Consider the following 72,089-nt stretch of genomic DNA (forward strand, 5'->3'; position numbering starts at 1 on the left):
CTAAGAATTTTACTCTGAGTACCCGTACATGAGATGCAGGGCTGGACTTAGGGGGGTGGGGGCCCCTGGGCTTGAGTCATTGTTCGGGCCCCTACCTACACTAAAACCTACTTTTTAAAATTTTATTATTATTGTTCGGGCCCCTACCTACACCTGTGTGGCTTGTGCGTGTGCAGACCATCTAGTATCAGAGAGAGATTTCAAAGTTTCAATGCGTTGGTTTTCATTGGGCTGCAATCCTGCAGTTACCACCTTCCATCTAGCTGTTGACTTGGAACAAAAGTTGAACAAAGTTTGCACAAAGTTGAACAATTCAGCTGTCTCTATGCAACAGTTGACACTGTTGACTCCAACCAGATTTAGCGTGTGTGCTGCACACGGCACCCACTCAACTAGTGGATTGATTGCTTTGATGCGAGCCTGCAAGCCTTTATAAACTCCTGACATGTTTGCAGCATTGTCATAGCACTGTCCCCTGCAGTTACCTATGTCAATATCCATCTCCTGTAAAACCGTGAGCACAGACTCGCATAGAGCCTCCCCTGTGTGGCTCTCGATAGGCAGACATTTTAAGAACCGTTCTTCAATGTGGCCATTGGGTGACACATAACGCAAAATGAATGTGAGCTGATCGATGTGTGAAACATCTGGAGTTGAATCAACGCTAATTGAAAAGTATTTGGCCATGTGATCTGCACTGACAATCTCTGACAGCACTCGATCACCCATCAGTTGAATAAATTCTTCACATAATGGTCGAGGAAAGATATGAGGGGGTTCCAGATCCTGCATTACCATATTTCTCTATATGTGACTTCAAAAACGGGTCAAACGCACTTATTAATTCCAGGATGCCCATGTAATTTCCATTGTCAGCCCTGCCAAATAGTTCACTGGTGCCTCGGAAAGCCAGTCCCCGCTCCGACAAAAATGTCACAACCGCCACCACTCTTTTCAAAACCTCAGTCCAATACACACACTGCGACTCAAGCTGTTTCTTCAGTTCCACGTCTATTCATCATCCGATGCTTGTTTCATGTACGTTAACATAGCCTTCCTATGGCTATCACAGCTCTCGTGTTCGGCTAATCGTTCGGCGGCATGTTTCCAGTCGCTATAGCCCGTTTCAAAAAAAGACTGACAGTTTCCCTCACTGAACAGGCGGCAAGCAAAGCAAAAGACAGAACCGGTGGAGGGAGAATATAAAAGCCATTCTCTTGGCAAGCACTCACCGTTTAAGAGTTTGCGTTTGAAATAGGATTTGGAGAAAAATCTCTTTTGGTGTTTGTAATGGCGTTCAGATGCTTTATTATCCACGTCCTTATTTTGACATGACTCCGGCCCCTTCTTAGCCCAGTATGCTCGGACTCTGTCGTCAACTTTGCCCCAGCGAGCAGGATCGGTGTTGTAAGGATCCTCGATGGCTGTAGCCAGCAGTGCTGTTTCTCCTGCTATGCTAGCTGCTGCGGGTGCCTCGCGCTCTGCTTCAGACTGTGGGAAACATGAGGGCATGGCGGCCTCCTTCCGCCGGTTGTCCTCTGCTGTATTTCCGTGCCCTGCGCTGCGACAATTTTTTTTCTTCCAATTTGAAAGTAATTTATGAATTCAAAATCAAAGAGCAAATATTTATTCATTTTTGGGGCCCCTTGTAGCCCGGGGCCCCTGGGCTCAAGCCCAGGGTAGCCCATGCATAAGTCCGGCCCTGATGAGATGTAATAAAAGCAATTCTGATTCTGATTCTTATTCTCTCCACCAGATGGCGCTAAAAACTTCAGTGTCAGTCAGTCCCTCTGGTGAAATAGAGGAGGGCAGAAACTCTGATCCCACCGTTGACGAAACACCCGTCAATGAAAAAGTCCACTAGCACCCGTCTGTCCGTCCGTTGACGAAATATGACAACCCACCAGCGGACAAATACACCTGGTACAAGAAAAACGACTATCTACTACTAACAGCTCTCTCAGGATCACGGCAGAGTTACCCGGCCGATTTCACCAGAGGGACTGACTGACACTGGTGTGTTTTAGCGCCATCTGCTGGAAAGAATAAGAATCAGAATCAGAATGGCTTTTAATACATCAAATGTACGGGGACACAGAGTACAATTCTTAGGTTCAGGTACTTCGACATTGGCATTGCTGCAGAATACAAAATAAACAATAATAGAATAAAGTAAAATAAGTAAGGTAATACTTTTTTAACAAGTAGAAAACGGTAATAAAGTGATAAAGTGATGGTAGTTGTACTACAACGGGATCAGTTTTACTGCAGTAGAACAGTAGTGCAAAACACTGTGCATGTTACAAAGATGAAATGCAATATCATACAGTATGCAATAATATAGTTCAGATATGATACAGTACAGGAAGTTCAAGTAGTAGTCAGGTAGTGCAGAATGCTGTGCAGGTTGCAATGAGATGATTAAGCAATATCACACCAGAGGGAGTGCTGTTATACTGAATATCAGCACGGCTGTGATTCGGTTGTAGGTACGAGGCCGCAGGTACTAAAACTTAAGACTTAAACCAGTTGACTAAGACCATAACAATATCATAAAACATCACACAACCCAGCATGCATTTCCAACACTTATCAATGGACGCACAGCACTTCAAAGTATACACAAGAAAAGCTTGACCTCTCCTTTTACACACACACACACACACACACACACACACACACACACACACACACACACACACACACACTCACACACACACACACACACACACACACACACACACACACACACACACACACACACACACACACACACATGATCTGAGTTGGACTTTATGCCCTGTGTGAGTTATCTCTGGGGAAAAAGGCTGCTCGTCATTGCAACTCTTACATCCTGGTTTCAGTGCCAACATCAACAATACCAACATCAACCATCCCTTCATCAACACTCAGTCTACAGTGCCTTCAGTAAGTATTCACCCCCCTGGATAAACACATAAACACGCAAACAAACCAGCCTTTTTGTTCTGTAGTCTCATACCTCATTACTGATGGAATCTACCAAGAATGCTGTGAGTGTGTTTTTGCCTCAGCCTCACCAAATTGTATGCTGATTATTCTTGACCTGAACTTGACCTGAACTTACTGTAACCTTACATGATCTTGTGATTCAGTAGATGCTTAACGATACCCTTGCACGTGATCGAGAGCAGACATGCGAAACCATTGCATGCGTCCGTTGCGTGTGCGAAACCACCTTAGACATTGTTTTGCTATGTTTTCATGGTCGTGCTTCATGAGAGACCTCGCATTCTCTATGTTGACGATCCTTTCTGTAGAAAGCTTTAATTAATAATTAATTAATTTAATTAATAAACCATTGAACTTAACAAATTGAGTCATCGAATTTACAGATTTCCACCACAATAGTATAGTATTAGCATCGTATGTTGCAACCTACTGGCCAAGTTGATTCATAATCAGTAGGTATCACAATCACATTACAAACCTACATTGCATTTCAAGTAGTAGTCAGGTAGTGCAGAATGCTGTGCAGGTTGCAATGAGATGATTAAGCAATATCACACCAGAGGGAGGGCTGTTATACTGAATATCAGCACGGCTGTGATTCGGTTGTAGGTACGAGGCCGCAGGTACTAAAACTTAAGACTTAAACCAGTTGACTAAGACCAGGACAATATCATAAAACATCACACAACCCAGCACGCATTTCCAACACTTATCAATGGACACACAACACTTCAAAGTATACACACACACAAGGCCTCAAGTGTGAGCAGCTCGTGACCTCTCCTTTTACACACACACACACACACACACACACACACACACACACACACACACACACACGCACGATCTGAGTTGGGGTTTATGCCCTGTGTGAGTATGCTAAATGTGTACAGTGCTTTCTGTTTCAAAGACACCATGCTAAACAAATGTATTATTATTATTATCTTTCTAAGAAATGATTCTATATAAATCAAGTCAAAGTAGAACAAACTTCAACAGGAAAAGCAGAAACCAGCGTATCTTTATATTTGTTTGTGAGTGTGTGTGCGTGCGTATCTGCTCCATCACAAAGAATTACTGCACGTCATTGCAACTCTTACATCCTGGCTTCAGTGCCAACATCAACCATCGCTTCATCAACACTCAGTCTAAAGTGCCTTTAGTAAGTATTCGCCCCCCTGGATAAACATATAAACACGCAAACAACCCAGCCTTTTTCCCTGACCAGTTCTACTTCCTTGTTATTTTGTTCTGAACAGTAGTCTCATACCTCATTACTGATGTGATCTACCAAGAATGCTGTGAGTTTGTTTTGGCCTAAGCCTCACATGGTACAACAGGACTGACAACTGTGTTAGCTATCTATTCTATGTGCCAATGCCATTTTAACTAGAGACTGACAAACACTAACATCAGTGGGGTAACTACCATACAGTATATCCAGTTACTGCATTAGGGCCCAGAATCATGTAGGGCCCACAGGCTTGGAACTATCGTATCATATTCATGATAAGATCTCAAGCAGAGGCGCCCCGTCCATAGAGGCAACCAAGGCAATTGCTTTTTTTGTTTTTTTTATTAAAAAAAAACTTTTTATTTTTATAAAAACCCCAAGGGATTCAATAAAGTATCTATCTATCTATATTTTGCAATGGCAACCCCCTTAAACCTCCCATGAAGTGCACCTTCTAGCTTGAAATTGACTTCTAGCTGCCTCTCAACTGTCAGCAGCAATTATGAAGCGATCGCACATTTCTGGTCACCAAAAAAGAAAAAAGAAACGAGAAGACAATGAAAAACGACACCAGGATAGTGGTAAGTGAATATAATTATGATAAATAAATACACCACGATTAAATACCTAACTAGCAAATGTTTGTATTGTAGTTTATTGATAGCTGGCTAGTCTCGCGGTGCCAGCCGTTTCCACTTCCGCTTTGCTCTCGCTCCAAACGTCTGGAGACCTTTATCCATAGAACGGATTCTATGTGCCGCCTGGAGCGAGCGGCAAATCTAGGACACTGATAGGCCGGACCGATGGGAAGCACCGCCCCCCCGTCCTTCTCATTGGTTCAGCGGGGCAGTTTTTTATTTATCATTTTATCATAGGTTACCACCCACCAACACGAGTTCTGCTAACAAAAGTCGTCAGGCTTTCGGTAGACGAAAGCCTGATCCTGAGGCTAATAGCTGGCTAGCTTTCACTAATGATCCAGCCAAGTTAGCTCACTGAGTTTAGCTAGCTAACGTTAGCTAGCAAGTAACATTTTTAAAGTTAACTATTTATTTGTTACGTATTTAGTTGACAGCTGGGTACAAAATACAAATAGTTAATACATCATGTAGCCTATATTAAAGCCTTTAAAAAAAAGGCTAGCTAATGTGACAGTGTAGTATGTTAGCTTAGCTTCACATTGCAAGCCATGCAGTTCGTTTTTATCACATTCTTGCCATGTAATGTGTTTTCCATTTTGGCCTTAGGAGCATTGTTGAAATTTTTGAAGCCATCGGAACCATCTCCAGGTACCACTTCTGATACTGACTGTAAGTTCAATGTAAACAGGCCCCTTTATTTACCTCTCTCGCTCTCGCTCTCTCTCTCTCGCTCTCTTTCATGCAGTATGTATTATTTTTCTTCCAGTAGTTCCATCAACATCCACACAACCACATGTCGTTCATGACGAGGGAGAGGATTCAGCACATGAGCATGGCACCCTGCTGCCTCTCCATCATGCCATCACTCCTACAGAAGGTAGGCCTACTCCAAGCCCTTTCATAATATTAGATAGTCTTGCCCAGTGGCCAATTCAGACAAGTGAACACTGTTATTCTCTCTCTAGTGGAAGAGGATAATCACCACGACAAGGACACCCTACCCCCTAGTGCCAGCAGCAGCCCGACCAAGAGTTCATATATAATCGAGACATTGACAATATCTGATGACCCTGCAGAATGGCCTACTGGTAAAATACCAGATGCAGCATGTTTGTTTCTTGTCAGAAAAGGGCCTGTCCAGGTTACTGACTTAGAGTTTCCAAAAAATACAGATACGATTCCACGTAGATTCACAATTGATCACTACAATAGAACAATGAAAAATGGGGAAAAAATTAAAAGGTCATGGCTACTCTACTCTATAAAAGCAGATGCTGTCTTCTGCTTTGCATGTACTCTATTTGGAAACCGGGAAAATGCAATCAGCAAAGAAGGGTTCAGGAACTGGAGGAATTTAGGGTCTCGGCTTAAAGAGCATGAGTTCTCAAAGCCACATGCAGACAGCATGAGATGCTGGCATGATTTGCAAAAGAGATTAGAAAGCAGGACAGAGATCGATCAAACCCAACAAGATTTGATGAAGCATGAGGTGGAGCACTGGAAGAGTGTCATAAGAAGAGTCATTGCTATCATATGCCATCTAGCCGAAAGAAACCAAGCTCTAAGGGGCCATACTAAAGTCTTGTTTGACAGACATAATGGAAACTTTTTAGCACAGATTGAATTAATGGCAAAATTCGATCCAGTCCTGAGTGAACATGTGCGAAGAATCCAGAACCAGGAAACCACAGTGCACTACCTCAGCAGTAATATCCAAAACGAGATTATTGAATTGGTCGGAGACAAAGTAGTTGACGAGATAATCAGAAGGGTAACCAAAGCCAAATACTACGCTGTCATAATGGATTGCACTCCTGATATAAGTCACACAGAACAACTCACTATTGTTCTGCGAATTGTCAACTGTGAAACATCCATTGGTGCCTCTGTCAGTGAACACTTCATTGGCTTTCTTGATGCACAAGACACAACTGGAAAAGGCCTGTTTGAGATGCTTCTGGAAAAGCTGAAAAAGCACAACCTAAATATTGCAGACTGTCGTGGCCAATCCTACGACAATGGGAGCAACATGATGGGCCACAAACAGGGGGTTCAGGCAAGATTACTGCAGGTGAACAACAAGGCATCATGTGTTCCCTGCAGCAGTCACACTCTGAATCTCGTAGTAGCAGATGCAGCAAAATCCTCTGTGCTGTCTATGTCCCTCTTTGGTATTTTGCAGAGACTGTACACCCTTTTTAGTTCATCTGTGTCACGCTGGGCAATCCTGCAACAACATGTCAAGGACCTCACTCTGAAATCTTTATCAGTGACAAGAAGGGAGGCAAGGATCCAGAGTGTGAAGGCTCTGAGGTACCAGATGCCAGAGATGGTGCAAGCACTGTCTGCACTGAAGGAATTTGCTGTAGAAAAGAAGGACTCCGAGACAATGTCCTCAGCCGGGGGCATACGGGGTGAGCTGATGACCTGGCAGTTTCTGCTATGCATGGTGGTCTGGTACAATGTCTTATACCAGATCAATCATGCTAGCAAAATATTACAAAGCCCCACAGTTTCCATCCAAACGCTGAGAACGGAACTTGGAGGAGTCAAGAACTACCTTACAGACTTCAGGGGCCGTGGGCTTGCTTCCTGCCAGGCAGAAGCAAGAGAAATTGCCGAGATTCTAGAGATTGACATGAGGCTTCCTGAAAAGAGAACAAAAAGAACAAAAAGGCAGTTTCTATATGAGGGCAGAGAACAAACATTGTCTACACCAGATGACCTCTTCAATCGGGAGTTTTTTCTTCCAATGGTGGACGCCGCCCTCACCAGTATCACTAGCAGGTTCTCAAAGATGGAGGATATTTACAGCCTGTATGGTTTTATGTTCTCCAAAGAGGATATGACAAAGGCAAATACGTCTGGAAGGCTTCAGAAGCAGTGCCTAAATCTTGAAAAAACTATGGATGACATCGATGGAGAGGAGATGGTGATGGAGGTCAGGGCTGCTATCCACACATTCCCTGATGATGTGTGTGTCTCTCCAAGACAGATGTTGGACTACATATACAAGGAGGAACTTCTAGATCTCTATGGAAATCTCAGTATTGCCCTGCGGCTCCTGTTAACACTTCCGGTCACTGTCGCATCTGGCGAGAGAAGCTTCTCGAGCCTGAAGCTTATAAAGACTTACCTGAGGTCCACCATGAGCCAGGAAAGGCTTTCAGGGCTGGCACAAATCTCGATAGAACAGGAGGTTAGAAGATCTTTGGACCTGGAAGATCTGGTGGCAGCATTTGCTGCAGCCAAGGCACGAAAGCAGCGATTCTAAAAGGTTACTGTATGTCAGGGTTCAGAGTATAGAGCAGGTTCAGAGTAGGGTTCAGCAAATAGCAAACAGCAAACATAAGTAGAGTGCAAAATAAGCAAGGAGATGCAGAGTGCAAAATAAGTAAGAAGCTGCAGAGTGCAAAAATGTAAATAAGATGCAGAGTGCAAAATAAGTAAGATGTCTTAGGCAGGCAGACAGACAGACAAGCAGGCAGGCAAGCAGGCAGGCAGACAGACAGACAGACCCAGTGGAGTCATGTAAAATGTAAATAAGAACACCAGCGGTTTCAGAATATACTTGTTTATTGATTTTTGATTTATTTGTTTATTTATTTGTTGTTCTTGCTCTGTTTGATATTACATATTAATGTTGCTGTTTCAGAATGTGAAAACACCAGCAGTTTCAGAATGTAAGTGTGTTAAGAGTTCTAATAAGCACCATTGTGAGTTGATATTTCATTATTTATATTGCCCCAATTTGATGTTACTACACATGGCTCCTTTGTTGATCAAATACTCGGACGTGTGTGTGACTGTTAATTAATACATTATGACATTTATAATGAATTCCTTTGTTTCAGACTGTTTTTTTACTTACACACACACGAGCGCGCGCATATGCGCGAACTTCGTAAAACCGTATTATATTTTAGTGTCAGGGAAATAAATACATTTTAAAATTTCCACATCGTCACCCGCCTAAGACCCTTACCAGGAGCCTCCATAATGTTGTTTGCTTAGGGCCCCCAAAAGTCTAGGGGCTCCACTGATCTCAAGCACTGAGTCTCTACAATATAAACTGATACTAATATATACTAATACCTCAATGTTACATTTCTAAATGACATTTAAATAAGGATTAATGCAGGGTGATTTGATGTTCAAAGATTTGCAAAGTGCGCAGAGGAATTTTGAGTTATGTTTGTCACATGACATGTGTAAGGTTACTGCGCGTCCACATTCCAGTAGCCAATGTGCGGGTGGTGCGCTGTCACAGATATGTTCATGTGCGTGTGTGTGTGTGTGTGTGTGTGTGTGTGAAAGTGTGAAAGTGTTGAAAGAAAAATTATGGCAAAAAGATGCTCTTAATGCTGATTAGGCAAATATCTATTTATTTATTCATTTATTTCATGCCAAATGGGTTGTTCAATCTACAATACCTTCAGATTGGATTAAATTAGATTCAACTTTATTGTCATTGCACAGAGTACAAGTACTGAGACAACAAAATGTAGTGTGAGGTATTACAGTGTGAGGTATTGCAGTGAGGTATTACAAAGTATAAATAAATTAAATTCAAAGTGAATATCCATGAGATTAATATCAATATGACATAGTTATGATATGATGTGTACAGTATGATATGTACAGAACATGGGTAATAGGCAGTGGCGGCTGGCCGATAGAGGGTGCTGGGGCGCCGCCCCCACCTTCACTTCCTAGTTGCGATTTGTAAAAGTTTTTTTTTTTAAATAAACATTGTTTATTCACAAAATGCGGCTGATATTCTGTCGGCGCCTATCAGCATTCATTAAAAATCCTCCAATACAATAAATATTTTATGAATGAATGAATGAATGAATGGTCTTTATGGTCTTTATTGTCATTGATATAGTACAGGTACCAAACAACGACATTTGGGAGGGGGGGCTCCCCTGGTGCTAGGAAAGAAAAAAAAACTTACAAAAACAAGAAGGGAAAGGAGCTGGTTTACATAAATAAAGGTACTCTATGCTATGCTATACCTATTCTAACATTTCCTATTTCTCTGCAACCTAATGTACCCTAGGGTTGTCATATTGCACATAGTGTTATTGCACATTCATTTAAAGTGTCGCAGTTTGCAGGCTTGAAATGTACACATTTGTGCCTCAGCACTACACCTGATTTTTCAATCCAGCAGCTGCCATCAATCCGTCCAGACTGTCCAGGGCCCAGAACCTAGGTCTTTGCTGTGTTCAGGGCCTGGATGGCCCTGGGGTAGAAGCTGAGCTTCAGTGTTATCTGTGTGTGTGTACAATTCACTGTTAAAATACATAGGGGGAGGAGTCGGGGCGCCGGCCGAATGCAAGTCTATCGCAGGCCAAATACTTTTCGCTTACACGTGAGCTGTAGCAGCGCTCCAATTGTCTGTCTCCTATTTCTCGGCCGGGGCGCAAAAATTGCGCCCTGAATATCCGGTTGTATAGCAGAAAATGCATATGCTGAGGACTTCCGACTTCCGGGGCAGCATGGATTGAACGCACGCACGACTGCTCTCCTAACAAATTACGTTTTTTACAATGTAAGGAGGATTTATTTCTGTAAACAAATTGAACAAATGGATTAGAAGGAGGCATCTTTTGTTCCTAACTTGAGGATATTGCAACTGGACCTATTACCGAAGTCAAACTTATCTCGTTTGTGGTCGCAATCTCCGCACCGGCTGTTTGTTGATTGTTTGATATAGGTTACTCAAGTTGTATGGCCAACGCTGCTGGCAGCAGAGAGTTAAGAAATCTAAGAAGCGATCTAAAACAAAAAGTTAGTGTTTGGTGCCGACAAGCTGGGAGGCTCAACCCCGCGGGAGGCTAACGTGAGGTATGGGCTGTTATTTCCACGCAAGCTGATTGTCACATTTGCTAACAACACTGCCTCCTTCACGGACCACAGAGAGGCCATGGCACACTACATCCAGGTAATTAAACCAACTCTATAATCCTGACTACATCAATGGCTAACATCAATACCTGAACAACAGCCCACTATATGGGCAATATGACAGTAGACAATGTAATGAATCCTGGATTGATGGAGATGCCTATAGGCTACGTGACATTTAATTGGAGTCCCTGACTATGACGAATATATGATATGTACGTATGTATATATGAATAACAATTGATATGGATCAATTTATACCTCTTATTAGATTATAAATACTCTGGTTGTTATGTTTGCCTTTTGGTTGACAGCAAAAGGGAGAGAGGAGGATAGGGAGGGAGAGAAGGAGAGAGAGCAGGATGGTGTCGGCACACCAGAGAGAGAGAGAGCAAGAACCAGGTGAGAAAGTGGACAGGTAGTCAAGACCACATAAGTAAGTAGCCTTGAGAACCGATGGTTCTCGAGCCTAATGGCCCATAGGGAAGGAGCCTATCTCCTGTTTCCGTAGCGTGAGGCGGCTTAATGTACAAGTTAGTACACCCCCTGGACATGACGCTGGTATGTCGCAGGGTCTTACCCCCTGGGGGGGGGGGGGGGTCCATGCCACGGTCCATGCCACCCCCCCAAGGCAGCAAACCTAGGGGAAACACTGTTATTCTCATGCTAAAATCGACTGTAAATCCAGATTTTAAAGTTGATATTCTTCCCCGTGGAGCATGCCCCCATAACCTGTGCCCCACCCAAAATTGTTTGCACCAGCCGCCACTGGTAATAGGTCTTGAGGTATGTAATAGGTCTTGAGGTATGTAATAGGTCTTGAGGTATGCAATATATTAATATAGTATAATTAAAGACCACTATGTGCAGTAAATATTCACCCCCCCTGGACTTCATAGATTATTTTCATCACTGATCTACATAAGAAACCTTATAATGTCAAAGTAAAACATGTTTTTTTAGAATGTGTTACTATCTATTTATCTAACATTCTATCCTTCCAACCAATCAAACCATCTCTGTTTTGCTTCCTGGTTAGATCAAATGTCCAGGTCAAGTTACTTGTTGTCAATCAAGGAACTATGGTTGTGATGTCACATGGCAAATTGATGAAATCTACCATTCAAATGGAAAGGTATATAATGTCAGAGAAACTCAGAGTTTGTTAGTTCACTTCACCATATCACACAGGTACGTTTAATGTCTTTTTTGAAGGTTTATGTCTTTCATGAGAAGCTCAATTGCCATACATTGAATGTTTTTGTTGTGTTTTATTGACAGGTTTCACACTTAGTTCATCACAGTCTACTGGCACAGAAATATGGGGCACATGTTGATGACATCAGGGATCCTACTGCTAATGCTTTTACCTGCCATCTCAGCAGATAGCTCAGGTGAGGTTGGATGGCAAGCATGCACTACTACATAGGTTGATCTCTGTTAAAGGGACAATCTGGGATTTTTTTTCTGCTGTTAAATAGTCATTTAAATTCATCATGCTGGAAGAACATTACTTATACTGCCTAATGAGCTGAGCACAACTGTCTTACCTTATTGTAACCCAAAGTATTACGCTGTTTAACCTCATTGTTTGTAAACATTGTCTTTGTCAATGTGTAACTTTTAAATGTTAATTGTAATATCATGGAATGTTAGTCCTTACGTCCAGTGCTCTGTCTATACATTAGAGAGTGACCATGTTTTGATAACGTTATACCAAAACAAATTGTATTGCACCTTTAAACCTTAATTTGTAGGGCTGTTCCCGACTAAAACAAATCTTGGTCGATTGACATGCGTCAGTTTTTATTATTATTAATTGATCAGTCAAAATGTGTAATCTTGCAGTTGGAAGCAAAATAAAAGTGAAAGTAAATTGGAACATGGTTGTTATGTCAGCCCTATTTGGGTCTGTTAATGGAGACATGTTTTTCATGCCTGACACAGAAGAGCTAATGCCTTGTCTAATGGTTTCTAATTTGTTGTTAAAAAAGGATGTAAACTCATTGCATTTACTAGTCGAGTGAAATTCCTGGGCAGTGGGTGTTGGGGGATTTGTTAGTCTGTCATTATTGATATTATTGTTTATGATCTTAGAGAAAAGTGGTTGTCTGGCGCTTCTTATTTCTAAGTTATAGTTTTTAAGATTCTCTTTATAGATATCATAGTGGAACTGAAGGTTTGTTTTTCTCCATCTACGACATTCTCTTTTTTGGGTCTTTACGGATGGGGCAGTTCTCCAGGGAGCTGCATTTGGACCTCATGGGTGCAATACAATTATTGTTTTTGTGATTTTTAAGTTGAAATTGTGTAGAAGGTCATTTACTGAGGTTGAAATATAAGTTATGTGGGGGGCTTGAGAACAGTGCATTGGTGTTTTTATTTATATGTCGTTTGGAAATAGTTTCAGACATAGTTTGAATAACAGGTAAAATAGATAGGTCAAAGAATATGCAAAACACAATATAACAGTTGTTTCTACTAACTAAACAGCCTGAGCCCTATTCATTTGGGAGGTTTGGGTTAAAGGGCCTTTCAACTTAAAATACAACCTGACATGATTTGTCCCCCAGACCGTTTTTAAGTACATATTTGGTTTACTTAGGTAAATGCTATAGTTTGATTGGTCAGTATGGTTATAGTGCCCCATTTGTTCTGAAAATAATTGACGTTTTGAAAATGCTATAATTCAATTTACAGTTCTCCAATGTCTAAGGTGTAATAGATCTTTCTATTGCAATTTACCTTTTAAAATTATTAGAAACCAAGCCCTGAAATTCAGGGTGTAAAAGTATTGCAAGAAAGAGGATTGTTCTCATGGCACATGTGCTGATTGCTTTTTGGTGGCAGATCAACTACCTTGTAGTTCATGGATGCAACAGAATTTTCGAAAACACAACTGCAATAAATCGGAAATCCTCATCATTGGCCCAAACTCCCTCACCTGTTCCACCCAGACATTCTCACTCAACATCGATGGCTTCACTGTTCACCTAACCCACTCCAACCATGTCCGCAACCTTGGTATCATCCTTGACCCCACCCTCTCGTTCCTTCCCCATGCCAACCAGGTGACTAAATCTGCATTTTTCCACCTCAGGAACATTGCCCGCATCCGACCCTCCCTGTCCTTTTCCACTGCTGAAACACTCATCCACGCCCTCATAACTTCCCGACTCGACTACTGCAACAGCATCCTCTACGGTTTACCTAATAACATCCTAAACAAACTCCATTACGTCCAGAACTCTGCTGCACCTCCACTCGTAGCCGTGACCACATCACCCCTGTCCTCCAAAACCTACACTGGCTCCCGGTCAAATACAGGATCCAATTCAAAATCCTACTCATGACTTACAAAGCCATCAACAATCTGGCCCCCTCCTACCTCGTCCCCCTCCACACCCCCTCCCGTTGCCTCAGGTTTGCCGACCAAACCACCCTCAAGACCACCAGGACCAAGCTCCGGACCGCCCGTACCCGAATCGCAACAGAGTTTAGACGAAACTGTTGTTTATTAAATTACTTGTTGGATACTAAAATGAAGAATATAATTCTGAGTAGTTTAAGACTATTTATTGAAACAAAGTACAGGTACAAAAATGTTGAGCTGGATTCTGGTCTGGTCGTAGGAGGAGAGAGAGAGAGAGAGAGAGAGAGAGAGAGAGAGAGAGAGAGAGAGAGAGAGAGAGAGAGAGAGAGAGAGAGAGAGAGAGAGAGAGAGAGCAGCGTGGTCAAGAGGAGAGAGAAGAGAACCCCCCTTGGGCCCACTCCCTTATTTATAAACAATAGTATGCAAATACAGTTGTAAACAATGGCCTATCACCTTCACTGTATAGATGCTTGAGGTGTGAAAAGTAGGAGACCCCAATATGATGTCACCTGGCCTAAAGTCAGGGGGCAGGTCACAGATCACAGGAGCCATTTTATAACAGTCACTTCAGGTTCCATTTTGTAAATGGCCACAGAACAAAGGGTAATAAAATATCTTGCCCTAGCCCTACAGTCAGGAGACATTCCTTCATAACATACATACAGTCCATTTGTGTGTTTTAAGTAAAATATACTACAAAACCACGACCATTTCCGCATATGACATACACGATGCGTGAGGGAGATGTTGATGCTGGATCACAGTTAGGGTTAGGGTTAGGATTAAGGTTAGGGTTAGGGTTAGGAAAATGTATTCTAGCTATGGTTAGGGTTAGGGTTAGGACCGAGAGCTGCGGTGTCCATAGCAACGCAGCGGGCAACGCGCACGTCATGCGGAAGTGGGCGTGGTTTCGTCTAAACTCCATTGCGATTCGGGTAATCGCCTCCGGACCTGGGGTGATAGGGCCTTTTCAGCCTCAGCTCCGTCCCTCTGGAACGCCCTCCCCAACCACATCAGACAGGCCAACACCATGCCAACATTTAAACTGGCCCTCAAAACCCACCTCTTCAAGCTTGCCTTCACCAGTTAACCCTCTCCCATTCCCAGGTGTCTCCAGCACTACCTTAATTAGGCCCCTATACTTTCTTTTATTTATTTTATTTAATTTTGTATTACTACTCATTCTTTTCATTTTGTGAAGCGTCTTTGAGTGTCTAGAAAAGCGCTATGTAAGTCTAATGTATTATTATTATTATTATTATTATTATTATTATTATTGTGGTCAGGAACCTTATTTGAGAAACACTGATCTGGTTGCAATGCAGTTGTTTTCATTCAAGAATAATTGACGTTAGTTGTTGGCTCCACAGGTATTGTTGTTACCAGTTGTGAGGCTTGTCACCTCCATGCCACCTGTCTTGCCTCTCCTCTGGACAATGAGGTAGAAAGTGTACCTTCCTCACCCCCATCGGTCACCTGCACCTGTAAAGATGGTTTCTCTGGCGATGGTCTGTCATGCTACAACCGGTCAGCCTGCGAACGCGGTTCCTGCTGTCGCCAAGGTTACCGCTGGTCCTCTGCGGAGGGCTGCATGGATGTTGACGAGTGTTCCCTCCCCGATCAGCCCTGTGCCCCCCCTCAGGTCTGCGAAAACACGCCTGGATCCTTCAACTGCCTGGTACCCCAAAAGGGCAGAACCCGGCGCTCCAACAGCCCAAACTCTGACTCTTCTGTACGGTTCGGCTGTGGGAACACTCAGTGTCCTGCTGGCCAAGACTGCCTCAAAGTCAGCGGCACCCTGCGATGCGTCGACCCCTGCCAACACTACACCGCGCTCGATGACGCCTGGCGCGCCACCGACTTTAGCGGAACCTATTATTGCGACAACCCCGGTGATTGGCAGGGTTGGTATCGCCTCTTCATCGGCAACGCCAGCGTGCAAATGCCAGAGATATGCATTGGCCGTTCTATGTGCGGTACGCATGCTCCTCTGTGGTTGAGAACACCTCATCCAGTGCCTTCGGATGGGATAGTGAGGCGACAAGTTTGCGGCAGCTGGACTAGTGGATGCTGTCATTTCGAATCTAATCCTATCCATGTCAAAGCCTGCCCAGGAAACCACTTTGTCTACAAGTTTGTAAGCCCGACCGACTGTACTTCGGCGTACTGTGCAGGTAAGGCGAATGTCTCAGTGTTTTATTATTACACTGTTAAGCAAAAATAATAATGTTAATTATTAATGTTAATTAATGCAATTCTCTCCTTTAATGCCTTGCTTGTGCTCCGTTAGATGTCAACACAGCTGTGTGTGGCACATGCAGTGATCGCGAGAAATGTGTGAGCGAGGATAAGATTAATTGGAGGTGTGAAAAGCATGGTGAGAACTCTAAAAACACCTTTGTTTGAAGTTGATCATTTATGCAGAATAATAATCGAAATGCCTATTTCATTTAATTATGATGAATTTATATTCGTATTTGGATTATTAGCTGGTGCCCAGGTCAGACTGGCCAATGGCAATAACTACTGCTCTGGGAGAGTAGAAGTATTTTACAACAGCCAGTATATTCATCTCTCAGGCACTGAGGTTTCCCCATTGTTAGCATTTGAAATGGGAGGTGTAAACATTTGATCAGGAGCAATACTTGTAGGTATGTGAGGGGGGGGGGGATGCTTTACCAATATTGATAAACACTCAAAACAGAGAGATTTCGTTATTGAAATATATATTAAAATATATGTATATGTATTATAATATAAAATAACCTAATCTACATTTTCCCCTGAACCTTTTTTTCTTCTCACCCTCTCTTACTCTCCTTCAATCTTGCCAGTCTTCCCAGACCCAGAGTTGGTGTGTGGGCAGAGCGTTTTACAGGTGGGTCTCAACAGGGCTCACCTGGAGGACGGAGGTCTGAACCCCTCCTCTGGTCACCTGGCCGACCCCCGCTGCTCCACCCATGAAGAACGTAACGGCACCGTGTGGTACCAGGTGGATCGCAGGGAGGGCAGCTGTGGAAACAGACTGAAGGTGCGAATAGAAAACACCCCTATCTGCAGAAACACTCAGTAGAGCCACAAACAAAACAAAACAAACGTATTAACTTATTTCTTAAGATTATAATCATCTTTCTTTTCTTTTCTTTCTCTTTTTCATCCCCCCAGACAAACGGTAACCAAGTGACTTATTCCAACAGTTTATTTGTTTACTTCCCTTCAAGAGAAGTCTCCATCTCTGAGCCAGTTAGCTTCCCTTTCTCCTGTGTGTTTACACTCGATGCCAAGACCAGCCTGGCCATCCAAGCATCGCTACCGTGAGTTAACTCACTGTCACTTAATTGTTAAATCAGTGGGGGTAAAATGCATTTCTGATAGAAATCTATGAAATGATTGGAGTTTAAAGACCATAATTAAATGTATGAGTGGATATGACTAGAGTGTTTTCTTTGCTTGACCCCTTGCAGGGAGGGAGAGGTCATTGGTAGTGGCGCCAGGGTTAGAACCTCCATGTCTCTGTACCGCAACGCAGACTACACACAACCTTTCCCAGCGGGCCCAGTCAGCCTGCCAGTGGGCAGCACCCTGCATGTGGGCGTGTCTGCAGAGGAGACAGAGAGGTTTGTGGTGGTTCTGGAGGACTGCTACGCCACTCACTCCCCCAACCCTGATGACCTCATGCGGTACTCCTTGATTCAGAACAGGTCAGTGGCGCGGGTAATGTTACAGAATGGAATCCACAGAAAGGTTTATGGGTAATGAGATCAAGTAGAAAGGTTTTCTAATAAACCACCTTTGTGAAGAGTCACATTAAAAGGAAAACATCTACATTTTGTCTCTGAAATAAATCTACAAATATGTTATACTGTATGAAGCAAATGTTGTAGTTAACAACACTGTTTTCCTTGCTAGATAGCTTGCTAGGCACTTGACTGTCACTCAAAAATGTGTGTTAGCATCATCGCTATAGGCTATTATAATGTAGCATTATAATACTAGCAGAACCATTTTGTTTATTATTCTCAATAGGGGAATTGGTTTTACAGCAAATTCTAACACAAATACATACCAATATATACATACCAATCCAATGTTTACAATACAAGTCTCTTACAGATTGGTCTATGTCCAGATGTATTGGACTAAGTGAATGTCTGTGTTCTTAAGGATGTTGGCCACAATAATGCTTAATTCATCATACAGTATCTCCATTGCTCCACTTTAAGAAATCATCTTGAATAAATCATCTGTTTCCATGGTTTGGAATGAAAATGAAAGTTTTTCAGACAGAAATACATCCAGGTATATTTGAATCTCTCACCTTTTTTCTCCATGCAACCCCTCCAAGGTGTCCTAGTGACGGTAGCCAGGTGAGGGTGGATGAGAGTGGTTCATCCCTCCAGGCACATTTCTCTGCTCTGCTGTTCCTGTTCCAGGGGAACTACCAGGACGTCTTCCTGCACTGCAGCCTGAGCCTGTGTGACCAGAGGAGCTCCTCCTGCTCTCCAGTGAGTCCTGCACTCCACCTCCTCAGTCTCTCTGACTCTCTCTGGTCTCTCTGACTCACTCTGGTCTCTCTGACTCTCTCTGGTCTCTCTGACTCTCTCTGGTCTCTCTCTGGTCTCTCTGACTCTCTCTGGTCTCTGACTCTCTCTGACTCTCTCTAACTCTCTCTGGTCTCTCTGACTCTCTGACTCTCTCTGCTCTCTCCAACTCTGGCCTCTCTGACTCTCTCTGGTCTCTCTGACTCTCTCTGACTCTCTCTGACTCTCTCTGACTCTCTCTGGTCTCTCTGACTCTCTCTGGTCTCTCCTCAGAGCTGTCCTAGAAGACAATCCCGTTCCATCTCCACCTCTGTCCCTCAAGAGTCACTTACTATTGGACCAATCTCTTGTGAGTATACTTTTCATCCATGCTGTATAGTCGTGCGTATACTGTATATGAATCAGACTAGACACACCTGTGGACTGGACACACACACACACACACACACACACACACACACACACCTAATAGGTGACATCCTGTTTGTTCTGTTTGTCTTCTAGGGATCAATGGACCAGTGTGACCAGACCCATAGAACATCAGAATCAGAATCAGAATGTCTTTCATTACATCCAATGTACGAGAGTAAAATTCTTAGGCTCAGGTTCTTCGACATTGACATTGCAAATCAACAATAACGCATTTTTTTGGGGGGGGGGGGGGGTAGACAGTCTTTTACTTTCTTCCAGTGCATTCCCGCTGATTGGGAGCCTGATTGCTTGAGGGAAATAGCTGTTCAACATTCTCTGGGTTAGGTACCGTTTCGGCGACGGCAGTAGTTTGAACAGATTTCTGATTTGGGTGGCTGGGGTCTTTGATAATCCTGAGGGCCTTTCTGACACACCGGTCGCTGTTGGTGTCCTGGATGGAGGGAAGCTCACAACCACTGATCTTCTCTGCTGTCCCAACTACCCTTTGCAGCGCTTGTTTAACATGCATTTGGTGTGTACACTAGCACATTGTTGCAACATTTGATTATGATGATGATGATGATAATGATAATAATAATAACCGTTATCTGTATAGCACTTTTCCTGTAAACGTTGATTGATGATTGTAATGATCAGTTCTGATATTGAAGTATAAAATCCAAGTGGGTGTGGAATAAAGTTGATGCTCAATGGAAAGTTGAATCACAACAATTTATTCAGACTAACTTACATATGTTGGGCAAGTCACGACCTCCTAATCTCAGGGCGACACTCTAACCGCAAGGCCACTGAGCTGGTATACTTCCACATATATGCTTCCTGGTACTTGGCTTTTATTTTTGTGAATAGAATGGAATAGTATAGTATAGTGTAGTATAGGATGGAATATATATTCATTTAGAGTGGATGCTTTATAGTACAGTATTAGCATCGTATGTTGCAACCTACAGGCCCCCCAATCCAACCCTTAATGCTGAGTGCCAAGCAGGGAGGTGTCGGTACCATTTTTATAGTCTTTTATAGTCTGGTACGACTCGGCCGGGGATCAAACTCACGACCTCCCAATTTCAGTGCGGACACTCTAACCGCAAGGCCACTGAGCTGGTCAATGTGGAATGTAGTGTGGTGCAAGAGTTCAGTGGTGCATATTGAAGGGCAACTTCCTGATGGCTCTCAGTTGGGGCGACAAGGACATGATTCTTTCTGTGTAGCAATGTTCTTATGTATACCTGCATGCCTTTGGTATGTCGTAGAGTAATGCAAGGAAACTGTGAAAAGAGATGAATTATTGCTAGAGGTAAATTCTAAAATAGACTATTCTAAAATAGATTGGACAGATTTGCTGGTACCCCTTAGAAAAGATTATAAATAATTGGATTATAGTGATATTCCAAAATAACTGTTTTCTTTAATTGGTATCACACGTCTTCAATCTTATAATCAGTCATTCAGCCTATTTAAATGGAGAAAAGTAGTCACTCTGCTGTTTGATGTCATCGTGTGCACCACACTGAACATGGACCAGAGAAACCAAAGGAGAGAGTTGTCTGAGGAGATCAGAAAGACAATTATAGACCAGAATGTAAAAGGTAACGGCTATAAGACCATCTCCAAGCAGGTTGATGTTCCTGTGACTACAGTTGCAAATATTATTAAGAAGACAGCAGTTTGCTCAGGAAGAGAGCTCTCATTGAGAGCTACAGAAATCGCTTGATTGCAGTGATTGCCTGTAAACGTTGTGAAATAATACTATTGTGCAATATGACAACCCTAGTCGTCTATCTGTACAGTATAGTACAGTGGATAGTGTACATAGCCTTTATTTATGTAAACCAGCTCCTTCCCTTCTTGTGATTTATTTATTTTTTTTTTTTTTTTTTCCTTTCCTAACACCAGGGGAGCCACCCCTCCTAAATTTCGTTGTTTGGTACCTGTACTGTAGCAATGACAATAAAGTCCATTCATTCATTCAACAAAATATTCGGTTACGGGTCCAATAATTTTTGTCCATGCCATTTTCATTTGTTTTATTATTTAAAATATTCAGTTGAATCAAAAATCAAAAGCAAAGTCTGATTTCTAGTAAATATGGAATAAACAATGATGGATGCCAATTATTTTTGTGAGTTTTCAAGTTATTTCAGAGAAAATTGTGGGTTCTTATTTTTTAGTCGAAGAAGATTAGAAAAAATAATAATTGGCGACTGCTCTAAAAAAACTGTATGAACAATCTATGACAAGTGTCTTACAATCACACAATAGTCATGAAAAGCTTAGCATAGTAGTGTGTTTGTTTTGCTCACTGGTTGGATCAAATGTCCAGGTCAAGTTACTTTACTATTGTTAGCTATGAGGAAGGAATTAGCACTAGGAGAGTTTCCAGTAATGTTGTCACTCCCCCACTCAAAGGCCGCCATAAACAAGTGTTTTTGGACATGTACAGGACAGAGGACTCTGAGTAGTAAGGTGACTGTAATACATCTTATTGAATTTTCTGCATTTGATATTTATGTTGTACATGGATATTTATGTTATATTTAGTTATAGAAAGAGACTCTATTTTTGAAATTGTGTAATATAATGTAAGGAAGGGGCAGGACTAGATACGTTTTCAATTCCTCCTGTCCCCTCCTGAACGCGCTAGTGTAAATTGCACAAGGTGAATTTGTGTTGGATCTTCTTCTTTTTTTAAAATGTTTTTACATGTTTTTTTATGTTTATTGAGTTTGGGACGAATAAAATAAAATAAAATAAAATAAAATTGTCCCTTCCAGGCTCGACACCAAGCTCAGAGACATTAGGCCTTCACCCCAGCCTGATGCGACTGTATCCTGGACTTCCTGTCGGACCGACAACAGGTGGTGTCCTGTCTTATTTGTGTGATTTGTCTCCCACAAATTGTCACTTGTCCAATTGTCTCACTTAGGTCTTGTAACTATTGTCACTTTATTATCTTGACTTATCTTGGCTTATTGCCTTATTTGTCTTTGTGGTGCAATGTCAAGGAACTGAAGCCTATTAATTTTACTCTCTTACACTTGTGTAATGTGACGTAACAATAACACTTGAAATTTGAGAGGGAATGGAGAGGGTACTGGATGGGGCATAGGGGTAGGTGAGAGGGAATGGAGAGAGTATTGGATGGGGCATAGGGGTAGGTGAGAGGGAATGGAGAGAGTATTGGATGGGGCATAGGGGTAGGTGAGAGGGAATGGAGAGGGTATTGGATGGGGCATAGGGGTAGGTGAGAGGGAATGGAGAGGGTATTGGATGGGGCATAGGGGTAGGTGAGAGGGAATGGAGAGAGTATTGGATGGGGCATAGGGGTAGGTGAGAGGGAATGGAGGGAGTATTGGATGGGGCATAGGGGTAGGTGAGAGGGAATGGAGAGAGTATTGGATGGGGCATAGGGGTAGGTGAGAGGGAATGGAGAGGGTATTGGATGGGGCATAGGGGTAGGTGAGAGGGAATGGAGAGAGTATTGGATGGGGCATAGGGGTAGGTGAGAGGGAATGGAGGGAGTATTGGATGGGGCATAGGGGTAGGTGAGAGGGAATGGAGAGAGTATTGGATGGGGCATAGGGGTAGGTGAGAGGGAATGGAGAGAGTATTGGATGGGGCATATGGGTAGGTGAGAGGTGTGAATGCTTACAGACAGGGCAGGGGGAGGGAGGGAGAAAGCTGGGGGGAGGAGAAGGAGGATGGAGTGGAGAGTCGTTGGTGGGGCTGCAGGGGTGGAGACAATTACTTTTTAAAAAATGTGGGGTAGGTCAAAGGTGTGAATCGGGTCAAACCAGTTCTTGAACAGGAACTGTTCGGTGTAACATAAGAAAACAAGAAATGACAGTCATCTCTAAGTTACTATTTCCAAGAAACTACGATTGTGATTTCACACGTCACAATCATGAACACTCCCATTCAAATGCAAAGGTATATAATGTCAGAGAAACGACCGTGATAGTTCACTTCACCATATCACACAGGTATGTTTGTTAAAATGTAAAATGCCTATTGATAATAATGATTATTGTATTAAATTGTCAAAGTTAACTACTGCTTTAACTATGCTAACCACACATACCTGTATACGTACACAATTAATAGAACTCTTTAAAGTGTATGTCTTTCATGAGGAGCACAATTGTTTTTGTATTGACAGGTTATTGACAGTTCATCACATCTACTGGTACAGAAATATGGGGCGCATGTTGATGACATCAGGCGTCCTACTTCTAATGCTTTTACCTGCCATCTCAGCAACTAACTCAGGTGAGGTTGGATGGCAAGCATGCATTGTTGCCTGTACTAGTTAAGTTCATCTCTGTTAAAGGCTAAGATATTTACACCGTTGCTTTTTGGTGGCAGATCAACTACATTGTGGTCAGGAACATTATTTGAGAAACACTGATCTGGTTGCAATTATCCTGCTACTGCTGTTTTTTGTTGTTGCACACACAAAAACTAAGACTTAATAGATGAAGATAATTTGCACAGAATAATTAAAATGCCTATTTTATCCATTTATATTTTTGTTTGTATTATTAGCTGCTCCCCAGGTCAGACTGGTCGATGGCAATAACAACTGCTCTGGGAGAGTAGAAGTATTTTTCGACAACCAGTGAGGCACAGTGTGTGATGATGGCTGGGACAGAAATGACGCCCAGGTGGTGTGTAGACAGCTGGGGTGTGGTCCTGCTGAGTCTGCGCCTGGCAGAGCCCACTTTCAACAGGGCAGCGGGCAGATCTGGATGGATGATGTTAGCTGTTCAGGCAGTGAGACGTCCCTCGCAGAGTGCAGACACAGTGGGTTCGGGACCCACAACTGTCGTCATCATGAAGATGCCAGTGTTGTCTGCTCAGGTAAGTAGGCTTCTGTAGTGTTCATTTCTCAGACACTAGTTCTCCCAGGGTTAGAGTTGGAAATGGGAGATGTAGACATTTAATCAGGAGCAGTATTTGTTGGTATGTGATGAGGGTGGGGTCATGATTTACAAATATTTATATGAACACTCAAAACAGGGAGATTTGTGATTGAAATATCAAAATTAATATCTGAATTGTCGCCGAATCCTTTATTCAACCATGACCACGACCCTTGAACCTACAACAGTCCCAGACCTGATGACGTTGACTGATTTGACAATTGTACAACCACATATCTGATCGAGCCAGCTGTACCTCAAGCATGACTGTTGTGTAACTTGCTGTAAAGTAGTTGACTAGCTTCAGTATGAACTCACATTCCCATAATGCATGTTGCCCCAGGAGCCCCAATTGTATGATCTCAGCTCACGTTATGCCATTGCCAAGCACAAACTGACAATGACAACACACATAGCGGAGCAGCCGATCTCACACAAACATCAACAGGCACCAGTTTAGACAGCCTTGTCTGATCACTAGACCAGGACACTCCCATTAGTCCTGAGGTGGGTCAGATTGATAAGCATATCTTTCATCACATATAATAAATCTGGCAAGGATAGATTTTCTCTTTGTGTCTAAAGACTTATTCCAAAATATTCAAAACGCTTTTTATATACCAGTTACATGGTCCGATCACAAACCTATATGCTGTTCGGTTTTCATAAGGGTTCAACCCGCCAGAGCTCCCAGATGGCGATTCAATTCCTCGCTCTTGCGTGATGAAACATACAAATCTCAATTTGAGAACAACTTAAATTCGTTTTTAGGGTTCAATAAGAACTCGGTATCTGACCCGAGAATTTTGTGGGAGGCAGTGAAGGGCTTTATTAGAAGTAATACCACCCTATATGCATCAACCCAAAAAAAGGAACGTACAGCTAAACTGGAAGCGCTTGAAATGAAATATGCTTCTCTGGATGCTACTCTACAATGCTGCTATAGCGATGCTGCTGCTTTAGAAAAAGTATTAATTAAAAAAGAAATTAACTCTCTTTTAAGACGCCGCTCTGAATTTCTCATGCACAGGACAAGGCAGAATTACTATTTTCACTCTGCCAGACCCAGCCACCTGCTAGCTATGAGACTTCGAGCTAATGAAAATTTTGCTGACATTTTCAGCGTTAAATCCATAGATGGCACTGTTCTGACCGATCCCAAGAGCGTCAACGCAGCTTTTGTCTCTTTTTACAAGCAGCTGTACAGCTCAGAGATTGGCTTTGATAAAGCTGCATGTGAAAGCTTTCTGTCTAATGTCCATATGAAGCACATCACTGACAGTGAAACTGAAAGTTTAAATGCATCTATTACACAAGATGAATTGATGGAAGCAGCGTCAGATATGTGCAAGGGCAAATCGCCAGGTCCAGACGGCATTCCGCCAGAGTTCTACCTTACTTTTTGGTCCTTGCTTAGCCCTCTGCTCACAGAGATGATATTGCATTCAGTTAAAGAAGGCTCTTTCTCAAGAGATGTTAACACTGCTCTAATATCCTTGCTGCTTAAAAAAGACAAAGACCCAGCAGAATGTGCCAATTTACAGGCCTTTGTCCCTCCTGAATGTGGATCTTAAACTTTACGCCAAGGTGCTGGCGCGGCGCCTTCAGGGTCACATGACGGAACTAGTCCATTGCGATCAGACGGGTTTTATTAAATCCAGATTAGCCTCAGATAATGTAAGAAGGCTCCTACATATCATAGATGGTGCCCAAAATGTACTTACTCCAGCTGCAGTCCTTTCGCTGGATGCAATGAAGGCCTTCGATCGCTTAGAATGGCCCATTTTATGGGCAGTCCTAGGAGCAATGGGCTTCGGTACCCCTTTTATTGATATGATTAAGGTGTTATATACTAATCCAACAGCTATGGTAATCACAGGCAAGAACTGCTCCCCCCTCTTCCCTATATCTAGAGGCTCCAGGCAGGGCTGCCCATTGAGCCCACTGCTCTTTGTGCTCTCTCTAGAGCCGTTGGCGAAGACCATCCGTCAGTCACCCATGCTATCTCCGATCTCTATCAATGGAACACATCATCACATCTCTTTATATGCCGATGATATATTAGTCTATACGGATAATGCCATACAATGCATCCCACAAATTCTATCTATTCTCAAGCAATACGGTAAACTATCTGGCCTCAAAATAAACTGGCAGAAATCTGCTCTGCTACCTTTGAATCAAGCGATAACCAATGCCCATGCCCCTCTATCCATTCCAGTTGTCAAGAATTTTACATACTTGGGGATAGAGATTTTCCCTTTAACTCTTACAATAGCTAAACACAACTATGGTAACACATTAGACAAAATCATACTTGATCTGAATAGATGGTCCTCACTGCCTAATTCACTTCGCAGCCGAGTTTCAATAGTTAAGATGAACATTTTACCCAGAGTAATTTTTTTTAGCTCAATGCTACCTCTCCCTCCACCAACTCAGTACTGGAGTAAGCTAAAAACGGCTGTAACAAAATGTCTATGGCGAGGCAAACAACCGCGCATTAAGTTCTCTACAATGCAGCGAGACAGGACAGACGGCGGTCTCTCCCTTCCAATATTTAAACACTATTACTGGGCCTTTACACTTAGACCTCTGCTAACTTGGATACAACCTGAGGCATTGGTGTCATGGCGGGCCCTGGAGGAGAGTCTGGTGCGTCCTCACTCCCTCCAAGAGCTTTTGTACTCGAACATCCCCATCAATCACTGTCTCCGGAAATTTGGTCCCATAGTGTCCCAACTGATCTCGACATGGAGGGCAGTAGAGAAACTGAATGGTTGCCCCTTTGCATGGAATCCTTGCTCCCCATTGTTTAATAATGCCAGACTGCTGATTGGTGGCCATCCTATTCAGTTCTCTCGATGGAAAGAGAAAGGTGTCCAAACACTGGGAGACATCTACGGAAATGAGGGTTTACTAACTTTTCTAAAAAATGAGGAAATTAGGGTTTACATACTTTTTTGGGGGGCCTGGTTTCTAATCTCTATCGTTTTATTTCTAAACACGCTTACACACCCCTGGCTTTGGATACTATATGGAGGGCCGACATCCCAGACCTAGATTCAGCCTTTGATTGGGATAAGGTCTGGTCCAACATACTGTTTTTGATTGATTGAAATTGATTGATTGATTGATTGATTGATTGAAAACTTTATTAGAAGATTTGCAGAAGTAGGTACATGAAAGTACATATTACATACAAGGTCAACTAACAGGATAAAAACCCAAGAAAGCCACTGGCTTATTTCAATTGGGGTCCTTGATTCTCAATTCATCGTTACATGTAAGACAGACAACAACAACAACAACAAAAAACTAGTACTATCTACAAGATAATACAGACAAATAACTAGTACTATCTAAAAGATAAATATACATCCATCATGGGAAGAACAATACAACAAAACATTAGGTATGTACAGCGGGTAGGACAGGTGGGGACATACACCACAGGTGGGGGCGGGGGACAAAACACAAAGTATGTACAGTGTGTAGTTCGGGTCTTTTAATCTGATTTTTGATTTAGAGGGTCCAGTTACGGATTGCAGCCTCCTGTAAATGTTTTTTGAGAGTGGTTTTGAAGGTGGGCAGTGTTTTGCACTCCTTTAAGATTATAGGAAGGGCGTTCCACATTTTTACTGCATAGTTTGCAAACGAGTTTATCCCCTTGTTTGTGGTGCAACGCGGTTGAACGTGGTTCGTGGAGCTTCCTCTGGTATTGTATGTGTGGACGTTGTTCACTTTTTGGAAGTATGTTGACAGGTACTTGGGTGTCTTTGTGGTGTAGCGTATCTTGAAGACCAGGCCCAGTGCAAGCTGCTGCACTCTGTCAACTACTCGTAGCCAATCAAGGCTCAAAAAATGAGCAGCGGTTAGATGTGTCCTAGGGTTGAGGCCTAGCAGAAGCCTAACCAGTTTATTTTGGGCTGTCTGGAGTCTTGTTTTATGGGCCTTTGTGGTTCTATAGTACCATGATGTTACGGCATAGTCGAAGTGACATTGAATGAGAGCTCCTGATAGGGTCCTCAGTGTGTTTTTACTGACAAGTGAGGATATCCTGTACAAGAATCTAGTTCTATGGTTCACTTTTTTGATTACTTTTGCTGCCATTTTATCTCCGGAAAGATTTGCCTCTAAGATGGAGCCCAGGTATGTAATATCCTCTTTTCTTGTGATATTAATGTTACCCACTTTTATTTTAAAATGTTCAGCCTTTCTGAGTTTAGATGGGGATCCGTATAGGATGGTTTCAGTTTTACCTAGGTGTATTGATAGTTTATTGTCAGCTAGCCAGATGCAGATTCTACTCAGTTCAGTGCTTAGCGCTTTTTCCACCTGCAATATGTCCCTGTCAGAGACCAGCAGAGCCGAGTCATCCGCGAACAGGAACAAATTGCAATCACATGCTGATGACATGTCATTCACATATATTAGGAACAGTAAAGGTCCCAATATGCTTCCTTGTGGAACGCCGCAGGTCACTGGGAGGGGGGGGGACAGTGTTCCGTTCACACTAACCACCTGTTCCCTCCCCTCTAAGTAGGATTGCATCCAGCTCACCGATGTTCTATCGAACCCAATTGCTTTCAGTTTATCTAACAATATGTGGTGATCTACTGTGTCGAAGGCCTTCTGGAGGTCCAGCATGACCATGCCGCAGTACTTGCCCGAGTCCACCTCATGGTTGATGTGGTCGTTCAAATAGAGAAGGCATGTGTCAGTGGAATGGGATGTTCTGAATCCTGATTGAAATTCATACATCAGATTTTTTTCGGTAAGGTACCTATCAACCTGTTCATAAACTATTTTTTCCATAAGTTTCGAGATGGAATTAAGAATAGAAACAGGTCGGTAGTTGCCTGGGTCTAATTTGCTTCCTTTTTTATACAGTGGGGTTACCCTTGCTATTTTAAAGTCAAGGGGGACGTGTCCCTGTTCTAGATGTTAGCATCTAGAAATCCTGACCACCAGCAAATTCATTACAACTTCATACATAGAGTTTACCTGACACCCAATAAACTTTGCTTAATGAAAATTAACACACACCCTACTTGCACCTTGTGCGCTAACAAGGCCTATGGCACCTACATGCACATGGTCTGGGAGTGTCCTCCAGTGGCTAGTTTCTGGGAGATGGTGGCCTCTAACCTCTCTGAGCTATTTGAGACTAATGTGCCTTACTCCCCCATTGCACTTATCTTAAACAATCTATCCAATGTGGGCCTACCTCTGATCAAGAAGCGAGGCTTACTAGCCGGAATTAAAGCCGCTAAAAAGTTAATTGCCACACATTGGAAGCCTCCCCATACACTTTCTCGGAGAGTCTGGGTCCTAACTTACCTAGACATAGTCTACTTAGAGCTATCAACAGCCCGGATGCACGGGGCAAAACAGCCAATACTGGAGATGTGGAACTCAATTTCGTTGAGCCTCAAAAGCTTAGTATAACCACTTGATGTAGCGGATAGCCTGGATCCCGGGTGGGGGGGTGGGGGAGTGGGAGGTCGTCATTTTAATTTCGTTGTGTTTTATTTTTTGGTTCTTGTTTTATTTTACTGTGCCGTGTTGTATGTGTCGTTATTGTTTATAATATACCTGTCTTGTTGTCGAGTTGTTTAAAAATAAAAAAGTTGATCACAAAAAATAAATAAATAAATCTGGCAACGTGTATATCTGAGATTTAAAATTAAATTAAATACCTAATTTCCTATCCCAAACTTGAAGATTTAATTGAAATATTTCTCTTCATGAGCTAAATATGTATTAATGTAATGCATATGTATGATTTAAATTAAGTATATTAATGTTTTCTTAAATATTTATTTTTCTTAATGATTTATTTTTCCTAAAGATTTATTTTCTTAAAGATTTATTTTGCACTACAGGTATAACATATACTCATATATTTGTATAACATATTTAGATATCATTGCCATATTTAAAAGGATAGGTTACCCACATAACAAAATAACATACTTGGTTCCTTTCTGTTGTTTGTTTGTATTATTAGCTGCTCCCCAGGTCAGACTGGTCGATGGCAATAACAACTGCTCTGGAAGAGTAGAAGTCTTTTTCGACAACCAGTGGGGCACAGTGTGTGATGATGGCTGGGACAGAAATGATGCCCAGGTGGTGTGTAGACAGCTGGGGTGTGGTCCTGCTGAGTCTGCGCTTGGCAGTGCCCACTTTCAACAGGGCAGTGGGCAGATCTGGATGGATGATGTTAGCTGTTCAGGCAGTGAGACGTCCCTCGCAGAGTGCAGACACAGTGGGTTTGGGACCCACAACTGTGCTCATCATGAAGATGCCAGTGTTGTCTGCTCAGGTAAGTAGGCTTCTGTAGTGTTCATCTCTCAGGCACTAGTTCTCCCAGGGTTAGAGTTGGAAATGGGAGGTGGAGACATTTGATCAGGAGCAGTATTTGTAGGTATGTGATGGGGGTGGGGTCATGCTTTACCAATATGTATATGAACACTCAAAACAGAGAGAGATTTTGTGTTTGAAATATCAAAATTAATATCTGAGTTATCCCTAATCCTGTATTCAATCAGGACCTCGTAAAACTGAACCTACAACAGTCCCATACCTGATAACGTTGACTGATTTGACAATTGTACAACCACATACGTGAACGAGCCAGCTATACCTCAAGCATGACTGTTGTGTAACTTGCTGTAAAGTAGTTGGCTAGTTTCAGTATGAACTCACATTCCCATAATGCATGTTGCCCCAGGAGCCCCAATTGTATGATCTCAGCTCACGTTATGCCATTGCCAAGCACAAACTGACAATGACAACACACATAGCGGAGCAACCGATCTCACACAAACGTCAACAGGCACCAGTTTAGACGGCCTTGTCTGATCACTAGACCAGGACACTCCCATTTGTCCTGAGGTGGGTCAGATTGATAAGCATATCTTTCATCACATATAATAAATCTGGCAACGTGTATATCTGAGATTTACATTTAAATTAAATACTTAATTTCCTATCGCAAACTTGAAGATTTTACTTCAATATTTATCTTTGAGCTAAATATGTATTTCTGTAATCCAGATTTATGATTTAAATTAAGTATATTAATTTGTTGTTAAATATTGTTTTTGTTATGCACACCTTGAAACTGGAAAAGCCAAATGTGGTGGAACCCCAGAGAAACAGAGACAGAGGCCAGGAGAATATATAATGATTTATTATGGATGATATAAACAAAGAAATAGGCCCTACACTAACTAGTGGAAAAACAAACATAAGGTGTGATGCAGGCGATAGTTATGGGGTGTGTAATTATACTATGTGTGTGTGCGTGTATGAGGTCAGGGGTGTTGTATTATGTGCTGCGATACTACCCTAGTGAGCAAAGTCCGAGATCCTTTTCGGGCCAGGGAGAGTGATCCATGAGAGAGTAGTCCAGAGGGGAGTCCAGGGGTCGAGCCAGGGAGGGAAATCCAGATGAGAGTAGTCAGAGGGGGTCCATACAGAAAGTTATGTCCAAGCGTTGGATCTCCGTCTGTAGCAGGGTTAAGTAGGCGGCTGTCCAGGTGGTGATTGGGACAGCTGGGCTGAAACGTAATAGCCCACACCTGCTGCAAACAGAGCCAGAGATCCGGCCCACTCAATCCGGCCGGGAGGGGGCGCCAGAACGAGGCTCACGGGGGCGTGTCAGATTAGGAGGCACAACAGTTTTTGCACTACAGATATAAAATATAATAATATTTTTGTATCACATGTTTGGATATCATTTCCATATTTAAAAGGATAGGTTACCCACATAACAAAATAACATACTTGGTTCCTTTCTGTTGTTTGTTTGTATTATTAGCTGCTCCCCAGGTCAGACTGGTCGATGGCAATAACAACTGCTCTGGAAGAGTAGAAGTCTTTTTCGACAACCAGTGGGGCACAGTGTGTGATGATGGCTGGGACAGAAATGATGCCCAGGTGGTGTGTAGACAGCTGGGGTGTGGTCCTGCTGAGTCTGCGCCTGGCAGTGCCCACTTTCAACAGGGCAGCGGGCAGATCTGGATGGATGATGTTAGCTGTTCAGGCAGTGAGACGTCCCTCGCAGAGTGCAGACACAGTGGGTTTGGGACCCACAACTGTGCTCATCATGAAGATGCCAGTGTTGTCTGCTCAGGTAAGTAGGCTTCTGTAGTGTTCATCTCTCAGGCACTAGTTCTCCCAGGGTTAGAGTTGGAAATGGGAGGTGGAGAAATTTGATCAGGAGCAGAATTTTAAGGTATGTGATGGGGGTGGGTTCATGATTTACCAATATTTATATGAACACTCAAAACAGGGAGATTTGTGATTTAAATATCAAAATTAATATCTTAATTGTCGCCTAATCCTTTATTCAACCACGACCACGACCCTTGAACCTACAACAGTCCCATACCTGATGACGTTGACAGATTTGACAATTGTACAACCCCAATACCTAGAGAAGCCAGCTATATCTCAGGCATTACTGTTGTGTAACTTGCTGTAAAGTAGTTGGCTAGCTTCACAATGAACTCACATTCCCATAATGCATGTTGCCCCAGGAGCCTCAATTGTATGATCTCAGCTCACGTTATGCCATTGCCAAGCACAAACTGACAATGACAACACACATAGCGGAGCAGTCGATCTCACACAAACATCAACAGGCACCAGTTTAGACGGCCTTGTCTGATCACTAGACCAGACACTCCCATTTGTCCTGAGGTGGGTCAGATTGATAAGCATATCTTTCATCAGATATAATAAATCGGCCAAAGTGTTTATCTGAGATTTACATTTAAATTAAATACTTAATTTCCTATCGCAAACTTGAAGATTTTACTTAAATATTTATCTTTGAGCTAAACATTTATTTCTGTAATCCAGATTTATGATTTGAATTAAGTATATTAATTTGTTGTTAAATATTGTTTTTGCACTACAGATATAAAATATAATAATATTTTGGTGTCACATATTTAGATATCATTTCCATATTTAAAAGGATAGGTTACCCACATAACAAAATAACATACTTGGTTCCTTTCTGTTGTTTGTTTGTATTATTAGCTGCTCCCCAGGTCAGACTGGTCGATGGCAATAACAACTGCTCTGGAAGAGTAGAAGTCTTTTTCGACAACCAGTGGGGCACAGTGTGTGATGATGGCTGGGGCAGAAATGATGCCCAGGTGGTGTGTAGACAGCTGGGGTGTGGTCCTGCTGAGTCTGCGCCTGGCAGTACCCACTTTCAACAGGGCAGCGGGCAGATCTGGATGGATGATGTTAGCTGTTCAGGCAGTGAGACGTCCCTCGCAGAGTGCAGACACAGTGGGTTTGGGACCCACAACTGTGCTCATCATGAAGATGCCAGTGTTGTCTGCTCAGGTAAGTAGGCTTCTGTAGTGTTCATCTCTCAAGCACTAGTTCTCCCAGGGTTAGAGTTGGAAATGGGAGGTGGAGAAATTTGATCAGGAGCAGAATTTTAAGGTATGTGATGGGGGTGGGTTCATGATTTACCAATATTTATATGAACACTCAAAACAGGGAGATTTGTGATTTAAATATCAAAATTAATATCTGAATTGTCGCCTAATCCTTTATTCAACCACGACCACGACCCTTGAACCTACAACAGTCCCATACCTGATGACGTTGACAGATTTGACAATTGTACAACCACAATACCTAGAGAAGCCAGCTATATCTCAGGCATTACTGTTGTGTAACTTGCTGTAAAGTAGTTGGCTAGCTTCACAATGAACTCACATTCCCATAATGCATGTTGCCCCAGGAGCCTCAATTGTATGATCTCAGCTCACGTTATGCCATTGCCAAGCACAAACTGACAATGACAACACACATAGCGGAGCAGCCGATCTCACACAAACATCAACAGGCACCAGTTTAGACGGCCTTGTCTGATCACTAGACCAGACACTCCCATTTGTCCTGAGGTGGGTCAGATTGATAAGCATATCTTTCATCAGATATAATAAATTGGCCAAAGTGTTTATCTGAGATTTACATTTAAATTAAATACTTAATTTCCTATCGCAAACTTGAAGATTTTACTTCAATATTTATCTTTGAGCTAAATATTTATTTCTGTAATCCAGATTTATGATTTGAATTAAGTATATTAATTTGTTGTTAAATATTGTTTTTGCACTACAGATATAAAATATAATAATATTTTGGTGTCACATATTTAGATATCATTTCCATATTTAAAAAGATAGGTTACCCACATAACAAAATAACATACTTGGTTCCTTTCTGTTGTTTGTTTGTATTATTAGCTGCTCCCCAGGTCAGACTGGTCGATGGCAATAACAACTGCTCTGGGAGAGTAGAAGTCTTTTTCGACAACCAGTGGGGCACAGTGTGTGATGATGGCTGGGACAGAAATGATGCCCAGGTGGTGTGTAGACAGCTGGGGTGTGGTCCTGCTGCGTCTGCGCCTGGCAGTGCCCACTTTCAACAGGGCAGCGGGCAGATCTGGATGGATGATGTTAGCTGTTCAGGCAGTGAGACGTCCCTCGCAGAGTGCAGACACAGTGGGTTTGGGACCCACAACTGTGGTCACCATGAAGATGCCAGTGTTGTCTGCTCAGGTAAGTAGGCTTCTGTAGTGTTCATCTCTCAAGCACTAGTTCTCCCAGGGTTAGAGTTGGAAATGGGAGGTGGAGAAATTTGATCAGGAGCAGAATTTGTAGGTATGTGATGGGGGTGGGGTCATGCTTTACCAATATGTATATGAACACTCAAAACAGAGAGAGATTTTGTGTTTGAAATATCAAAATTAATATCTGAGTTATCCCTAATCCTGTATTCAATCAGGACCTCGTAAAACTGAACCTACAACAGTCCCATACCTGATAACGTTGACTGATTTGACAATTGTACAACCACATACGTGAACGAGCCAGCTATACCTCAAGCATGACTGTTGTGTAACTTGCTGTAAAGTAGTTGGCTAGTTTCAGTAGGATGATGTTAGCTGTTCAGGCAGTGAGACGTCCCTCGCAGAGTGCAGACACAGTGGGTTTGGGACCCACAACTGTGCTCATCATGAAGATGCCAGTGTTGTCTGCTCAGGTAAGTAGGCTTCTGTAGTGTTCATCTCTCAGGCACTAGTTCTCCCAGGGTTAGAGTTGGAAATGGGAGGTGGAGAAATTTGATCAGGAGCAGAATTTTAAGGTATGTGATGGGGGTGGGTTCATGATTTACCAATATTTATATGAACACTCAAAACAGGGAGATTTGTGATTTAAATATCAAAATTAATATCTGAATTGTCGCCTAATCCTTTATTCAACCACGACCACGACCCTTGAACCTACAACAGTCCCATACCTGATGACGTTGACTGATTTGACAATTGTACAACCACAATACCTAGAGAAGCCAGCTATATCTCAGGCATTACTGTTGTGTAACTTGCTGTAAAGTAGTTGGCTAGCTTCACAATGAACTCACATTCCCATAATGCATGTTGCCCCAGGAGCCTCAATTGTATGATCTCAGCTCACGTTATGCCATTGCCAAGCACAAACTGACAATGACAACACACATAGCGGAGCAGCCGATCTCTTACAAACATCAACAGGCACCAGTTTAGACGGCCTTGTCTGATCACTAGACCAGACACTCCCATTTGTCCTGAGGTGGGTCAGATTGATAAGCATATCTTTCATCAGATATAATAAATCGGCCAAAGTGTTTATCTGAGATTTACATTTAAATTAAATACTTAATTTCCTATCGCAAACTTGAAGATTTTACTTAAATATTTATCTTTGAGCTAAATATTTATTTCTGTAATCCAGATTTATGATTTGAATTAAGTATATTAATTTGTTGTTAAATATTGTTTTTGCACTACAGATATAAAATATAATAATATTTTGGTGTCACATATTTAGATATCATTTCCATATTTAAAAGGATAGGTTACCCACATAACAAAATAACATACTTGGTTCCTTTCTGTTGTTTGTTTGTATTATTAGCTGGTGCCCAGGTCAGACTGGTCGATGGCAATAACAACTGCTCTGGGAGAGTAGAAGTATTTTTCGACAACCAGTGGGGCACAGTGTGTGATGATGGCTGGGACAGAAATGATGCCCAGGTGGTGTGTAGACAGCTGCGGTGTGGTCCTGCTGCGTCTGCGCCTGGCAGTGCCCACTTTCAACAGGGCAGCGGGCAGATCTGGATGGATGATGTTAGCTGTTCAGGCAGTGAGACGTCCCTCGCAGAGTGCAGACACAGTGGGTTTGGGACCCACAACTGTGCTCATCATGAAGATGCCAGTGTTGTCTGCTCAGGTAAGTAGGCTTCTGTAGTGTTCATCTCTCAGGCACTAGTTCTCCCAGGGTTAGAGTTGGAAATGGGAGGTGGAGACATTTGATCATGAGCAGTGTTTGTAGGTTTGTGATGGTGGTGGGGTCATGCTTTACCAATATGTATAAGAACACTCAAAACAGAGAGAGATTTTGTGTTTGAAATATCAAAATTAATATCTGAGTTATCCCTAATCCTGTATTCAATCAGGACCTCGTAAAACTGAACCTACAACAGTCCCATACCTGATAACGTTGACTGATTTGACAATTGTACAACCACATACGTGAACGAGCCAGCTATACCTCAAGCATGACTGTTGTGTAACTTGCTGTAAAGTAGTTGGCTAGTTTCAGTATGAACTCACATTCCCATAATGCATGTTGCCCCAGGAGCCCCAATTGTATGATCTCAGCTCTCGTTATGCCATTGCCAAGCACAAACTGACAATAACAACACACATAGCGGAGCAACCGATCTCACACAAACGTCAACAGGCACCAGTTTAGACGGCCTTGTCTGATCACTAGACCAGGACACTCCCATTAGTCCTGAGGTGGGTCAGATTGATAAGCATATCTTTCATCACATATAATAAATCTGGCAACGTGTATATCTGAGATTTTCATTTAAATTAAATACTTAATTTCCTATCGCAAACTTGAAGATTTTACTTCAATATTTATCTTTGAGCTAAATATGTATTTCTGTAATCCAGATTTATGATTTAAATTAAGTATATTAATTTGTTGTTAAATATTGTTTTGCACTACAGATATAAAATATAATAATATTTTTGTATCACATGTTTGGATATCATTTCCATATTTAAAAGGATAGGTTACCCACATAACAAAATAACATACTTGGTTCCTTTCTGTTGTTTGTTTGTATTATTAGCTGCTCCCCAGGTCAGACTGGTCGATGGCAATAACAACTGCTCTGGAAGAGTAGAAGTCTTTTTCGACAACCAGTGGGGCACAGTGTGTGATGATGGCTGGGACAGAAATGATGCCCAGGTGGTGTGTAGACAGCTGGGGTGTGGTCCTGCTGAGTCTGCGCCTGGCAGTGCCCACTTTCAACAGGGCAGCGGGCAGATCTGGATGGATGATGTTAGCTGTTCAGGCAGTGAGACGTCCCTCGCAGAGTGCAGACACAGTGGGTTTGCGAACCACAACTGTGGTCACCATGAAGATGCCAGTGTTGTCTGCTCAGGTAAGTAGGCTTCTGTAGTGTTCATCTCTCAGGCACTAGTTCTCCCAGGGTTAGAGTTGGAAATGGGAGGTGGAGAAATTTGATCATGAGCAGTGTTTGTAGGTTTGTGATGGGGGTGGGGTCATGCTTTACCAATATGTATATGAACACTCAAAACAGAGAGAGATTTTGTGTTTGAAATATCAAAATTAATATCTGAGTTATCCCTAATCCTGTATTCAATCAGGACCTCGTAAAACTGAACCTACAACAGTCCCATACCTGATAACGTTGACTGATTTGACAATTGTACAACCACATACGTGAACGAGCCAGCTATACCTCAAGCATGACTGTTGTTTAACTTGCTGTAAAGTAGTTGGCTAGTTTCAGTATGAACTCACATTCCCATAATGCATGTTGCCCCAGGAGCCCCAGTTGTATGATCTCAGCTCACGTTATGCCATTGCCAAGCACAAACTGACAATGACAACACACATAGCGGAGCAACCGATCTCACACAAACGTCAACAGGCACCAGTTTAGACGGCCTTGTCTGATCACTAGACCAGGACACTCCCATTAGTCCTGAGGTGGGTCAGATTGATAAGCATATCTTTCATCACATATAATAAATCTGGCAACGTGTATATCTGAGATTTACATTTAAATTAAATACTTAATTTCCTATCGCAAACTTGAAGATTTTACTTCAATATTTATCTTTGAGCTAAATATGTATTTCTGTAATCCAGATTTATGATTTAAATTAAGTATATTAATTTGTTGTTAAATATTGTTTTTGCACTACAGATATAAAATATAATAATATTTTTGTATCACATGTTTGGATATCATTTCCATATTTAAAAGGATAGGTTACCCACATAACAAAATAACATACTTGGTTCCTTTCTGTTGTTTGTTTGTATTATTAGCTGCTCCCCAGGTCAGACTGGTCGATGGCAATAACAACTGCTCTGGAAGAGTAGAAGTCTTTTTCGACAACCAGTGGGGCACAGTGTGTGATGATGGCTGGGACAGAAATGATGCCCAGGTGGTGTGTAGACAGCTGGGGTGTGGTCCTGCTGAGTCTGCGCCTGGCAGTGCCCACTTTCAACAGGGCAGCGGGCAGATCTGGATGGATGATGTTAGCTGTTCAGGCAGTGAGACGTCCCTCGCAGAGTGCAGACACAGTGGGTTTGGGACCCACAACTGTGGTCATCATGAAGATGCCAGTGTTGTCTGCTCAGGTAAGTAGGCTTCTGTAGTGTTCATCTCTCAGGCACTAGTTCTCCCAGGGTTAGAGTTGGAAATGGGAGGTGGAGACATTTGATCAGGAGCAGTATTTGTAGGTATGTGATGGGGGTGGGGTCATGCTTTACCAATATGTATATGAACACTCAAAACAGAGAGAGATTTTGTGTTTGAAATATCAAAATTAATATCTGAGTTATCCCTAATCCTGTATTCAATCAGGACCTCGTAAAACTGAACCTACAACAGTCCCATACCTGATAACGTTGACTGATTTGACAATTGTACAACCACATACGTGAACGAGCCAGCTATACCTCAAGCATGACTGTTGTTTAACTTGCTGTAAAGTAGTTGGCTAGTTTCAGTATGAACTCACATTCCCATAATGCATGTTGCCCCAGGAGCCCCAATTGTATGATCTCAGCTCACGTTATGCCATTGCCAAGCACTAACTGACAATGACAACACACATAGCGGAGCAACCGATCTCACACAAACGTCAACAGGCACCAGTTTAGACGGCCTTGTCTGATCACTAGACCAGGACACTCCCATTAGTCCTGAGGTGGGTCAGATTGATAAGCATATCTTTCATCACATATAATAAATCGGCCAAAGTGTTTATCTGAGATTTACATTTAAATTAAATACTTAATTTCCTATCGCAAACTTGAAGATTTTACTTCAATATTTATCTTTGAGCTAAATATTTATTTCTGTAATCCAGATTTATGATTTAAATTAAGTATATTAATTTGTTGTTAAATATTGTTTTTGCACTACAGATATAAAATATAATAATATTTTGGTGTCACATATTTAGATATCATTTCCATATTTAAAAGGATAGGTTACCCACATAACAAAATAACATACTTGGTTCCTTTCTGTTGTTTGTTTGTATTATTAGCTGCTCCCCAGGTCAGACTGGTCGATGGCAATAACAACTGCTCTGGGAGAGTAGAAGTCTTTTTCGACAACCAGTGGGGCACAGTGTGTGATGATGGCTGGGACAGAAATGATGCCCAGGTGGTGTGTAGACAGCTGGGGTGTGGTCCTGCTGAGTCTGCGCCTGGCAGTGCCCACTTTCAACAGGGCAGCGGGCAGATCTGGATGGATGATGTTAGCTGTTCAGGCAGTGAGACGTCCCTCGCAGAGTGCAGACACAGTGGGTTTGGGACCCACAACTGTGCTCATCATGAAGATGCCAGTGTTGTCTGCTCAGGTAAGTAGGCTTCTGTAGTGTTCATCTCTCAGGCACTAGTTCTCCCAGGGTTAGAGTTGGAAATGGGAGGTGGAGACATTTGATCAGGAGCAGAATTTTAAGGTATGTGATGGGGGTGGGTTCATGATTTACCAATATTTATATGAACATTCAAAACAGGGAGATTTGTGATTTAAATATCAAAATTAATATCTGAATTGTCGCCTAATCCTTTATTCAACCACGAACACGACCCTTGAACCTACAACAGTCCCATACCTGATGACGTTGACTGATTTGACAATTGTACAACCACAATACCTAGAGAAGCCAGCTATATCCAGGGTTCGAGTTATGTGGGAGCCAATGGGAGCTGAGCTCCCATAGAGATGGTCTGAGGCTCTCTGAGCTCCCATGAAGGCAGTAAAATCAAAAATCTGTGGGGGTCGCTAATAATACATTACCACAACTATTATTTGATCAAAATGTCAATGTAATGAATATTATTTAATTTATATTATAAATATTGTAAAATAAACACGTTTTTCAAAAGAACTACGCGCACCATTAATCTCCTGTGAATGACAGTATGCCTTTGACTGCCTGCACTTCACCACCAAGACACCATGGGGCGCAGTAGAATATTGTGCAACAGCAAAAGGTTGATTAATCAGCTGTGCGGTAAACCGTTGGAACACACAGTGCACAGCTGATTAATCAATTAAACCAATAGAGTGAGACACCAGTTGCCTTTCAGGAAGTAGTGAGATCGTGCACCTAGCCTATTATTGAGAAGCAAACATTCATTCATTAGCTATACAGGAGTATATACATACAGTAGCTACCATGCCGCCCAAAAAAAGGCCACTGCTGCCGACCGGGTCATCAAGCCTAGAAAATGTCGGGTTTTTATCAAAGAAACCTGCTATGACACCTAACGTTAGCCCTGCTGCTACTACTGTTACTACTACTGCTGCTACTACTGAGGACTCTGCTACCTACTGAAAACAGACCACTCAGCCTACTGAAAACAGACCACTCAGCCTACTGAAAACAGACCACTCAGCCTACTGAAAACAGACCACTCAGCCTACTGAAAACAGACCACTCAGCCTACTGAAAACAGACCACTCAGCCTACTGAAAACAGACCAGTCAGCCTACTGAAAACAGACCACTTTGGTCTATCTTGTCTCCGTAAAGGTAAGGTGGCTTTTACTTTTTACTAACCTAGTGTACTAACCTAATGTATTTTTCGCTCCTTCTGTATAGCAAAAATAACAAAATTATTGGCCGAGATACATGTGTGACTATCGCTTTTATAGCTGTTGTTTCATGTGGGGCTGTTGATGTGGTGAAATGAGTAGCCTGCAGCTGTAGCGTCAGGATATGTTGGGATTTGAGGATGAGGATGATGTTTCTGTACCGGTACCGTTTTTAAAGTATCGATTTGTCACCGGTATCGAATAAAACCCAAACTGTACCCAACCCTAACTATATGTTTACATGCCAACTAATTAGCTAATTCATTTCTTTCATTTAGAGCTGAGGGGAGCAACAGAGAGACGGACAACAGGACAGCAACAGAGAGACAGACAACAGGACAGCAACAGAGAGACAGACAACAGGACAGTAACAGAGAGACAACGGGAGAGGAGAGCAATAGAGACAGAACTGAATGCACTGAACTTTTTTTTATTCTTTGCATTATTAACACTGTTGTGTTATTGTGTTATTAAAGTGTTTAAGTGTTTTATGGTAAAGCATTATGAGTGGTGTGTGTGTGCAGGGTGCTCGTGAGTTGTATATTTTGGGGAGGGGGGAAGCTTGTGTATGGGGGCGGGGGGTCCTCACACAAAGGAGTAGCCTAGGGCCACTGACCACCTTAATCCGCTACTGCCTATAGCTAATTAAAACTTGTCAGTCCCATCGCTGTGTGGGCATGATTCGCGCGTGCATGAGAACATTTCGCACTGTTATTTTGGAGACCCCCACAGAGTTCAGCTTATAACTCGAACCCTGGCTATATCTCAGGCATTACTGTTGTGTAACTTGCTGTAAAGTAGTTGGCTAGCTTCACAATGAACTCACATTCCCATAATGCATGTTGCCCCAGGAGCCTCAATTGTATGATCTCAGCTCACGTTATGCCATTGCCAAGCACAAACTGACAATGACAACACACATAGCGGAGCAGCCGATCTCACACAAACATCAACAGGCACCAGTTTAGACGGCCTTGTCTGATCACTAGACCAGACACTCCCATTTGTCCTGAGGTGGGTCAGATTGATAAGCATATCTTTCATCAGATATAATAAATCGGCCAAAGTGTTTATCTGAGATTTACATTTAAATTAAATACTTAATTTCCTATCGCAAACTTGAAGATTTTACTTCAATATTTATCTTTGAGCTAAATATTTATTTCTGTAATCCAGATTTATGAAAGATTAGATTGGAAATGGGAGGTGGAGAAATGTGATCAGGAGCAGAATTTTAAGGTATGTGATGGGGGTGGGGTCATGCTTTAGCAATATTTATATGAACACTCAAAACAGAGAGAGATTTTGTTATTGAACACAAGATTCTGGAACTAACAGGGCAGGAGAAATCTATAGTTGTAGGGATGGCCTTTTTTATGCACGCACGCACGCACGCGCACACACACACACACACACACACACACACACACACACACACACACACCTCACAGGTGACATGCTGTATGTGCTGTTTGTCTTCTGGACCAGGTTGAGCTGACCCACTGAACATCCCCCAGCCTGCCAGGAAAACCTGAGAGGGGCTGAAACTGTGGACATCTAAAAAGACTTCTGAAAACATACCTTTTTACCCTCGCTTTTACTTAGGGTTCTTTTAGTCATTCAGTTATTTTAGCTCATCCCTTATCTCAGCTTTTATAATGTACCTTTAGGAAATGTACTGTTCTGTAATGTCCCTTTGCATTAGTCTCTCCAGTCCTCACTTGTTCTCTGCTTTTACTGTTTCAACTTACATGTTATACTGGCTGTTATACTTCTACCCTCTTATGGTTTGGTCTACTTGTCTTTTTATTATTCTAATATAATTGTGTTTTTATTAGTTTTCATTATTATTCCCTGTAAAGTGCATCTTGTTGCATCTGTGTATGGAATTTTAGTTGGGTCGTTTTCTGTCTGATTTATTTTTACACTTATTGCAAGTAATGGTTTCTGTACCATGGGTTATTGTATCTATTTAGTCCTTCCTTGTAAGAGATGTATATCTCATAAATTGGATTGAATGAATAAAGAATAAATAAATCATCGCAGATTAATTTGTGTCAGAGGGTGATTATATTCGCCTTCAGCAGCACAGCTATTTGCAACTGGAAAAGAAGATGATCTTGAGTGTCTTTAATATGGCAAAGATTTACCTCCAACGTGTCATAATCAGGAGACATGGTCTTCCTGTTTAGAGTTGCGTACGTGTCATCAGGGTGCGCCATATGTGGCAGTTTACCACAGGGAACCACGTGACTATCAGCTCCAACGTTTGTGTCCCCTGTGTTTCTCCTGGGGAGACTGACAGAGTGAGTTCTGTTGTCTCAGATCGACAGGCTCATGTAAAGATGATTTACATGGTACCCAATGGTTCTTATTACACTACTACTACTGCTACTACTACTACTACTATTACTATTACTATTACTACTACTACTACTACTACTACTACTACTACTACTACTACTACTACTACTACTACTACTACTACTACTACTACTACTACTACTACTATTACTACTACTACTATTACTATACTACTACTACTACTACTACTACTACTACTACTACTACTACTACTACTACTAATAATAATAATAATAATAATAATAATAATAATAATAATTAAAAATAAATAATAATAATAATAATAATAATAAACATCATAATCATTATCACTAATGATAATTTGATAATCATTATCAAGTAATGCAATGTGCAAACATTTACAGTTTTTTACGATTGCTAACTCACCATGTTCAATACTGAAACCACAGTTTCACAACTCTTCATACAGTCAGCAGAGCAGAAACCCATGTGAACAAAACTGTGACTCTTTCTCTGTGATTTGTGCATTGCTTTCATACAGAATGCATTCAATGACTACGTTCTCCAAATGCCATAACACTTCTCTCATTCAAACTCCCCCACTTGCAAAATACTATGTATTTGCAACGCATTTTTTCATTGCTAACATACTGTGTTCAAAACTCTGAAGAACACGTTCAAAACTGAATTATTTGGTGCAATTTTGCAGTAATCATATTCCTATGATATATGACAGAAAGCTCGCAATAAACTGTTTTTTTGCACAGTGTTTGAGTGTGCAGATGCTGTTATTTTGCACTCTATACTCGATACTCTTCAGTTCCAGCACCTCAGCAAAGTCTGATAAGGGATGAGCGGTGGTATTTTCACTATTTGCAGTAATCATATTGAAATGTCTAGAAAATATTAGCAGAATATATACAATGAAATGAAATAGACTAGATGCATTGCCAGGGAAGACATTAGATGTGACCAGATGCAGACCAGAGGGTGGACCAAAACCCTCAGGAGTGAGACATTTTTGGTGTGATTGCTATTGTATTGTAGCCCTGGAATTTCTGTTTTTCTTTTTTGTTTGAACTTTGCATCTTCCACTTTATTTTCCACTTTTCATTTTACACAGTAAATGTAGTGTACTTTGAAGTAAATGTACCGTAACTTACTTTCTGCAAAGATACTGAAAAAAAAGGATAAAACATAGAATAAAGGATAGAAGCAAATTGTGGCATTTCTGGTTCATTCTTGTTGCCTAATACTTTAAGTTGTACAGTCAACTATTCTGTCTATGATTACTATAGTATAAATCAAACAATTTTTATAATGAAATATTCATTCTTGTGAAAATCATTCAAACTATGTAGTGTTTTGTAAGTCAGAATGTTATGAATGACTGTGTATGCTTCTGAGTGAACATTGTTGACAGTGTGTGGTTGAACGAGCTTCTTTTGAGACATGAATGAAGTCATTGGCCAACATGAGTGTTACTAATGCAGACTGTATGAAGAGTTGTGAAACTGTGGCTTCAGTATTGAACACCGTGACTTAGCGACCGTAAAAAACTGTAATGGAGACATGTTTTTCATGCCTGACACAGAAGAGCTAATGCCTAGTCTAATGGTTTCTAATTTGTTGTTAAAAAGGATGCAAACTCATTGCATTTACTAGTCGAGTGAAATTCCTGGGCAGTGGGTGTTGGGGTATTTGTTAGTCTGTCATTATTGATATTATTGTTGATGATCTTAGAGAACAATTATTGTCTGGCGCTTCTTATTTCTAACACGACGGGTGAGGGAGGCGAAAGGGAGATGTTGATGCTTGGATCACAGTTAGGGTTAGGGTTAGGATTAAGGTTAGGGTTAGGGTTAGGAAAATGTGTTCTAGCTATGGTTAGGGTTAGGGTTAGGACCGAGAGCTGCGGTGTCCATAGCAACGCAGCGGGCAACGCGTACGTCATGCGGAAGTGGGCGTGGTTTCGTCTAAACCCCATTGCGATTCGGGTAGTCTCCTCCGGGCCTGGGGTGATAGGGCCTTTTCAGCCTCAGCTCCGTCCCCCTGGAACGCCCTCCCCAACCACATCAGATAGGCCAACACCCTGCCAACATTTAAACTGGCCCTCAAAACCAACCTTTTCAAGCTTGCCTTCACCAATTAACCGTCTCCCATTCCCAGGTGTCTCCAGCACTACCTTAATTAGGCCCCTATACTTTCTTTTATTTGTTTTATTTAATTTTGTATTACTACTCGATCTTTTCATTTTGTGAAGCTTCTTTGAGTGTCTGGAAAAGCGCTATGTAAGTCTAATGTATTATTATTATTATTATTATTATTATTATTATTATTATTATTATTATTATTATTATTATTATTGTGGTCAGGAACCTTATTTGAGAAACACTGATCTGGTTGCAATGCAGTTGTTTTGATTCAAGAATAATTGACGTTAGTTGTTGGCTCCACAGGTATTGTTGTTACCAGTTGTGAGGCTTGTCACCTCCATGCCACCTGTCTTGCCTCTCCTCTGGACAATGAGGTAGAAAGTGTACCTTCCTCACCCCCATCGGTCACCTGCACCTGTAAAGATGGTTTCTCTGTCATGCTACAACCGGTCAGCCTGCGAACGCGGTTCCTGCTGTCGCCAAGGTTACCGCTGGTCCTCTGCGGGGGGCTGCGTGGATGTTGACGAGTGTTCCCTCCCCGATCAGCCCTGTGCCCCCCCTCAGGTCTGCGAAAACACGCCTGGATCCTTCAACTGCCTGGTACCCCAAAAGGGCAGAACCCGGTGCTCCAACAGCCAAAACTCTGACTCTCGTTCTGTACTGTTCTTCTGTGGGAACACTCAGTGTCCTGCTGGCCAAGACTGCCTCAATGTCAGCGGCACCCTGCGTTGCGTCGACCCCTGCCAACACTACACCGCGCTGAATGACGCCTGGCGCGCCACTGACTTTAAAGTAGACCAGAGCAGACCCGTCACCAGGGCCCAGTCTTAAGGTGGGCCAATGAACTGCATGGGGGGGCACAATTATTATTAACTATTTTTGATAATGCAATATGCTATGGTATTCGTCATGCAACACTGACATGCATAGGAGGTGGCAGAGGCTAAATTGGACACGTAGCCTACTGATGAAGATTAGACCTAAAATTATCAGAATGCAGCAAATAACATAACACAGGCGAAGCTGGTTTATTACAAACCTGTCATCTATTTTCTGTGTTTTATTTTTTAAACCACCCCTTTATAGCATGGAGAAGCCAAGTTGTGCATTACAATGCACACAGGTCAATAATTGCCACCAAGCCATTGGGTGGCTAATCGGGAGGATCTGGAGTTTTCCCAGTGGGCCGGTCTGTTTTTGGGCCGGTCTGGGCCTGTGTTCAGTCGTGGTAGTACTTGCAAGCCGATACCGTTCTGGGCGGCTGGGCCGGTACCATTCTGGGCCGATGCCATATAAATATGAGGGGATGAAGAGGTCTGTACAGGGGGGTAGAGGGGATGAAGAGGTCTGTACAGGGGGGTAGAGGGGTTGAGGAGGTCTGTACAGGGGGGTAGAGGGGGTGAAGAGGTCTGTACAGGGGGGTAGAGGGGATGAAGAGGTCTGTACAGGGGGGTAGAGGGGTTGAGGAGGTCTGTACAGGGGGGTAGAGGGGGTGAAGAGGTCTGTACAGGGGGGTAGAGGGGTTGAGGAGGTCTGTACAGGGGGATAGAGGGGGTGAAGAGGTCTGTACAGGGGGGTAGATTCTCATGCTAAAATCGACTGTAAATCCAGATTTTAAAGTTTATATTCTTCCCCGTGGAGCATGCCCCCATAACCTGTGCCCCACCCAAAATGTTTAGCACCAGCCGCCACTGTTAAACATATATATGTTTATGTTATTGTAGATGTCGATGGGCAGCTTTCCAAGGGTGCATGGATTTACTGTAGAATAGCCTGTGTGGAACTAGCCAGCAACTTTTGATGGACTACAAAAGGCCGTGAGTTGTTTGTCTAACATGCAGGTGAATTGGCCCTTCTCAGATGTATTATTTTTGATATGTTGAAAATAAATAATTTATTAAATTAAATACTCAGTATCTAAGTATCAACCTTCTTAAAACAAGCCATAATTTAATTAATTTAAATGGTATCCTCCTGAACAGTCAGATCAAATATTACAGAAAATACTGAACTCAAATATACTTATTGGAAGAAAAATAACCCTAATAATATTTTTTTTTAAACTAATAATAATAATAATTATTAAGTATAACACCCCTCATGGTTGAAACTCACTTGATATGACGAGACGATAGTGGTGACCCTGTATATAATTATGGTCATATATATGAACGATCAGAATGGTGATAATCGATATTCAATCAGAGAATAAACCCTGTGTACTGTTGTTAAGCGTTTAATGGACGAAACTAGCTGTCAATAGATATTTGTAGACTATGTGACTAAACACAATTAGTTCTCATTTTGACCACATTTGTAACATTAATAGTACACACTTTATAGTCAACCAACCATACATTTTTTAAAGTCATGTTTGGTTTTAAGGAATTGCTTTATCATACAAGACATCATACAAGTCATTATACAATGAGCCGTGTAGCCTTAATCACAATCAGATCTCGGTCAAATACAGTACAGGCTACTTGAGCTGTGCTAAACGTAGTTAGTCCTAGTTAGTCCCTGGTCCAGACCAGCCCTGGGTGAGTCCTCTTCCAATGCAGAGAGTCCAGGGTGTCACCAGGGGAGTCTCCGACTCTCCGACACCACCTACTGGTGGCTGGACTTTATTGGAAATAATTGCTAATACCTGTCACCTGTTGTATGTTTGTATGTGGCTATTTAGGTGTGTCCCTTTTCCCTGTTCCCTTGTTAGTCGATCACTTGTGTTACCCTGTTTGGAATGCTTCAGTATCCTGTGTACGTATTACCGCTTCACGTATCCGATACCGAAACGTTATTGAGCCTTGACTTTGTTTGCTTGTTTGAAACCTGGTACCTCCTTTGGAGCCCTTTGCTCAAACTTTCGTTTCCGTGTTCTTTATTATTGACCTCAGTTCCTTAGTTTGTTGCATACGTGCTGAGCCCTACTGCTCCCCTTTATGTTTGTTCCGTCTGAAAGTTTATGTTTGTACCTGCGAACTATCTCAGTAAAGAGAGTCTTTATTTTATTATATCTCCGTCTCGTTGTTTACATACACCGCACCTGGACCCGACACAATTGTATACATACAGAACCTTTAGAGAAACGTAACAGATCGACTAACCACTATGGATCCAGCGGATGTAGTACAACTTCGCACCGTACTGGCCACCCAAGGTGCCATGCTGACCCAGCATGAACGTCTCCTCAGGGAGATGAATGAAAATCTCCGCCAGCTGTCCCTCACCGTCCAGAGCCTGGTGGACCGCCAGGACAACGCTGAACTGGTCGCCGCCGCCGCAGCCAACGCCGCAGCAGCCCTACCTCCACTACTGGTCCCTACACCTCCGCCTACACCTCGAGAGCCTCGCCTTCCACCTCCAGAGAGGTACGACGGACGTCCAGAGGGCTGCCGAGAGTTCACCACTCAGTGCACCTTAGTGTTCAACCTACAGCCGACCTCCTTTCCCACCGAGCAGTCCCGGGTGGCCTATATCACCACTCTGCTAACGGGACGTGCCCTGTCCTGGGCGACGGCAGAGTGGGAGAGGGGGACTGCGATATGTGCCAGTTCCCAGCTCTTCATAGCAGAGCTGCATAAAGTCTTCGATCACACCCGGGTACTCTCTACCTACGAGGCAGGCAGGAGACTCACCGCCTGTCGACAGGGTCATCGCACGGTGGCGGACTATTCCGTGGAGTTCCGCACCCTGGCCAGAGAGACCGGGTGGGAGGAGCGCGCTGTGGTCGTCCTGTATGCTCAGGGGCTCTCAGAGGTCATGAAGGACGAGTTGTCCTTCCGAGAGCTGCCTGAGCAGCTGGACGTCGACCTCTCTCGGCGGGTGGATAATAGACGCCGGGAGCGGGACCGCGAGAGAGGCTCGGCTAGGGGCGCGCCCTCCCACCTAACGCCGGGTGTGGGACCACCCAGTGGGTTCATGGAGGGGCCAACCTACGATGAGCCAATGCAGTTAGGAGCGGCACGCCTTTCACAGACCGAGCGACAGCGGCGTCAGAGAGAGGGGCGCTGTCTGTATTGCGGGCGGGCTGGACACCTAGTCGCTACGTGCCCGGAGAAGCCGGGAAACGGGAGGGCTCGCTAATGTCGGGAGGGGCATTGGTGAGCCATGAATCACCTTCTGCAATGGGCGATCACCTGACTTTTTGGGGGGTAACGTTAGAGGGGGGACGCCGCATACGACGGGTGTGGGCGTTGGTGGACTCGGGGGCGGCGGGGAACCTTATGGACACGGGCTTAGCCCACGAGTGGGGACTAGCTCTCAAGGACCTTCCTGTTCCATTACCGGTCCGCGCCCTGGACGGCCGGCCTCTGGGGACCGGGTTCATTACCCAGTGCACACCACCTATTCATCTCCAGGTGGAGCGAGAACAGTGGGAGCTGATCCAGTTTTTTATTATTGAGTCTCCTGACTGTCCTCTGCAGGGTTCGAGTTATGTGGGAGCCATAAGGAAGGTCTGAGCTCCCATGAAAGCAGTAAAATCATACATCTGTGGGGGTCGCTAATAATACATTACCACAACCATTATTTGATAAAAAATGTCAATGTAATGAGTATTATTTATATTTATTTATATGAGAAATATTCTAAAATAAACACGTTTTCCAAAAGAACTACGCGCACCAGCATTAATCTCCTGTGAATGACAGTATGCCTTTGACTGCCTGCACTTTACCACCAAGACACTATGGGGCGCAGTAGAATATTGTGCAACAGCAGAATATGATCGTTGAGCGCTTGCGAACGTGAAAACACGATTATTGAGAAGAAAACATTCAGTAGCTAGCTATCATGCCGCCCCAAAAAAGGCCACTGCTTCCAACCGAGTCGACAAGCCTGGAAAGTTTCGTGTTTTCATCCAAGAAACCAAACTTGAATTCAGCTGCCCTGTTATGACACCTAACGTTGAAACTGTTGAAATAGCAGAGCTCAAACAAAACCAAGTGCTTCCGAAGAAAGTAGCAGAACTCACCTCCAGTATGTATAAGGAGACAGCTAGTTCGTTCAGAGCAGCTTATACTGTCGCTAAAGAAAGGATGCCTTATACAAAACTGAATCCAATTATGAAACTTAATGAGATGAATGGCACGACAGTTGGCCCCTGCTCACCGATCCGATCATTCATGTGCCCAGATTGTAGCACATTGCACAAGAGATGAAACAAATTCATTTCTAATGTCAAATCACTTGATTCCCGTAGTAGCATAACATTAGATGAAAGCACAATTCATGGACGAGCATACATGATTATTTATGTCAGGTGCGATGTCACTGGAAATGGAGATGTGGACAATGTGTCGTGCTAACAGGAAAAGTGAATGGACTGTATAGCAAAAACAACAAAATTATTGGCAGAGATACCCGTGACTATCGCTTATAGCTGTTGTTTCATGTGGTGCTGTTGATGTGGTGAAATGAGTAGCCTATGGCTAATTAAAACTTGTAAGTCCCAACGCTGTGTGGGCATGATTCGCGCGCGTGCATGAGAACATTTCGCACTGTTATTTTGGAGACCCCCACAAAGCTCAGTTTATAACTCGAACCCTGGTCCTCTGGTCCTGGGGCACCCCTGGCTGGCGGTGCACAACCACAACATTAACTGGTCCACGGGGCGAATCACCAACCCTCCCAGAACCCCACTCCATTCCCCAGTCTCGTTGCCAGCCCCATCCCCAGCCCCATCCCACTCCCTAGCTACAGCCCCTAAACCCCTTTCCACGCTAGCGGCGGGGTCTACAGACATTCCAGTGGCTCCGGCCGTAGTGGGCGTTCCCCAGGTCTATTGGGATCTTGGGGAGGTTTTTAGTAAGCAGCGGGCTAGGGAACTACCCCCCCACAGGGCTTACGACTGTGCCATCAACCTCCTGCCCGGCACCACGCCCCCTCGGGGGAGATTGTTCTCCCTCTCCGGACCTGAGACCCTGGCCATGAAGGAGTACATCGACGACGCACTCGCCGCGGGCCACATTCGCCCTTCCACCTCCCCGGCGGGTGCGGGGTTTTTCTTTGTGGCCAAGAAGGACGGGGGGCAGCGGCCATGCATTGACTATAGGGGGTTGAACAATGTTACCATTAAAAATAGATACCCTCTCCCTTTGATGACTACTGCGTTCGAGTCATTGCAGGGGGCCCGGATCTTCACTAAACTGGACTTACGGAACGCGTATAATTTAGTGAGGGTCCGGGAGGGCGATGAGTGGAAGACGGCGTTTAACAGTCCGAGGGGCCATTATGAGTACATGGTGATGCCGTTCGGCCTCGCCAACGCACCGGCGGTGTTCCAGGCCTTCGTTAATGACGTCCTACGGGATCTCCTCGACCACTCTGTTTTTGTTTATTTAGATGACATTTTGATTTTTTTCTAAGGATGTGATGCAGCACCAGAGACACGTTAGGGAAGTGCTCGAACGCCTCCTCCGCCACAAACTGTTTGTCAAAGCGGAGAAGTGTGAGTTTCATGTGGAGACGGTGTCCTTCCTGGGGTTCGTGGTGGACAAGGGGGATCCCTGGCGCTGGAGTGCACCCCCAGTGACGTCAGGTGGGCAGAGGAGCACACACACACACACACACACACACACACACACACACACACACACACTGCAACGGTTAGTGGCAGCTCCTGTATATACTAACCCTTTTTCTTTCTTTTGTTATTTCTTTCTCTCCTCTCTTCCCCTCCCTCCCTCCCTCCCCCCATCTCTCTCCCTCTCCCTCCCTCCCCCCCTCCCTCTCCTTCCCTCCCTCCCTCCCTCTCTCTTCCTCTCCCTCCCACCCCCCATCTCTCTTCCCCTCCCTCTCTCTTCCTCTCCCTGTCCCTCTCTCCCTCCCTCCCTCCCCCCATCTCTCTTCCTCTCCCTCCCTCCCTCTCTCAGGCCTGCAGGAGGTCGTTCCACCTGGACGGCTACAGCCTGTGACATCATCTCCTACTACCTCACAGGAGCCATGGCCACCCTGACCATCAAGGTAACACACACACACAGACACACACACAGACACACACACACACACACACACACACACACTCGCACACACACGTACACACACACTCATCTGCACAGACCTGAGAGGATGGGCCAGGTGGAGTCAGTCTGGACGCTCCTTCAGATGGGCACAGGTGAACCCTTTGATGCGCGCGGTCAGGTGGGTGAGGTCCGGCTAGAGTCCCTCAGGCAGTCTCACCTGTCTGGTTAGGGTTAGGGTTACACCCACCAGCCCAAACGTCAGGACCATTGACCATGACTGGCAGGTGGTCAATGTTTTGGCTCATCGATGTATCTGCAAATGCAAATGACGCAACAACCTCCAGCCCTGGTTAAGGGGAGAGGCCAGAGGAGGAGGGCATGTGAGCTGGTATAGAGAACTGTGTCAGACTAGAAGGAGGAGGAGTTCCTAGGCTGTCTCACTTCTATGAAACTCTACTGGTTTCTGTTCATTCAACCAGTTTAAGAGCTCTCTGTTCAAAACTAATTAAGTGCTTCTGCCTGCCTGCCTGCGTGTGTGCCACTGTGCCTGTGTGTGTGTGTGCGCCCGTGTGCGTGTGCGTGTGTGTGTGTGTGTGTGTGTGTGTGTGTGTGTGTGTGTGTGTGTGTGTGTGTGTGTGTCAGGCTGTGTGAGAGGCTGAGGCAGGAGGAGTATATGAGCTGTTTATATTGACCCCCCAGCATGTGAGCTGTTTATATATACATATGTTAGGTGCTACGTCGACTTGGTACATGCTGGCATGTCTAACCCTAACCCTAATCTTAACCCTAACCCTACCCCTAACCCTAACCGTAGCACCCTAGCACCTAACCCTAGTTTTCCCACATGTAACGTAATATATATATATGTTTATCTTATATATCTTTATCTTATATATGTTTGTTTATTTATATATATGTTTATGTTTATATATATATGTTTATATAGCTGTTTATATATATATATTTATATATGTATGTTTATCTTATATATGTTTATCTTATTTATGTTTATATATATCAAATCAAATCAAATCAAATTTTATTTGTATAGCGCATTTCTCACAAGATGCAACTCAATGCGCTTCACACAATGAAAATGTTCAGTCAATCAGTCAATCAATCAATACTGACAGAGCCGCGAGCAGGCAAAAGTAAAAACCTGTATACTATGTAGCCAGGAAAAAATTCCCTTGCAGCCCTCTACCAATAGAGCGACTACTAGCCAGTTTGCCTACCAATACCCAGCGGTCCCCAAGGGGAGGCCAAGGACCACCGGCACAAAGCAAGCAAGCAAGGGCAAAAACCTGTACACCATGTATCCAGGAAAAATTCCTTGCATATTATCGGCGTACACTCTGTCCATAAATTTAGTGTTATATTTGCATCGTTCTGCATCCGGATGGTCACAGGTCCTGCCAAAAAAGAATCTTAGGCACAGTTATGATGCAACAACACAATAAAGACAATAAAGATGACAGCAATACAACCTGATGGTGGTCCTGGTACACCCTTGTACTGGTTCCAGTACTGCTCTAGGTGCTATTTGGAGCTGACAGTGCCTCATCAGCACCCGGGTCCATTTTCCTGTCAACACAAATCTCAAAACACGAGTATGGTGTAATGGCCTAGTGATCCTAGTTCTATAATGTCCAATGTCTCCCGTAGTATCAAAAGGCGACATTGAATAAGTAGGTTTTGAGGTCACGCTTAAAAATGTCCCGAGTTTTAGACAACCTCAGGCCCTCAGGTAGGGTGTTCCACAATCTAGGAGCATATGCTAAAAGCTGATCCTCCAAATCTCTTTGTCCTAGCCTCTGGCACTATTAAAAGTTCCGTGCCACTAGACCGTAGGGGTCTAGCTGGTGTGTATCTTATGAGCATGTCCACCATGTAATTGGGTGCATCACAGTGAAGTGATTTATAAACTAGTAAAAGGATCTTAAAGTCTATTCTATGACTGACAGGGAGCCAGTGTAGTGATCTCAAGACAGGTGTGATGTGCGCTCTCCGTTTGGTCCTAGTAAGGACACGAGCAGCAGCATTTTGAACCATTTGTAGTCTATTTATCATTTTTTTGGGGAGACCTGTCAGGAGAGCATTACAGTAATCTAGCCTACTAGTAACAAACGCATGCATTAATTTCAGTGTCTGCCTGGGAGAGAAATGATTGTACCTTAGTGATGTTTCTTAGATGGTAGAAGGATGTTTTAATAGTATTATTAATATGAGTTTCGAAATTTAGATCTGAGTCAATTATGACACCAAGATTCCTGGCCTGACACTTAGTGTTAAGAGCTAGTGTTTTCAAGTGTGCAGATAATTTCTCTCTCCCAGTTTTCTCGCCAATGATCAATACCTCTGTTTTTTCTTGATTGAGTTGGAGAAAGTTTTGTGTCATCCAAATATTAATATCGGCAATACAATCTATCAGGTGGTCAATCATCTTGTAGTCGTTGGGAGTTACTGAGATATAAAGCTGAGTGTCGTCAGCATAGCTGTGGTAGTTAACGCTATGCTTCTTGATGACAGAACTGAGGGGTAGCATGTATAGGCTAAAGAGCAACGGTCCTAAAATGGACCCCTGGGGAACTCCACAGGTTGTGCTATAATTTTTTGACTTATGGTCACCAAGGGCTACAAAGTAGTCTCGGTCAGCCAGGTAAGTCCTGAACCAGTTCAAGACCGGACCTGAGAGGCCAACCCAGTTTTCAAGTCTCTCAATAAGTATGGAATGGTCTACCGTATCAAAGGCTGCACTTAAGTCTAAGAGTACAAGAATCGAGAGTTTTTCGAGTCTGCATTTATCCTAAGGTAATTTGTTACCTTAAGCAAAGCGGTTTCTGTGCTGTGGTATGATCGGAAACCTGACTGAAGTGGGTCATACCTATTATTTAAGACTAAGAATTCATGAAGCTGTCTATACGCTGCCTTGGATATTGGTCTACAGTTTTTTGGATCAGAAGGATCTAGGTTACTTTTCTTCAGGGTGGGTCTAACCAGGGCAGTTTTAAGCGCCGCTGGAAATATCCCTTTAAGTAGGGAGTGATTTACAATGCCTAGTATGTCATCAGATACAGATTCAAAAATGTCCTTAAAAAAGGTGGTAGGAATAGGGTCAAGAGGACACGTAGACGGTTTAAGCTGTGACACAATTTTACCTAATGTTTCCATACTAATCATGGTGAACATGCTCATAGTCATGTTCTGTGGTGGCGGATCTGTGGTGCTACACAAACCTAGTCTTTCCTGAGTAATACACATTCTAATATTTGTTATCTTATCCCTGAAGTGGGCTGCAAATTCCTCGCATTTGGTGACAGAGGCTGCGCCGTCTAGAGTTTTAGGAGCAGGGTTTACAAGGCAATCAATTGTCGAGAACAAGACCCTGCGGTTATTCTTGTTTGTAGATATTATATTTGAGAAGTGATTTTTTCTAGCATTTCGCATTGCCAAGTTAAAGGCAGATAGATGTTCTTTAAAAATATTCTGATCAATCTGTAATTTGCTCTTTCTCCATCTGCGCTCAGCTTTCCTACATGTTCTCTTTAGGAGATTTATTTCACTGTTTCGCCATGGTGCTCTCCTCTTGGCTCCAACCTTTTTTAATTTGGTAGGTGCCAGGGAGTCTAGGGCCATTTTTACTTTATTGTTAAAGGTAATTACTAAGTCGTTTTCACACAACGTGGGAGTTGTGTGATTACTGTTCATTAAAGCTTTGAAATTCTCAGCCACTGCAGGGGTAAGATAACGTTTTTTAACAACACGTTCAGCATTGCTTTCAGCTTTACGTGTTACAATGGTAAAGAAAATACAGAAATGGTCAGAGAGGGCCAGGTCGCTGATACCTGATATTGAGACCTCAAGACCCTTTGTAATCACAAGATCAAGGGTATGGCCATGATTGTGAGTGGGTTCATTGACATGTTGGACAAAATCCATAGATTCCAAGAGGTCAATAAACTCCCTAGCCCTCAAGTCAGCCCCATTATCAACATGAAAGTTAAAATCACCAGTGATAATAATCCTATCATAGTTGGGATGGATAATGGATAGGAACTCAGAGAAGTCAGGTAGGAAAGTAGGGGCTGGTTTCGGCGGCCTGTATACAGTTACCATAAGAATAGGTGGTTGGCATGCCATAACTGTGGCATGATATTCAAAGGAGGAGAATATATCAAAGGATATGCTCCTGCAGTTTAGGTTATTTGAAGCTATGGTAGCTGTTCCTCCCCCCTTTTTTCCATTTCTGATTGATTGGAAAAAACTGTAGTTGGGGGGAGATGCCTCAATAAGGGCTGCTGCTCCATTTGTATCTAACCAGGTTTCTGTGAGTAGCATACAGTCGAGTTTTCTATCACAAATGAGCTCATTTATGATAAATGTTTTTTTGTTCGATAGGGACCTGATATTCAAAATTGCCATGGAGATGTCATTTTGACACTGGGACTGACTCGAGGGCATACTTAATGAAATGGGTAATACATTTCTCAAAATTGCGCCATGTATTACCTTATTTGTGGTGGAGGGAGTCCGATGGGAGACAATAGTCTGGATGGCATGTTTGGTGTTAGAGGAAAGGATCGGACTCATCCCACATCAGCGTTGACAGGGCACCGGCCAGGTCCAGGGCTGGACAGCGAGGTCCATGGACATCGACAGCAGGCGGGCACCATACCTGTTTGGGTGAAACCCATCTCTCGCAAACAGCTCACTACGGTTAAAGAACGTGGTGAAATTGTCTATAAATGGGATTTTCATATGACAGCAGTATCCCTGTAGCCAAAGGTGAAGACTTCGAATTCTACTGTATTTGGTGTCGCCATACCTGGGACTCGGGAAGGGGCCCGAGATGATGCAGGTCTTACCTGTGCCCTTGACGGTGGCGATGAGGGCTCGGAAGTCCTCCTTCAGCTCCTCCGACCTCTCCCGTCCGATGTCGTTGGCACCCACGTGGACGATGACGGAGGTGACCTGGGGGGGGGCATCATCCACCAGCATCGGGACGACCGCGGCGACGTCCCTCACCTTGGCACCTGGGATGCAGTGGGTTCTGGCCTTCGGGACTGCAACATGGCGGACCATGGACGAGCCTATTACAAGCACAGAGGGGGGGGGGGGGGGGGGAGAAGAGCGGGTGCGGGGGGGGGGAGGAGACACGAACTGTAGTCTCCTCTGCTGGCGGCGTGATGGACCTGTAGGGGGCACAGGGTGGGAGAGGGGGAGAGAGAGAGGGAGGGGGGGGGGGGGGTGCAGGCCCTGGCTCTCTTCGGCTTCGGTGTGGACTGGTGGCTCTGCAGCGCCTCGAAGCTGTTCCGCAGCAGGAGGGCCTCATGGGGGTTGGTGCCAGGGGAGTTGATGGTACGACTCCTCTTCCTGACGATGGTCCAAGTCCCTGGTGATGTAGGGACAGTGTGAGTTACACCTGGGATTGGGCTTACAGGTGGAGGTGGAGGCTTTGATGTTGATGTTGTGGTTTGTGTGCTTTCTATGTCTGTAATTATTGTTGTATGTAATGTGTCATAAAGTGAATTAAGATGCGACTCCCCTTGTCTGATCTGGTGGAGAGTTGAGATTCGTCCCTTCATCTCCTCAACCTGGAGGCTAAGCTCCAGGCAGCGCCGGCAGGCCATGAAAGAGAAAAGTGGTGTTATTTGCAGAGAGAGAGAAAAACAATTTGATTATGGTGAGCTAGGAGTATTACAGAGATATGTGATATAAGAGTATATAAGGTTGTTAGTAGTTCGGGGAGGTATCCCGATAGAAAAAAGCCTGTTTAAAAAGTGTAAAGGTGGCTAGCTGGTTAGCCGCGGTAGCTAACTAATAACGCTGGTAATCCCGACTCAGCCTCCCGGCGTCGGATTCGGCGGAACGAGGTCCCGATGTTATATAGGATAGGAAAGCTATTTATATCCAAAAAATGCTTTCTCAATAGAGTTCGGTATAGATAGCAGTTTTTAAGATTCTAACGCTGTCGAGCTGCAACAGCAAAACAAACACTATATATATATATATAGTGTTTTATCTTATATATGTTTATATATATATATATATATATACTGTATATATGTTTATCTTGCCCCCCCAGCATATGAGATGTTTATATATACATATATATATATATATATATATATATATATATATATATTTAGGGTTAGGTTATATATATATGTTTATGTTTATCTTATTATGTTCATCTTATATGTTTATATATGTTTATGTTCATCTTATATATGTTTATCTTATATATATATATATGTTTATCTTGTATATGTTTATATAGCTGTTTATATTTATATATATGTTTATATTCACCCCTATGTTCATATATCTTGCCCCCCCAGCAGGAGGTGACAGAGGCGCGGCCGGTGCCCGTCACGCTGTTCTGCTCCAACCTGGCGGGACAGGAAGTGAGCATCACCGACTTCCTGGTGACCGAGGGCCTCGCCCTGAGCGAGAGGAAGCCACGTGTGTGTGTGTGTGTGTGTGTGTGTGTGTGTGTGTGTGTGTGTGTGTGTGTGTGTGTGTGTGTGCGCGCGCGTCAGTCTATGAATCATCATTACTGTACAGTGGGGTGCAAGCATGTGGGCACGCCTAGTCAAAATGTCTTTTACAATTAATATCTGTGTGAAAAGAAGCAAACCTAACCTCTATGGTCCGAAGTTAAACATGACACATTTCATCACATTTTAAAACAAGATACATTTTATTTTTTTACTTTTTATAGTTTCAAAAATAATAAAACTAGGGAAAAGGCCTTGTGCAAAAGTTTGGGACCCCTGTCAGCTAGAACTTAGTAACTCCTCCTCGGGCAACTATAACAGCTTGCAAACGCTTCCTGTAGCCAGCTAAGAGTTTTTCGATTCTTGTTTTGGGAATTTTTCCCCATTCTTCCTGGCAGAACACCTCTAGCTCAGAAATATTCTTCGGCCTTCTTGCATGCAGGGCATGTTTGAGATCTCTCCACAGATCTTCAATAATATTCAAGTCTGGGGACTGTGATGGCCATTCCAAAACCTTCATCCGTCTTTCCTGGAGGTTCTTCATGGTTGATTTTGAGGAATGCTTCGGGTCAATGTCTTGCTGGAATACCCAACCTCTCTTCAACTTCAATTTCTGGACTGACCTTCGAACATTAGCCTCTAGAATGTCTTGATATTTGGTGGAATCTATTCTTCCTTCCTCCTGCACAATGTTGCCTGTGCCCCCAGCTGCTACACAACCCCAAAGCATAATGGATCCACCTCCATGCTTAACAGCATAATGGACCCACCTCCATGCTTAACAGCATAATGGATCCACCTCCATGCTTAACAGCTGCAGCTGCAAGGTGTTCTCTACAAATGCTTCACCCTTTTTTCTCCAAACATACCTTCTTTGGTTGTGGCCAAAAAGTTAAAATGTTGTTTTCGTCAGTCCAAAGCACATTGTTCCAATAGGCTTCAGGTTTCTCAAGGTTTTCTTTTGCATACTTCAGATTATATTTGTGTTGAGGTCGTAGGAAAGGCTTCTTTCTGGCAACTCTGCCATGTAGGTCTTTGTTGTTTAAGGTACGCTGTATTGTTGTCCTGTGAACAACTAGACTGGTGTCTGCTACTCTTTTTTGCAGTGATGTGTGGGTTCATCTGAGCATTTCTCACCAGATCTCGGGCCATTCTATCTGACATTTTTCTCGGATCTTGCCTTGACTTTTGTTCCATTTATTTTTCATTTTCTGATGATGTTTCTGACAGTGGAAATGGGTAGTTTGAAACATTGCGAGTGTTTTTTCTTAGCCTTCTCCTTGATGGTGGGAGTGAACTATCTTGATTCTGACATCCCTAACGCTAACTGTTTAGAGGAACCAATGGTTTTTAACACCAGACACAACAGCCACTGCTGTCGGATACTTTAGAAGGCCTGGAGTTACTTCAGAATATATAGTTCAACCCTGGAAAAGCCCTAACGAGTAAATCACCTTGGTCTGGGCCTTAGTAATCATCTTCTCAAAAGGTAACAAAGAATAATCCCAAGTTCCCAAACTTTTGCACAGGGCCCTTTTCCTTTTTTTATAAAAACCTATAAAAAAAAATATACAAATAAAAATAAACCTTGGTTTAAAATGTGCAGAAAGGTGTCATGTTTAACTTTGTAGCATGTTCAGGTTTGCCTTCGATTACTTGGAGATTAATTGTAACAGACATTTAAACCAGGGGGGGCCCACATTTTTGCTTTTGATTGTCTTCTCTTTCATATCTTTCTCTCACGTTTCTTCTTTCTCTCTCACACACACACACACACACACACACACACACACACACACACACACACACACACACAGAGTGGCCATCTTGTCCAAACCGGAGGACCTTCCCAGCAAGACTCAACAAGACAAGGAAGACAACAGAGTTTCCCAGGACACAGACAACCCCCACCTCCACCTCTCTCCCTACACCTCCTCCCTCAACCTCCACCTCCACCTCTCTCCCTACTCCTCCCCCCACCCCCACCTCTATCCCTACTCCTCCCCCCACCTCCACTTCTACCCCTACTCCTCCCCCCACCCCCACCTCTACCTCTATCCCTACTCCTCCTCCCACCCCCACCTCCACCTCTATCCCTACTCCTCCTCCCTCAACCTCCACCTCCACCTCTCTCCCTACTCCTCCCCCCACCCCCACCTCTATCCCTACTCCTCCCCCCACCTCCACTTCTACCCCTACTCCTCCCCCCACCCCCACCTCTACCTCTATCCCTACTCCTCCTCCCTCCCCCTCCAACTCTATCCCTACACCTCCTCCCCCCACCTCTACCCCTACCCCTACTCCTCCCCCCACCCCCACCTCTACTCCTCCTCCCTCCCCCTCCACCTCTCTCCCTCCCCCTCCTCCCCCCACCTCCACCTCTCTCCCTCTTCCCACCTCCACCTCTATCCCTCACCCTCCTCTCCCCACCTCCACCTCTATCCTTACCCGCCCCCCCACCCCCGCCCCTCGCTCTGACCCGCCCCCAGAGAAGGTGCAGACCCTGCTGTACCGCCCCCCGGAGCTGCCCGGCTGTGGACGCCTTAAGATGACCGTCTCTGCTATAGGGGAGGACGGCCTGATCTACGCCAAGACGCGCCACGCAGGTGTGTGCGTGTGTGTGTGTGTGTGTGTGGGGGGGGGGGGGGGGGGGGGTGTGCACATGCGTCAAAGAAAGACTATAACTAGTCCTGAAGTGTGTCTCTCTCTATGTCTCTCTCTATGTCTCTCTCTATGTCTCTCTCTATGTCTCTCTCTATGTCTCTCTCTGTCTGTCTCTCTCTGTGTCTCTCTGTCTCTCTCTCTCTGTGTCTCTCTGTGTCTGTCTCTCTCTGTCTCTCTCTCTCTGTCTGTCTCTGTCTCTCTCTCTCTCTCTCTGTCTCTCTCTGTCTCTCTCTGTCTCTCTCTGTCTCTCTCTCTCTGTCTCTCTCTGTCTCTCTCTCTCTCTCTGTCTCTCTCTCTGTCTCTCTCTCTCTGTCTCTCTCTCTCTGTCTCTCTGTCTCTCTCTCTCTCTATCTGTCTCTCTCTGTCTCTCTCTGTGTCTCTCTCTCTGTCTCCCTGTCTCTCCCTGTCTCTCTCTCTCTGTCTCTCTCTGTCTCTCTCTGTCTCTCTGTCTCTCTGTCTCTCTCTCTCTCTCTCTCTCTCTCTCTCTCTCTCTCTCTCTCTCTCTCTCTCTCTCTCAGAGGGTCAGTGTGAGCGTCTGCAAGTGCGTCTGCAGCAGCAGATCCAGGCCCCGCCCAGACAGAAGCGCTGCACCTGGCGGTCGGTCCGCGGCTGCGCCGTCATGGGCCCAGACATGCTGTGGTACCGGGGGGAGGTGATGGAGGTCATAGGGGGTCACGTCAAGGTCAGACACACACACACACACCATATACACACACACACACACCATATACCGTACACACACACCATATGCACACACACATACACATATATACACACACACACACACACTAACCATATACACACACACACACACCATATACACACACACACACCATATACACATATACACACACACATACACACACACCATATACACACACACACACCACATACACATACACACACACACACACACACACACACACACACACACACCATGTACAGTGTCCTGTGTCGTAACGGGACAGTAGCGTTCTTATTTCCTTCGGCTCTACAAGTTTGGATGTTAAATTAAAAGGTTTCTCAGCTTTTATTTGATGCCGTTTTCTGTTGTTGGTTTCCTGTTAAGAAATGACAACACATTAGCCATAGTCCTCAGATGACTTACCTACCTAAGGCCTGTATATACACTGTAATGGATTTTTCATCTTATGAATGTTTTAACATTATATGTATTCCTGTGGTATTCATTTTCATACAGAATGTGACAGTATGTTTCCATGAGGAGTTACTGTGGGATTGTTGTGGGTCTGACTGTCCTGTTTGTGAGCACAGAGCTGTTTGGGCCTTGTGTTCATAGACTGTACATTAAGGACTCGCTGTCGGTCCCACGGGAACTTACTCCCTGTTCTCAGACTCGTTATCAATGTTATGACTATGTTGACATTATATAAATTGTACTATGTGAGAGTTTGTGGTCAGTTTGTGGTCAGTCGAGCTCTAAGATCATTTTCTTCAATAAATACTATACCTAGATTTAAAGCAAGTTCCTATTTTGAGTCTCATTAAATAATCCACAACAGTTGGTGACAGCGGTGGGATCCCAATAGTTGGTGACAGCGGTGGGATCCCAATAGCACTACCTTGACCCGGTTCCAGAGCGGTGAGGCTCGCTACCCTGTTCTCCTGAACGGCTCCTCAAACCTCACAGCAAACAGCTGCTGAGTGACGGGGAGACATCCGCTTTGGGCCCGGTTCTCGGTGTGTGACGGGATCAAGAACTTTTGGATTGGGGTGAGACTCTTTTGATGGACTGTTTAATATTGACTATTGTTATTGAGGCAAATGGTCTTTTAAAGGGGATCCCCAAATTGGTAAAGTGCTACGCTGTAGCATTTTTTGACGTTGGTACCATAGAGCGGTCTTAGATATTTTCAATCACGGATTGTTAAATGTTCTGAAGGCTCTCTTAAAATCTCCATGAAGTCTGAGGGGCGTCATATTGAAAATAAAATAAAGCCCAGTCTTACTCTTATGTTAGAGTAATCCTTTAATATTTTAAGTGGTAGTAAATATTTTCATAGGCGAAAGACTAAAATTGGTGTGGAAATAAAATAAAGCCCAGTCTTGCCATTAGGCAAGTGGTAGTAAATATTTTCATAGGCAAAGGATTTAAGTTGGTGTGGAAATAAAATAAAGCCCAGTCTTGCCATTAGGCAAGTGGTAGTAAATATTTTCATAGGCGAAAGACTTAAATTGGTGTGGAAATAAAATAAAGCCCAGTCTTGCCATTAGGCAAGTGGTAGTAAATATTTTCATAGACAAAGAATTTAAGTTGGTGTGAAGATGGGAAACAATCACAGTCTCTCCGAGGTGGAGAATGTTGCGCTAGAGAGCGCAAACAATGTTTTCATGAAATCCCGATATGGATCGGAGGTTTATAAATTTCACCAGGTGTGGGGAGAATATGGTGACTTTCCATTGGAGGGGACACTTAGCATGGCTAAGTTACAGATGGTCAAGAGATTATTGACTAAAGCACAGACTAAAGGTACGCTTAAAAAGGGAAAAATTGGCTGGCCTCAGTTTTCCCTGTGGGAAGATGAGGCACGAAAAAGGTTGAATAAACAAGAGAAAGCGGCAGTGCAGGCCAGGGCTAGACGAGAAAAAGCTGATAAAGCTAAAACACAAGCCAGGCATGAAAGAGAAGAAGCTGAATTACAGATCGGAGTAGACAGAGCAGTGCAGCTGAGGCAGGGGGCAGGGAGGGGGGTGTACCCATGTCTTTCTGCTCTTAAGCCCAATTCAGGTGCTCGGCCCTGGGACGACCTCCTGGGCACTCCGCCTCCCTACAATCCAGACCTGAACGACCCAGACCCGCTTGCAGAGGAGTCGGATGATACCTCTGAAGAGACACCAGACGCGGGGCCAGAGAGGGGGGAGCCTGATGCTGCGGCCGGGGCTGCTGCTGCTGCTGCTCCAGAGCCTTCGCCTCCAAGGCTACTCCCTAGGCGGGATAAGCAGGCTGCTGCTGGGTGGTTCCCCGTCGGGGCCGCTTCCTCTCCGGCCGTGGCTAAACAGAGCAAACACGAGCCAAGAGAGAATCCAAGGTTGCCCTCGACCCCGACCCCCATGGCAACGAGACAGCGGACGGAGAGACCAAGGCAGCCTGAAAAATACCTTGTGGTTGAGGAGTTGAGCCAGCAGGTAGAGGACTTACAGCTCAATGCCCCAATGATGCAGGTTTTGGGCTCAGATAATACATCGAGACTGTTTTTTCGGGCCTACACCCCGAGTGACATTAGCACACAAGCACAAGCTCTGCCCCACCCCAGAAAGGTGGGCGGGGAGCGATTCTCAGAGGCGCTGAGAGAATGGATTGAGCATGCTGCTCCTACGGAGAGAGAGATCAAGAAATGCCTCCATGTGAGGCTGGCAGGTGACGGGGAAAAGTGGGAAAGGATTAAAAGCCATATGACACAGGACCGTCATCAGACCAACCCCGAATGGACACATGCGGATAATGCTCCTTGGCGAGCATGGATTGACACTCTCATGGTACTTATCTTGGGGGTGTTTCCCCACACCATGGACATGACCAAAGTGACAGGGTGCAAACAATTGCATGACGAAGAAGTCAGGGCCTTTGCATCACGTCTGACGGAGGTCTGTAATGACAATTTGGGGATTACTGCTACGACCAACGCAGAAGCCTGGGCAACTCATTTGAGGAATTATTTGATAAGCAATGCACGCCCATTCCTTGCAGAGTGGGTGAGAACGCATCTCGTGGCCTGGCGAGGGGCTACAGTTGAAACCATTATTGGGACCCTGGAACACGCTGAGACATTGGAACGTGCCCATAGAGACAAGAAAAAATATACAGATAAGGCCTCTATCATGGCAGCTGTGCAGGAGCGCAGGCAGGCCTGGCCCAATACAGTATCAGCAAGGCCAGGCACAGAGAGGAAAGCGAGTGAAGCGCACGGTTGAAAACAGTCCCTGTTCGCATTGTGGACTGATGGGACACTGGAAGAATGGATGCCCTAATCTTGGACTAAGCAAAGACCAGGCGCATGAGATGACGGGGAGCAAGAAACCTAAGCGACACAGGAGAGGGAAGGCAAAGGCGGATTGACGGGTCGGGCTGGAGTGTGCAGGGGGGGTCCCGGAGTCGATGCCAGAGGAGGGGGGCTACACCCGTCCACAGCCAGATGCCCAGGTCAGTAAAAATGTCAGTGTCAATGAAAATGTACAAGTAACAGACATGTTATCAGTTATTACACAAACTATTGACAGATTGGAAAACCAAGAAAGTAAAATGGGAACATTTGCTTCATTAGCAGAAGCTTCAGAGAGATTACCACGAATAAATTTGACGGTGAACGGTGTGTTAATTCCTTTTATGGTTGACTCTGGGGCGTTCTGTTCTGTGTTAGCACAAAAAAGGGTGTCATTTGTTCCTAAATTGAGTGGCAGATCTGAAATTGTGTCCAATGCTTCGGGCACGAAAATCTCTGAGTGTTACACAGTTCCTTTGACAACAGAACTAAATGGTGCGGGGAAATTGAAGCATAGTTTCCTGTATTCTGCTGCATGTCCTATCAATTTATTAGGTTGTGACCTTATGTTACGCCTAGGAATTATTCTAGTTCCCACACCTGAAGGGGTGGCAGCCAAACTCGTCAATGATACTGATTTGGCCGACTTTGAATTATTACAGGACGGTAATTATGTCCTTCGCAATGATAATGATACGCACACTACCCCAATGTATGTCTACCAATGGAATTTGACCGCTGAATCATTGTCAGATGTTGGTCTTCAATTGCATGACATTGCTAGTAAAAACACAGTTCAGTCGGTCATTACACAACCTCATGATATGCATTGCATCGCTAGGATGAGTGATGAGCCTGATAATGAATTTGACAAGTATTGGGTTGGGGATGGCACCTCAGTTGAAAGCGAGAGTTTATCTCTCTCACATGTTTACTGGAGTGGGTCGCGGTGTATAGCAACCGCTGGTAGGCAGACAGATTATTTTTCTAAAGAGAGATTTGATTTTCCTATGCCACTGGCCAGGGCACAAAATGATAGCCTACAATATATCACAGACTGGTCCACTTATTGTTTAGCACCGGTTCATGAATGGGGGGTTGCTATGGGAGATGTAGGCATCTCCACCAGCGCTGTAGATTCATCTCTATTCCGCATGCCTTTCAAAACCTGTGTGCGCGTGACACGCGCTGTTACATTGGCAGTAGACAGCCCTAAATTGAATGCCCTTGTGTGTGACACAAATGATTTGTTATCACCATCTGAGGGTGCTGATTCTCCGCTGCACACTCTTCCCGCTGGTTTGTGGGCACAAGGGAAATATGACTGTGGATTAATACGCTCTGCCTCACCCATTGTTATTATCTCTTGTCCTAGATAAGTCCTATATTTCAATGTATGCAGATGATTCAACGATTTATACATCAGCCTCTACAGCCAATGAATTAAATACTGTCCTAAATTCAGAGTTGCAATCAGTGGTTGAATGGATAAAGAATAATAAACTAGTGTTAAACATATCAAAGACAAATAGCATCATTTTCGGGTCAAACCATGCTCTCAGTAAGAACCCAGTCTTGAAACTTTTAATAAGTGACAAGGCAATCGATCAAGTCCAAGAGACTGTACTCCTAGGAGTAACATTAGACAGTAAATTGTCATGGTCACAACACATAAATAAACTGGTGGTGAAAATGGGAAGAGGTATTTCTGTTGTTAAAAGATGTGCTCATTTGCTACCACCAAGTACTATCAAACAGGTGATTCAAGCTCTAATTTTGTCGAATCTTGACTATTGTCCTGTAGTATGGTCTAATGTAACAACGAATAAACTGAAAAAATTACAAATAGTACAAAACAAAGCAGCACGTATAGCGCTTCGTTGTGAGTACAGAAGTAATGTCGCAGTGATGCACAATTGTTTAAATTGGTTACTTGTGAAAAATAGGTTAATCTATTCACTCCTTGTATTTACCAGGAATATTCTTGTTACAAAGACTCCTTCAATTCTGTATAATAATTTATCCATAAGTCTCGACAGACATGACTACTCAACCAGACATGCTTCTGCATGAAGTTTTACACTTCCAAAAGTGAGGTCGAATGCAATGAAACGAACTGTCATGTTCCGAGGTATGCAGGAATGGAACTCTCTTCCCAGACATGTTACACAGGAGAATAGTAAAATCAGTTTCAAAATCTTAGTAAAACAACACTTGGCAAATAGAGAAATTGACATTCCCTAATGTATATTAAAGGTGTATGTAAATGAAAATGTTTGTTTTTAGTTTAGTTTTAGTTTTTAGTTTAGGTTAGTTTGACTTTAGTTTAGTTTTAGTTCTTTTCTTTCCATTTTCTTTTAATTTTCTTTTAATTACACTCTGTTGTCTGTTCTTTGTAATCATTTGTTTGTATTTGTGTTGTTATTGATTTCATTTGTATTGTTATTTTTGTGGACCCCAGGAAGACTAGCTGTCACCATGGTGGCAGCTAATGGGGATCCTAATAATAAACAAATAAACAAACCAAAATCATCATATCGACCCATTGTTAAACAATATCCTTTGAAAGCAGAGGCAATCGCGGGAATTCGTCCGGTGTTCGAATCGTTACTGAAGCAAGGGATCATCGTGCCCTGCCCGGATAGTACCGTTCGAACACCTATTTTTCCTGTAAAGAAAATTCGACCAGCGGGTCAGCCAACAGAGTGGCGTTTCGTTCAGGACCTCCGTGCGGTGAATGCTGCAGTCCATAAGTTAGCCCCAGATGTGCCGAATCCGTACACACTCATGGCCTCAATTCCGTCTCAGTCCACTCACTTCAGTGTGATTGATCTGGCGAATGCATTTTTCTCTGTTCCGGTAGCAAAGGAGAGCCAGTATTGGCTGTCGTTTGTTTGGGATAAGAAGACATATTCTTGGGCGAGACTGTCCCAGGGGTTTATCAATTCACCGCATCTGTACAATACAGCATTGGCTAATGATTTGGCAGATCTAGAACTCCCGGCTGGGTGTGTTCTACTGCAATATGTGGATGATTTGCTGTTGGCATGTCCCTCAGAGGAGACGTGCATTAACAGTACTATGAAGCTCCTGCGTCATTTGTATACAGGTGGTCATAAAGTCAGCAGGAAAAAGCTGCAGTTCTGTAAATCTGAAGTTCAATTCCTGGGTCATATTGTTACTCAGGAAGGAAAAAAGATATCGCTGTCACGTGTTGTTGGCCTGCAAAGCATTCCTAAGCCCTTGACTGTGAAACAGGGGAGAGCATTCTTGGGTTCTGTGGGATACTGTAGAATGTTTATTGCAAACTTTGCAGAGTTGATTGGGCCTATTCAAACAATGGTTAACACAGCAGAGGTGCCAAATTCGTTAAAGTGGACACCTGAGGCAGAGGAAGCTTTTGTAAATATTAAACGAGTCATGGCCTCAGCTCCATGCCTCGGGCTGCCAGATTCTGAGCGGCCATACAGTATGTTGACCAGAAAGGTCAATACATGACCTCTGTTTTGTTACAGCAACACGGCGGCAGGCTGAGGCCCGTGGGGTATTTTTCATGTAAACTAAGCATTGTTGAACAAGGATTTCCTCTCTGTTTAAAAGCAGTTGCTGCCGCTGAACTAGCAATAATGACATCGAGAGAGGTGGTTGGGTATAGTGATCTAACAGTGTATGTGCCACATGCTGTGGCAGCACTTGTTTTAGAGCAGCGTTCGTTTCACTTATCTGCAAGCCGCCTTATCAGATATTCACATGTGTTCCTGGAATTGCCAAATGTTACTGTAAAGAGATTTACAACACTTAATCCTGCCACACTCCTTCCTATTGCAGATGACGGAGAGGAGCATCATGATTGTGTGTCGATTGTTGACATTCAATGTTCATCCCGATCTGACCTTGGCTCTTTTCCCCTAGAAAACGCGGAGCTGCAGCTGTTTGTGGATGGCTCGGCCAGTAAAGGACAGGGGGGGGTAAATTGTGTGGGTTTCGCTGTCTGCTCAGAACATTCCACACTGGCACAAGGGAGACTCCCTTCTAACCTTTCTGCACAAGCTGCTGAACTAATAGCATTAACAAAAGCATGTCAGCTGGCTGTAAATATCTGGACTGATAGCAGTTATTGCTGGGGACTTGCTCACGATTTTGGTATGTTATGGCAACGAAGGGGGTTTCTGACGTCTTCCGGGAAGCCTATACACCATCATGATCTTGTAAATGAATTGCTAAGAGCCCTGCTGCTACCAGAATCTATTGCTATAATTAAGTGTGCAGCCCACAGTAAATCTAACGATTTTGTCTCAAAAGGAAATGACCGTGCTGATGCTGCAGCAAAATTTGCGGCCACGTGTGCGTCCGAACTGTTTGTGTTTATACAGGATAAGGATGCCGCGGAATATGACAAAACACTCTCCCCCTTTCCCCCCGAGCCTGGGGAGTGGGCGGTGGAGACCCTAAAGCGTATGAATGACGCTTACACTACTGAGGATGACATCACCACATGGAAGAGGTGCGGTTGCACACTCTCAAATGAGGTATGGTGGGGGCCAATGGGCAAGCCGTGCCTACCGAGAAAACTGTTTCCGTTCTATGCTTACTTAGCCCACGGGTTTGACCATGTGAGCAAAGGGGGGATAATGTCTGCTATCACCAAACACTGGTTTACAAAAGGACTTACACCATTTGCTCAGAAACAATGTGAAAGATGTCTGACATGTGCAAAATTCAATGCAGGGAAAGCAGGCAAAGTTACTGGGGTAGGAGCTCATCCTCAACCAGCAGGCCCAGGGGACCATTTAATGGCTGATTTCATTGAACTCACCCCTAGTAGGGGTAAACGTTATTGCCTGGTCATTTGTGATATGTTTTCGAAATGGGTGGAGGCTTTCCCTTCGAAAAAGGCTGATGGAGCTGCGGTGGCCAAGGCCTTGGTCACTGAAATTATTCCTAGATGGGGAATACCAACAAAAATTAGTTCAGACAATGCGTCTCATTTCGTAAACAAAGCTGTAGAGCAGATTGGCAAATATTATGGTATTGACATGCGTAAACATTGTTCTTATCATCCACAGTCTGCAGGGGCGATTGAAAGACTGAACGGCGTCCTTAAGGCCAAACTCGCTAAGATAACAGAGGAGACAGGCCTTGCCTGGACTGACGCACTGCCCATTGCACTCGCACACATGAGAATGAGAGAGAGGCCAAAAGTGGGGTTGAGCCCTTTCGAAATTCTATTCGGGAGACCGCCAAATCTGGGGTGGGGCCCTATTAAGAGACCATTGCCTGATACACGCCATTGTAATGATGTGATGTTAGAGTATTGTTGCAACCTGTCCTCTGCTCTGAATCATGTACATAAGCTGGTGAAAGACGCACTGCCGGTTCCAGCTGGCGAGGCGCTGCACCAGTATACTCCCGGTAACTGGGTTATGATCAAGGACTTCAGACGTGGCCGCTGGGATACACCGCGTTGGCGAGGGCCTTTCCAAATCCTGCTGACGACGCTGACGGCCGTAAAGGTTGCAGAAAGGGTGTCCTGGGTGCACGTGTCGCACTGTAAGTTGTATCAAGGAGGAGGAGAGGCAGACCGCCTCCACCGAGCTCAGGAGCAGCAGGAATTGGATCAGCTGATCCACAGGGCCCACAAAGAATGTCAACGGAAAGAGCCGCCCCCCCCCCCGCCGGAGCAGGCGGCAGCTGGGGCAAGAGCCAAAGAATATGGAGTGAGTCGACGACCATGGCACCCCTTCAGACGGATGGGGTGTTTTGGTCTCAGAGGGACTTCTTGAGTTGCCTCGTTACATTGAGAGTGATAGTGAGTGAGATAGTGGTTCTCTGACTGATATCTCGTCCTCCTATCATTTAATCATTTACTAACCATTTCATCATTAAATCATACCATTTGTATTATTGTAATGTTTGATAACCATTCTAATTATTTGATAATTTCTTCATTTAATCATTAAACATTACATATGTATTCATATATAATTTGAATTTACTTAGATATTGACTGCTTATTTACGCAGACATATAAAAAATAAAAAAAAACTTTATTATTTTTCATATGTATTGCATCCTTGGATAATTTGTGAGTTGAAATGTTGAGTAATGTCAGGATGTCATTATGTTATTTTCTCACCCAAGGGTTTGTTTACTGGTTCTTTGCACACACATAGTATAGTCAC

At 43.7% G+C, this 72,089-nt stretch overlaps 1 protein-coding gene across 1 annotated transcript; it reads left to right on the plus strand.

Annotated features, from left to right (window-relative positions):
- Nucleotides 1-23,873: 23,873 nt before the first annotated feature.
- On the plus strand, nucleotides 23,874-46,427 carry LOC308150051 (scavenger receptor cysteine-rich domain-containing protein DMBT1-like; the record flags this gene model as incomplete). The annotated part of the gene is made up of 10 exons (XM_080522920.1): nucleotides 23,874-23,985; nucleotides 30,061-30,375; nucleotides 31,876-32,190; nucleotides 33,105-33,419; nucleotides 34,334-34,648; nucleotides 36,047-36,361; nucleotides 37,278-37,592; nucleotides 38,510-38,824; nucleotides 39,742-40,056; nucleotides 46,345-46,427. 10 exons carry the CDS (start codon nucleotides 23,874-23,876, stop codon nucleotides 46,425-46,427), a joined length of 2,715 nt encoding a protein of 904 aa, XP_080379046.1.
- Between the last annotated feature and the right edge of the window lie 25,662 nt (nucleotides 46,428-72,089).

The sequence above is a fragment of the Nansenia antarctica genome (assembly GCF_963989245.1).
Source record: "Nansenia antarctica genome assembly, chromosome: 2".
NCBI lineage: Eukaryota > Metazoa > Chordata > Actinopteri > Argentiniformes > Microstomatidae > Nansenia > Nansenia antarctica.